Here is a 72,089-nt window from a genome sequence, read left to right on the forward strand (position 1 = left end):
GGTGAAGCAGGTCTGCAGGTGTCTACCTTTCTCTCCCCCCTCTGTTTTCCCCTCCTCTCTCCATTTCTCTCTGTCCTATCCAACAATGAAGACAACAAGAATAACTATAATAAAACAAGGGCAACAAAAGGGAATAAATAAACATTAAAAAGAAAGTCATCCTGAATCAGTGAAGCCCCAGTGATGACAAAAAAAGAAAAAGAAATTACTGGAAGAGATCTCACAGTAGCAAGTAGGCATTTCTATCCTTCTATCCAGACTCCTTTACTCCACAAGCTTTTTCTGTTGGGCAGTACACCAGCTCCCTCCTGCTTAACTCTGTGGTCTATTTACATAACCACTGTTACCTGAGAACCACCCTGCCTGCAGGGCACTAGTTTAATCCCCACTGGTTCCCTTGCTTTTTCCTTCTCCCCACCCCCTATCTATCCTACGTACATCCTCTTCTGACCTGATACTTCCACCTCAGGAGATATATAGGACAGGATTGTGATTAGAGATAGATAGCTTGCACTGCATTCCTCATCAATAAAGACTGAACTGCGTCCCACTCAGCCATGAGTCTCTGGTCGTCTCTCTCCCACCCGCAAAGCTAGCCAGCCCGGCATTTTTCTGCAGGCCTACTGTGTGCCACTCACTGTGTCATGTACTGGCTGAAGACTTCACCTCAGGGGGGTCACCTTGGGCAGAGACAGGCAAGACACATGACACAAGCTACAGTAGAGAAGCAGAAAGTACAGTACACTCCCTGGAGGAGGCACACCCAGGTCTGTCTACAGGGCTAAGTTTAAAGGAGCAGGATTGGGCTGAAGCCTTGAGCAATGGGTGGATTGGCCAGGCAGACAAAGTACTGGTTGAGCCAGGACCTGGGGGCAGAGGAGAACTTGAGAGGGCCCAGATCTGGAGAGATCTCTGCAGTGTGGGTGGGAATGGACTTTCCCCATGGCTCTCTTTCCCTTGTGCCTTCCCATGCTTAGAATCCCCCTGACAAAAAGTCTTAAGAGTTAACAAGCTCTAGTAACTGAGACATGCTGAAGATGGAGCACAGCCTATCCTGAAGACCAGTTCTACCAACTATGGAGCAAGGTCCAGAACTTCTCTAGAACTCAAGCTCCTCCTGAAAACTGGGGAGGAAAAACAGCCATTTCTTTCCACCTACTAGGGTTGCTCTGGGGGGGGGGTGTGTGCTCTGAGGGGTGTGTGTTGCCTCACACAAGGAGGGCCCATGCCACATGCTGCTGCCACTGAAGAGGTCAAGAGTGCTAGTCAGGTTGAGAAATAGTCCATCCAGTGGAGCACCTGCCTTGCCAAGCAGCAAGCCCCAACTTAGAGCCCTGACACCACGTAGCTCTATGCCACAGGGGGCGGAGGATGTCACAGACAGAGTAACAGTGCTGTGGTGTTTCTCCCTCTCTGCTTATCTCTCTAGCTTGCCAAAAAGTTGGCCCAAGAGCAATGGAATGGGCAAGATTCCAGTGCCACTAAAAGAAGAGTCCTAGGTGGGCAATAGGGTAGAGGCTTATGCTTTTTGTTTTGCATCCAGTCAATAGGTCTCCATACCGACAATACAAACCCACCACTTCGGGTGGTTCCCACCCCCTTCATTTGTTAGGACAGAAAGAAACTGAGAGGGGAGAGGGAGATAGAGAAGAAGACAGACAGACATCTGCAGACCTGCTCCACCGCTCATGAAGCGTTTCTGCTGCAGGTGGGGAGCAGGAGCTCGAATCCGGGTCCTTGTACTCCTTGCACAAAGCGCACTTAACTAGGTGTGCCACCACCTGGCCCTCCAGGTTTGTGCTCATTTCACAATGTCTGTCCTCGACCACAAGAGGCAGTAGGGCACACGCCACCCAGCAGAAGGTCTCTGGCCAACACTGAACCCCATCTGAGTGAGTCAGCCTCCCACCCTAGAAGCTTCTAAGCCCAGAAGTAGAAAAGGCATCCATATCTAGCAGAAGGCATGGTCCTCACATGCAAAGTACAGAAACCTCAGCCCACGGAAGGTGTTGGGCAAAGCTTTGCTCTGCTGCCAGGAGGCTCAGCCTCTCACCTGTACTTAAAGGTAGAGAAAGGACAACACTGGGGTCGGGTAGTGGTGCATCTGGCTGAACGCAATTGTTACAATGCACAAGGGCCCAGGTTTGAGTCCCCGGTCTCCACCTGCAGGGCAAGAACTTTGCATGCGGTGAAGCAGTGTTGCAGGTGTCTCTCTGTCTCTCTTCTTCTCTATCTTCCTCTTCTACTATGATTTCTATCTCTATCCAACAAATAAATGTGTCTCTCTGTCTCTCTTCTTCTCTATCTTCCTCTTCTACTATGATTTCTATCTCTATCCAACAAATAAATAAAGATAATAAAATTAAAAAAGAAAAAGGGCAGCATCTCAGTGAGTCATTCACTCCCTCCCTGAAACACTCGCCACACCCTTATGGCAAAAGATACAAAGCAATCCATTTCCAATTAGTTACCTGGAGCCAAAGAGTCTGGAAATGCAGAAACTAACCAAAAATAACAAAGCCTCATTCGGTTCTCCCCACTTTCCATGGAAATCTCAGTCAGTTTATCCAAACCATGCACTTCTCTTCTGTTCTTTTTCCCTCTACCCTCCCTTCTCTCCCTCTCCCCAGTGAACAGTAACAAAGACAAGGCCCCAGATGCCATGCTTTCCAGGACAAGTAGGATTAGTGGAGCGTAATTTGACAGTCTCAGGATTCAGAGAAGCCAGACAAGGGGCCAGTGATTCTCGACCCCAACTCTGTTCCAGGCTCTGTGCTAGTAGCTGTGACTCTGCTGATGATGAAAGTGACTTCATTAAGTCCTCTAGCCCACAAGGAACACTGAAGCTTAGAGAGGTGGAGAGACTTTCCCAAGGTCAGGAAGTGAGATGGGGAGAGAACCACACTGTGCTAGCGCTCACCAAAGCACACTGCTCCAAGATGTGGCCAAAAAGAAACTGAAAAGCAGCCAGGAGGATCCACAAGTGGTTGTCTCCTAAGGGACCTCAGAAGGGGTAATGGTTCCATCTAGAAGTTCCAGGGTCTGACACATAGCTCATACTTGATAGCACTGAATGAAGCATTGTTTTGTTGAAAGAAGATATCAGACCTGCCATTCATGCATGCATACATCCATGATGCATTTATCAGGTCCATTTATTGAGTACCCAATATATGTCAGGCCCCACACTGCTGCCCTTATAATACTTGCAATCTAGTAAAAGGAGGCTGAAAAGAGAGTGTAGCTAATTGCACACGTACATAAAATACATTCAAATAATAACACACATGAAGGTGGAAAGATAGTGACAAGGAGAGGAAAGGTTCCTTCAGCTATGGGGCTCAGAGAAGTCACCTTAGGGAGATAAAATGGGGAGACAAGACCTGACTGGGGAGAAGGAAACAGCTACCCAAAGGTTGAGGAAATGGCATTCCTGGAAGCCAGAACAGCAGCTAACAGTCCTGCAGTGCAAACAGCTGTCACATCAGAGAGCAGCACTGATTAGCCAGAGGGAGTGTATGAGGAGGAGGCTGGCAGGTGACAGTGGCAGGTGAGAAGCAGCGTGTCACTCTCAGGGAACTAAGTGCCGAGGAAACAAGCTAGCTCCAGCAAATGTGGCTGAGCGGTTAAAAAATAAAACTGTTGGGGGTCGCGCAGTAGTGCAGTGGGTTAAGCACACATGGCACAAAGCCCAAGGACTGGTGTCAGGATCCCAGTTTGAGCCCCCGGCTCCCCACCTGCAGGGGAGTCGCTTCACAGGCAGTGAAGCAGGTCTGCAGGTGTCTATCTTTCTCTCCCCCTCTCTGTCCTCCCCTCCTCTCTCTATTTTTCTCTGTCCTATCCAACAACACATGACATCAACAACAACAATAATAACCACAACAAGGCTACAAGGCTACAACAAGGGCAACAAAACGGGGGGGGGGGGGAATGGCCTCCAGGAGCAGTGGATTCATTGTGCAGGCACTGAGCCCCAGCAATAACCCTGGAGGCAAAAAGAAAAAAAAGAAAAAAGAAATTGTTGGTGTGAGTTGAGTCTGGGCACTGAAAGAACTTGGTTATGCAGTCAGAACACTTGGACTTTCACCTGAAGGTTAGACAAAATCATCAGAGGCCAGGGTGCAAGGGAGTAATGAGTCAGAAGGCTCACTCAGCAGTCAGGAAGATAACACTGTGGCTAAAGCACTGGACCCACAAGCAGGAAATCCTGAGTATGGTCCTCTGCATCAGGTGTGCCAGAGTGATGCTCTGGTTCTCTCTCACTCGTATATAAATTAAAAGAAAAGAAAGCTCACTCTGAGGGAGGAGGTGGGGTAGCAAGGGATGCCATTATGAGGCCATATCAATTGCCTCAGGAAAGAAGTGATGAAGGTTTGATTTAAATCAACAGTATATGTGGGATAGGAAAGGACAGTTTCTAGGGGGTATTAAAAAGGCAAAATAATAATGCCCCACCTTCCCAGATCCCTACCCCACTAGGGGTGAAAGAGAGAGACAGGCTGGGAGTATGGATCGGCCTGTCAATGCCCAGGTTCAGTGGGGAAGCAATTACAGAAGCCAGACCTTCCACCTTCTGCATCCTACAATGATCCTGGGTCCATACTCCCAGAGGGATAAAGAATAGGGAAGCTATCAAGAGAGAGAATGGGATATGGTGGCAATTGTGTGGAACTGTACCCCTCTTATCCTATGGCCTTGTCAATATTTCTATTTTATAAATAAAAAAATTTTAAGGCAAAATAGGGACTGGGGCATAGGTTAGCTCACTTGGTAGAGCATATGCCTTGTCCACTGAGTAAATTCAAACCTGGCACCACATGGGAGCACTAGGATACTAGGAGAAGCTCTCTATCACTTATCTACTCAAAATAAAATGGAAACAGTAAAAAAAGAAAAAAAGAAAAAAGGGAGGCAGGTGGTGGCACACCTGGTTAAGTGCACACACTTCAGTGAGCAAGGACCCGGGTTCAAGCCCCTGGTCCCCACCTGCAGGGGGAAAGATTCACGAGTGGTGAAGCAGGGCTGCAGGTGTCTCTCTGTCTCTCTCCATCTCTATCTTCCCTTCCCCTCACTTTCTCTCTCTCTACCCAATAATAAATAAAGTTTTTTTAAAAAGAATTAAAAAATATTTTTAAAAAGAAAAGAAAAGAAAAGAAGAGAAAAGAAAAGAAAAGAAAAGAAAGAAAGGAAAAGAAAAAGTCAGCCCTGGGGGCAGTTTGATCATGCACATACTGGATTCCAGTGCTACTGATGTGCTAGCAGGGAGACATCAGGACACAGCCTGTTTAATCCACCCAGTACCTCATCCAGGAACTAGGCTGTGGCCTGTAGCTCCTCTGGTTTCCACTCCCAGATGGGCCCATACTGCTTAACCTCATGTACAACTGAGACATCTCTGCCATCCCCCTACCTCCCAACACCATCTCCACGTGGTCCTGATCCACCACCCAGCCCAGGCCTTCGGAATACCTCAGCCAGGCCTGGTCCTGTTCAGCCCTACCTGGAGGGTCCCTGAAGCTATTGCACTGACCTAAAGCTTCCAAGTCTTTTTAACAACTCTTCTGGTGGGAGGCAGGAGGGAGGGGGAGGGGGAGTGCCAAGTGGTGGCTGACTCAGCACTCACGTGCACTCATGTTCAAAGATCTGGGTTCAAGCCCCCAGTCCCCACCTGCAGGGAGGAAGCACTGTAAGTGGTGAAGCAGTGTTGCAGGTATCTCTCTGTCTCTCTCCCCCACCCTTTCAATTTCACTCTGTCTCTATGAAATAATAAATAATTTTACTATTTTTTTAATTTGATTTATTTATTTATTTGATAGAGACAGAGAGAAATGGAGATGGGAGGGGGAGATAAAGAAGGAAAGATACAGAGAGATCCCTGTAGCCCTACTTCACCACTCATGAAGTTTTCCCCCTGCAGGTGGAGACCAAGGGCTTGAACCCAGGTCCTTGTGCACTGTAATGTGTGCACTTAACCAGATGTACCACCACCTGATCCCCAATAAATAATTTTTAAATGGTCATGGAGAATGGTGGAGTCATACAGGTCCTAAGGCCCAACAATAACACTGGTGGTGAGAAAAAAATTATATATATATTGGTTTCAGTAGCCTCACTCCATCTATTGCTGGCAAAATGGGACTCAGTGAGACAATCCAGTAGTGGAGCATCAACAGAAGTCTGAAGCTGAGGACAGAAATCATTCACAACAGTAACCCCGATGGGAGAGAAGACGTCAAGTGACAGGGAACAGCTACCCCTCAACAAAGCACAATATGGTACAAGGAGTCATTTTCTTGGAGCCTCTGTCCTCCCCATCTGTGGAACAGAAAGAAAAATGGTACCTCTGTCACTTTTACTGTTCTACAGTCTAAATTATATCATGTATGGCACATAGTAAGGACACAGTCTCTGCTTTAACATTAAAAAAGAAAATAGGGAGCCCCCACTAGAGAAAGATAGAAAAGTGCTAGGGGTATGAATTTACTTGTCAATATCCATGTATGGCAGAAAATTAATTACAGAAGCCAGAACTTCCATCTTCTGCTCCCCAAAAGGATCTCTGGTCCATACTCCTAGACGGATAATGAATACGGAAGTTTCCAATGGAGGGGATGGGACACAGAATTCTGGTGATGGAAACTGCATGGTAATGTACCCCTGTTATCTTACAATCTTTTTTAGTCATTAAATCACTAATAAAAATTTTAAATAAAACAGGGACAGCAAAATAGCTCACTTGGATAGTGTGCTTTGCCTTGTGTGCAGCTCAGATTTAAATCTGACCCCCACTGCACTGAAGTTGACTTCAATGTTGTAGTCTCTCTCTTTTTCTGTCTCTCTCTGTGTCTCTGTCTCTATAAAAAAGAGAGGGGGGAGTAGGGCGGTAGCGCAGCAGTTAAGCGCACGTTGCACAAAGAGCAAAGACCAGCATAAGATCCCAGTTTGAGCCCCCGGATCCCCACCTGCAGGGGAGTCCCTTCACAGGCGGTGAAGCAGGTCTGTAGGTGTCTGCCTTTCTCTCCCCCTCTCTGTCTTCCCCTTCTCTCTCCATTTCTTTCTGTCCTATCCAACAACGACAACATCAATAACAACAGCAACAATGAAAACAAGGGCAACAAAAGGGAAAATAAATAAATATAATAGAGAGAGAGAGAGAGAAAGTGGGCTGGGAAGATAGCTTAGTAAGTATGCAAAAAAAAAGTCATGCCTGAGGCACCAAAAGTTCCAGGTTCAATCACCAGCACCACCATAAGCTAGAGTTGAGTAGTGCTCTGGTAAAAAAAAAAAAAAAAAAAAAATCCATTAGTCATTAACTTCCCACAACCCACAACTCCGAGCAAGGACCTTCACCTCCCACCCACTTATACGAGCATCCCTCAGGTTTTGTCATCACCCTGACCAGATGCCAGAGCTCCAATGCAGAGTCAGCAGGACCAAAGGCCAGGTGGGACTCAGGCTGTGTGCTGACTTGGGTAAGGGATTGCAGATGGTGATCCTGAGATTCCACTTACTTCCTTCACCAGACAATCTAGCCCTAGGAACCAAAGATGCTGAGCTCTAGTTTAATGAGAGACATCTAAGCTCTCCTGAGCTTCATACATATGGATGACGGCAGAGAGCAGCCTGCACTGGCTACCAACCTCCTAGCAGTGGTTGTAGGCAGGACTCCCCCCACCCAGATGTACGGGCTGTCACTATCTCCTATCACTAGAGGGCACTTGAGAACAGGTTGAGAGCCACGCTGAAGTCCTGGTGGTTTTCTCCCATTACTCAACACCACCGCTAGGGGCAAGCATGTGTGTTCCCAGCCACCAGCTAGAGTGTGAAAGCTTGGGGACATGCACTGCTACTAGATCCACAGAAAAATGTGTCCCCAAAACCCCTGCCCAGACAAGCCAGAGGTTCACAGCACCAGACCCAGATCGAGTTGCCAAAAAACAAATGCAGGAAGTCTTACCCAGCTACACTGAAGTTTCAGGTGCAGAGCAACTCACTTTTTTTTTTTTTTTTTGCCTCCAAGGTTATCACTGGGGCTCGGTGCCAGCACTACGAATCCACTGCTCCTGAAAGCTATTTTTCCCATTTGTTGTCCTTGTTATCGCCCTTCTTATGGTTGTTATTGTTATCGTTGTTATAGCTGTTGTTGCTGTTGGATAGGACAGACAGAAATCGAGAGAGAAGGGGAAGACAGAGAAGAGGAGAGAAAGATAGACACCTGCAGACCTGCTTCATTGCCTGTGAAGAGACCCCCCTGCAGGTGGGGGCCTGGGGGCTCGAACTGAGATCCTTATGCCGGTCCTTGCGCTGGTCCTTGCACTTTGCTCCATGTGCACTTAGCCCACTGTGCTACCGCCCAGCCCCCATGCAACTCACTTTTTAAAAATACTTTTATTTGAATGTGAAAGATTCAGAAAGGAAGATACACACAGAAAGAGACTAGGGCACTGCTCAGCTCTGGCTTATGGTGATGCTGGGGACTGAACCCAGAACATCACAGCCTCAGGCAAGAAAGTCTTTTGCATAACCATTATGCTATCTCCGCAGTCCAGCAACTCAATGGTTAAAATCAGGGTATCCATACAGTACTTGAGGGCACAGTTATTACTCTGACACATGTGTTGGTGTATCCAAAAATTCAAATTTTGTTCGGTCATCTTAGTTTTGTTACTGTTTGCTTTTCTATATTTAACAAATCTAAATCCTAGTGAAAGGTCTTGGGAACACTGCCAGGAATGGGTAAGGGAGGTACTGATACCCCCTCCACTCCCATTGAGGCCCACAAGCACCCCGGAGAGGCTTTTTAGAGCCTACCTGGAGTTCAGTCCAGCTGAAGGCCTTTGAGGAAACACAATGACATCTGAGAGTTGCATTTATGTTAAATTAAACTTTATTATTCAGCTTATCTCCCCAAGCCTGTATGAAGAATCAAACCACATCTCCCAGCTTGCCATGCATGGCTGGTTCATCCAGAGTAGGTCCTAGATGTCACAGCCATCCACCCAGTCAGTGAGGTCCTTGCCCTGGCAGTGATGTCGCCAGGCCTCCCTGAGGACAGAGGGTGGGGAAAGGAGAGACTTCTCAGCTGCCTTCAGTTCTTGCTCAGAGAAGAATAGGAAGTAGGCAGGGCTACAACCAGATATGAGTGAGGAAAGAGGCTAGCAAAGAGAAGAGAAACAAGTACAGTGGGGTTAACTAGCAAAGATCTTCCAGGAGGAGGAGGAGGAAGAGAGGAGGAGGAGGAGAGGAGGAGGAGGAGAGGAGGAGGAGGAGGAGGAGGAGGAGGAGGAGAATGGTCCTTTCAAAGGCATTTATCTACCCAATAAAAACCCAGAGGTTAGTGGCAAGGGCCTGGAGTGCTAGAGCCCAGGGCTCTAATATATATGCTGACAATGAGGCTATCTTACATGTGCAATGGCGTTTTACCAATTACACAAGACAGTTACATTCATGGCCCATTTGTCCTATCATGTCAAGTGGGCAAATACCACATTCCCTACATTCCAGCTTAGAACAAACCCTGAGATGCAGCATCACTTTCCCAAGGTTCACAGTCAGTAAGTGGCAGAACTCAATTGTTGGTCCTTAACTACTCTTCTGAATGTCTTGCCTCTTGCTAACTACAGTTTATAGGTTCTTGCTGGACCACACTGTCTTATTTCAGTGTTACACTAACATCTTAAGGAAGACAAGTAAGGTCCCAATACTCAAAGGTCCTAGGTCCTGAGGGCCCCACCTTTGATAACTGGTGTTCTGTGTGATGTCAATGTCCAGAACCCCAGGATCAAGACTGTTCCTGATGGACCTCTATGATCTGTCACCCATGAGTGGACATTTGAGTTGTCTCTTCCACTGGACTGTGAGATTATTAAAGACAAAGACATTGATGCCATCTCTTTCCAAAGTCCAGTATCCACCTTGACTCAGAGCCAGGTATGGACAAGTATTTGATGCATGCAAGTACAAGGAATAAATAGCACCACTCCACCTTCTGGGGACACTTCCAAATATTACTCTCAGTCATCTCTTAGGGGTTATATGTGCCATGAATTTACTCCCATCACTCAAAAGAGCTGACCTTCATTTAGCCCAACAGGACCTGTCTCTTCTTTCCCAGGGTGATGCCCCCTAGGACTTGCGCCTAAACCTGCTCATACTTGTCCTGACTTTCTAGCTGTTGATTTAAATGAATAATTGTAGACAGGCATCTCAGCATAGCAAATCTTGGAAGAGGCAGGCTTAGCTCTATGATTTCTTTTTTTTTTTTTTAACTTTTTTTCATATTTATTTATTGCATTTGTTGCCCTTATTGTTTTATTGTTGTTGTTATTATTGTTGTAGTTGTTGTTGGATAAGACAGAGAGAAATGGAGAGAGGAGGGGAAGACAGAGAGGGGGAGAGAAAGACACCTGCAGACCTGCTTCACTCCCCTGAAGGTGGAGAGCCGGGGGCTCGAACCAGGGTCCTTATGCCAGTCCTTGCGCTTTGCACCACGTGCGCTTAACCCGCGGGGCTACTGCCCGACTCCCAGCTCTGTAATTTCTAATGAACAAGTCATCCTCCCTGGAACTCTGTGCGTTGTATGAAAACACTATTGTGGTAGCAACCCTGCCACCAAAAGTTGCTGTGCTGATTCAATTATGAAGTGGGAAAACAGTGCTTGGGACAAAGGAGGCACTCAGAAAATATTTACTCTCCACCAGCCTTTTCCACACCACTTAGGCTGCTGAATGGGTTCCAGCCCAGTTTACTTACCAAGTACCCAGACCCAGAGGCTCCTGAGCTATCTTCATGGCACAGATAACAGTATCTTTGAGGTTTGGATTCAGCAAGTCTGGGATAGCAGACAGAGAAACATAATGAGGTTATAGAGCCCATGGGTATGCGCATGCACACACACACACACACACACACACCATCTATCTCCTCCACTCTAAATTCAACCTCCTCTCATCGGAGTGTATGCGTTTTACTGGGGCCTTGCCAATTGCACTATATCACCACTCTAGGCCACTGTTTTCACTCAGAGAAAGACAGAGAGGGAGACACCACAGCACTGTTCCAGTGCTATAGCACCTCCCACGCGGTGCCAGGATTCTCATCTGGACACAGCAAGGCAGGTGTCCTATCTCTCGAGCTACCTCTCCAGCCATCTACCTTGCGTCTTGCTCACATTCAAAGCACAGGCATCATTTCATCACTATCCACCCCTACTAGAACCAACCCCTCCCCATCTCTCTGGCTCTCAGGACTTGGGGTCCCAAGTCAGATCCATGGAGAAGTCATCCTCTTCAGTTTCCCCCTATTCCACTGTCTTCAGTAGACCCAGAAGATGGGAAGGTAGTGGGGTGGGGGGCGGGGGACTCAAAGACTAAGGCAGGAGGAGAAGTGGCTGGTGCAGAAGCATGGACCCAGCCAGTCCCAGGCTCGGATGGCCTACCAGTGCAGTACATCTGGCACAAGTTGGGGGTCTGTGCATTGAGATTTTTGCACCACTTCCGGCTGTTGATCTGGAAGAGGCCATTGTTGGTGCTCCCATCAGCTTCATGATCCACAGCAGCTGTATTGAAGCCACTTGTATAGTAAGCAAGGCAAACCCCTGCATAGGTGGAGCTATAGGTCAGTCCAAAGTGCTCACAGCACAGTGGGCCCCATTAGCACCTCTACCTTCAACGCCTGCTTCTAGATGAGCAGGGCAGACACCTTCCCACTTACTTCACACATGAACCCAGGGAGGCTCAGAAAAACAGGCAAAGTGACTCACTCACAGTCATATACCAAGTAAGAGTCCAGGTTTTACTGGTTTGCTCCATTTGTTCTAAACATCAAGGGAATAGCTAATCTCCATGGTTGTGATTAAGATTAGAGAACTAGGAGCTGGATGTTGATGTACCTAGTTGAGTGCACACATTACCATACACCAGGACTGGGTTGAAGCTCTGGTCTGCACATGCAGGGGGAAGCTTCATGAGCAGTGAAACAGTACTGTGAGTCTGTCTCTCTCCCTTCCCCCTTCCCTCCCTCTTTATCTCCCTCTCCCCTCTCAATTTCTCCCTGTCTTATCAAATATAAGGAAAATAAAGTGGGGACTAGTGGTGGTGCACCTGGCTAAGGACACATATTTTTAAGCACAAGGACCTGGGTTTGAGCCCCAACTCCCCAACTGCAGGGGTTCCACTTCACAAGCAATGAAGCAGGTCTGCAGGTGTCTGTTTCCGCCCCCCCTCTCTCTACCCCCGTCCTCTCTCAATTTTTCTCTGTCCTATCTAATAAAAAAAAATAGGAAAAAAAAGCGCCAGGGGAATTAGATTCATAGTGCCAGCACTGAGCTCCAGCCTTAACCCTGGTGGCAGAAAAGGAAGGAAGGAAGGAAGGAAGGAAGGAAGGAAGGAAGGAAGGAAGGAAGGAAGGAAGGGAGGGAGGGAGGGAGGAGGGAGGAAGGGAGGAAGGGAGGAAGGGAGGAAAGAAAGGGAAAGTAAAATAAGAACTCATCTTAAAAAAATTATTAAGGGACAGGCAGCCAGGTAGTGGTGCACCGGGTTAAGCGCACATAGTAAAAAGCTCAAGGATCCTGGTTCGAGTCCCTGCTCCCCACCTATGGGGGGGGGGGATGCTTCACAAGTGGTGAATCAGGTCTGCAGGTTTCTAGCTTTCTCTCTCCCTCTCTATCTTCTCCCCCCCCCCCACTTCTCTCTCAATTTCTCTCAGTCCTATCCAATAAAGTGAAAAAAAAATGGCTGCCAGGAGCAGCAGATTCATAAGGCCGCCACTGAGGCTCAGTGGTAAACCTGGAAGCAGAAAAGAAAGAAAGAAAGAAAGAAAGAAAGAAAGAAAGAAAGAAAGAAAGAAAGAAAGAAAGGAAGGAAGGAAGAAAGAAAGAAAATGATTAAAGGACTAAACCACACTGTCCCTTCGGCTCCCAACTTTACTTCACAAGTGGTGGGAAGTGAAGGGGCATTGGTTCAGATCTGGCTGCCTGCTTCCAGCCTCCTGTGTGTTTCCCTCAGTGCTGGCACCTGCTTTCTCATCTTTGTTTTACAAATGGGAATGTTGGCACAGAAAGTCCTCAAGGCCACACCTTGAGTGAGGAGGAGGTAGGGGGAGGAGGGAGGGAGGAAATGGTGGTAGGAGAGAGCCTGTGGGGCCTCTCAGGGAGAGGGATTCTCACAATCGGCCAGGCTGTAGCCCCGGTAGCCCTCCAGGCCATAGTCCTGCAGCACAGAGGCCAACGCACAGCGACCAAAGACCTTGGCCTGGCAGGAGGTGAGCAGGCAGCTGAGCAAAGAGGTGAAGACCAGCAACACCAGCCCAGGCGGGCACGGCCATCTTCTTCGAACCCAGCTTCTGACATCCATGCAGGTGGCTGAGACAGAGCCCCTTCCACACTGGCTCAGAGTCGGATCTTGAAGAGACAGGCAGCTCAACAGCCCAGCCATCCACCCATGGAAAAAACACACCTTGGAAGAATAAGGGAAAAGGGGTTAGAGGATGGCCTGGGAAACCAGAGGAGGCTCCAAGTCCACAAACCAGAAACCTGGGAGCCCCAAGGCAACACCAGTCACACTCAGATGCCAAATCCTGCTTAAAATTTCATGGCCTGCAACCAAAAAAAAAAAAAAAAAAGGAAGGGGGAAGAAAATAATGTTTTGCACTGCCAGTCACGCATTATTATATCCTGAGGCCCAGGATTTCACAACTAGGAAGCAGCAAAACTTGAACCAAGACTAAAGTGTATGTGAATCCAAAGTCACACTGGGGTGTGACCTCAGCAGATGTTCCCAGAGGCCATGAGCCCAGCAGTGATCAGTGTCCATCAACCCCTATGCCCACCTGCCATGAATGCCCCCAGTACAGAGCCTCCCTCTCCTGGGTTATCTGGAACAAGATCTCCCACAGACCACTGCTACACTGAAATCTTCTCAATTGTTCACCCCCTCCAACCTCCCCTACCCTTCATAAGACCCTGAGGTAGTACTGCACCACCTTCACACCCCACCTCTTCCTTCCATCACTATGCAGAAGCCTCTCTTCCCTCCACACACAATTCAGCCTGTTTGATTTGTCTCTACACCTCCCATCACTGACTTTCTTGGTCAGTCCCAAACATGATGGTCATCTCCTTCACCCTCACTCTGACCCAGCCAGCCCCCAGGACCTTAGCATCCCTGCAATCCTTCTTTACCCCATATGTCCCGCCTTCTTCAATTCCCATCTCTGATACACCTTCCCACAGCTCTCAGGTGTCAAAACCCAAAGGGTGCACAAGTACACGCACGCTCGAGTGCTTGTCCCTATCAGATGTGACCTCCAACCTCACTGGTCCTTCAAGTCAGTGAGGGTAACAGGCAGATTGAGCAGATCTCTCATATTTCCTGAGCATCTTCACTCTCAGATGCCCTACTGTCACCACAACCTAAATAAAGTTATCTAGAACTTAACTGATGCTCCCACTCAGATGTGTCTTTCCATTGTCTTCCTTTCCCTGGCTTAAGACATAATTAGTTGTAAACACATAATGGTCTTTGGCTTGGACCTGTTTTGTCCCTTCTCCACTCCTTCTCTTCATCACTGTACCCACTGCCCAGCTCTAATCATCAATGCCAAAGGGATGTTGACTCTACCTTCCCTCCAAGAGCACCATCTTTTCTACTTCAGAGTGCCATTTCCACCTTTGCACTTAGTTCTGGTGATGCCCTATGATTCTGCTTCTGAAGTTCATGCTGTCTGTTACATTAACCCTTTACTTTCCTTTACCTAGTTAATTCTCACTCATACTTCTAGGTTCACAGGTGAGTTTCCTCATGAGATGCTGCTGGAAGACTACCACCCACCCCCAGTATTTCCCTTGCCCTCCCTCTGTTGCCCTAAATTATAATATTTGTCGGTCTTTCCCACCACAAGTTGAACATCCAAAGAGCAAGGTTGGTCTTACTCTTTGTGTCCTAAAAGTCAGGCAGGATTGTGGTTGAGAGTAGCTGCTCTTTGATGATTCTTAAACTGCAATGCTCTGAAAACATGACTGCATAGCATGAACCCATCCCTCAAAGGCAGAGTGAAAGCAGAAGGCCATGAACCCTGCCAAGTTCGTAAAATCTCACAGACACTTTAACAAGACTTCTTCTCTGGATGTTTTCTACCCTACCTAGTCCTTTTGATACTCTAAGGTAGGGGAGAATAAATATCTCCAGTTTATAGACAAGGAAATCAAGTTGGCTGCTATGTAGAGAATGATGTATTTTAGCTATAAAGTGACTTAAAAGTAATTGCACCCTGAGCATTTCACAGTGGGTCCAGAGGCATAAGGAATGAGATGTAGTGATTCAGAGACCACAGACCTGCCAGTATAGTTTTCTCTCTCACAACTCATCACTCTCCCAGATCAAAATGCCCTGCGTCCACCATTTCTGATCACCAATTGTCCCTGTCCATGTTCCTCTCTGGCCAGACGAGCCCAGGACCCTGGATAACAACTGCAAGGGGAAGAGAGGAAAGAAGGCTCACTTGTCAAGTGTCATCCACACCAGTGCTGGCACAGCTGTGACAGGTGTCAACAGAGGACCCAATCTCTACTCCAGCTCATGATGCTACCAGGAGCCCTGGCACCTTATTAAGAGAATGATAGGAGAAGGCAGGTTCCAGACTGACCTAGAACCTTCTGAAACTTCCTTGTTCTGTGAGCTCATCTTCTAGAACTGTCTTCACCCACTGAGCTTCTACTAGTCCACCTTAGCTCTTCAACTATAGGACTTGAGGACATGGTAGGATTATCTCAGCCTAACCACTTACCCATCAATGTATACATGCACCAGTGTGTATACACACACACACACACACACACACACACACACACACACACACACACACTTCTTCCAACAGATGCTTCAGTCAGTCATCGAGAGAGGTCTGCTTTCTCCCCTGGAATCCCAGCTCACCACTGAACACTACTGACTGCCAGAAAGTTTTCTTTCCTTAGTGTTGAGCCACAAACCGCCATCATCATCATCCTTCTCCATCTGGATGGTGACAGTTCAGTGTAGACAGAATGGACAAAAAGGTAACACCATAGACTCCAAACTGGAGGATCGGGTAAGTGAAATGGAAGGGCAGGTGACACCCAAATCTAGGTCCCACAGGGGCCAGACAGCTCAGCAGTGAGACCATGAATTTTGGAGTCTTATCTGAACTGGGTATGAACACAGGTGTTAGTTAATACCTGCCGGATGGCCCAGAAAAAATTACCTAAACTCACAGATTCCTCAATTCTCAAGTGGGAACAAATATGAGTACCTGAAATAGCTTTATAGGGGTTTAGTAGTTTGTACTAAGTATCATCATTAGTATTCAAGGTTTCGACACATATGAGCGATTATTCCTAAGGGATGAGTTCAGCCATAAGCAAATTAAGTGGTGCTGTCTTCATCCTGTCTGCCAGGCCCCCACCCCCAACCAGCCAAATTAGCATTGAAGGCTGGCCCATTATCACATCAGAATTTCCTTCTTTTTTCTTTTTCTGTTTTTTGGGGTTTTTTTTTTTGGTGGCATAAATTCTTAATATGAGATCTGCCCATCTGCCCACTTAATATTATTTCTAAGAGTGCAGCAAGTACCACTGACTGTGGACACAGTGTTCTACGGTGATCTTTAGAACTTTCCCATTGTGCTTAACTGAAACTTGCTGCTCACTGATTAGTAACACTCCTCTTACCCCCTCTCTAGACTCTGGCAGCCACAAGACCACTCTACTATGGATTTGACTATTCTGAATACTTCAGATAAGTGAAATCAAGAAATATTTACTTTTATTAATGTCCTCAAGGTTTTTCCTTGATGTCGTGAAAGGCAGAATTTCCTTTCTTTCACACCATTGTGTGTCTATACTATATCTTCTCTGTCTGTTCAGCCTCTAACAGACACTTAGGTTGTTCCCACTTATTAGTCATTGTGAACATGCTGCAATCAACATGAGAGTGTTAATATCTCAGAACTTGACTTTGGGAGTTGGGTGGTAGTAGAGCAGGTTAACTGCACATGGCGCCAAGCGCAAGGACTGGCTTAAGGATCCTGGTTCAAGCCCCCGGCTCCCCACCTGCAGGGGATTTGCTTCACAGGCGGTGAAGCAGGTCTGCAGGTGTCTATCTTTCTCTCACCCTCTCTGTCTTCCCCTCCTCTCTCCATTTCTCTCTGTCCTATCCAACAACGATAACATCAGTAACAACAACAATAATAACTACAATAAAAAATAAGGGCAACAGAAGGGAAAATATATATATATACATATTTATATATATGTATAACCTGACTTCCATTTTTTTCTTCTTATTTATTTATCTGTTTATTTATTTTTATATTACAGAATTACATGTCAACAGGGGTTTGACTCCACACCATTCCCTCCACCAGAGTTCTGAATCTTCAGTCTCCTCATTGCAATTCACCACAGTCCCCCTAAGGTTGTAGTCATGGGCCAACCATCATTTCTACAAATATCTGTCCACATTTATACATAGTTGCTCCCTTTTTTCTGATTTAATCCTCTCTCCCCCTCCAAGCCACTCATGACAGCATAACTATACCTATATGTTCTTTTCCTGCTCTCTCTCTGGATGCTGATGGAGTCCAGGTCCTCTTATCTTCATCCTATCAGGTTGTTTTAGGGGAGCAGAAAGTAAGAGTTCTGGCTTCTGTAATTGCTTCTCTGCTGAGCATGGGCATTGACAGGTCTATCCATACCCCCAGCCTGTTCCTATCTTTCCCTAGTGGACCAGTGCTCTGGAGACCTGAGGGTCCAGGACACATTAGTGAGGTTGTCTGCCCAGAGAAGTCAGGATGGATTCATGGTAGCATCTTTAACTTGGTGTCCAGAAGGTGGCATGACCTAAGTTAAGACAAAATGATTAAAGGACAGGAATCAAAAATTTGGATTGGAAAGGATGAGATTAGGGATTTTAGGGTAGAAGAAAGCTAGGAAATTCATTTTAGGCATGTTCCTGGGGGCACACAAATATGGTAGTTTTGCTTGAATTTGGTAGCTAGCCTGAAGTTGGATAAGAATATTGTCTGAGAGAATGATGTCAGAGTAGAGAAAAGGGCTAGAAAGTTGGATTAGGGCAGGGAGTAGCTCCTTTTCTTGAAAAACAAATTCTGTGGCTAAAATTAACTATTTACTTCCATCCACCTGCCCCGGGGCCCATATATTTATATTTGTATTTATATTAATATTACTATTTATATTTAGCACCAGAGCCTGTGTAATCTCTAAGTCCTTATTGGTCTGAGCTTATAACTCATGGTCACAACTGGGAACATTGTAGGCTGCACTTATTTCAAGACCAGTCTTTTTTTTTTAATATTTATTTATTTCCTTTTGTTGCTCTTGTTGCTTTTTTTATTGTTGTAGTTATTGTTATTGATGTCATTGTTGTTGGATAGGACAGACAGAAATGGAGAGAGGAGGGGAAGACAGGGGAGAGAAAGATAGATACCTGCAAACCTGCTTCATCACTTGTGAAGCGACTCCCCTGCAGGTGGGGAGCCGGGGGCTCGAACCGGGATCCTTATGCTGGTCCTTGTGCTTTGCGCCACCTGCACTTAACCCACTGCGCTACCACCCGACTCCCAGGACCAGTATTTTTTGAGTGGCAGGGCAGGATAACCCCAGCCTTCCTTTGGAGGCTGGGGCTATCCCTATCGTCATTGCTTTTATGGTGAGGACAAGGTCCTGGGAGGGCCCACAAGATGCCATTCCTTATGGAAGTGACCAGTGGTGGTGGAGAGAGGGATCCTCTAGAAGTCTAAGCCCATCATATGTGTATGGGAATCCGAGGATTCCCTAACTGGGGCCCCAGATGCTGAGGTCGTGTGATATTAACCAAACGGGCTATTAAGTGGGCCAGTCTCTTGCCCTTATCCAACTTTTGTAGCCTGACATCCATTCTTTTGAACTAATACCCTAAAGTGGTATTGATGGATCACAGGGTCACTCTATTTTTAATATTTTGAGGAAATCACTATTTTCCATAGAGGTTGCACTATTTCTCATCCTCTTTTTGATGTAACATCAAGGCTTCAGACATGTGCAATACCACCTCTCCAGGCTTATTCATTCTTTTTATTTTAGAGAATGAGGAAGGAGTAAGAGACAGAGAGGACCATCATCACTGCCTTGCTCCACCATCCACGGCATCTCCTCAGTGGTTGCAGTGCTCTCAAGTGGTGTTGAGCACTCAAACTGACACCCCCATGTGTGGTAAGGTTCACACTGTACAGAATAAACGATCTCCTGGCCCCATTTTACATTCTTACCAAAATGTACAAGTATTCCAATATATCTCTGCATCCCAGTACTTGTCTTTTTTTTTAAATAATAGACATTGCAATAGGCATAAGGTGGTAGCTGACTCCCAATTCCCTGATGATTAGTGGTGTCAAGCATTTTATATATATATTCTGGTCATTTCCATATTTTCTTTGGAGAATTGACTAGTTAGTTTTAACATCTTTTGTATTATCTTTATTGGATAGAGACAGCTAGAAATAGAGAGGAGAGGGTGAGATAGAGAAGGAAAGACAGAGACACCTGCAGACCTTCTTTACCACTTGCAAAGCTTCGGGCCTGCAGGTGGGGACTTGGGGCTCGAACCCAGATCCTTGCACATTATAGCATGTGCACTAACCAGGTGTGCCACCACCTGGCCCCAGTATTAATATTTTTAAAGTCCCCCAAATGGACTGGAAGATAACCCACCCAATAGAAAACATGCTTTCCCATAAGTAAGGACCCAGGCTTTACTCCCATTCACGATATGGAAGCATTATAAAAAGAGGAAGCTTCACAAACAGTAGAGACACAAAGCTCCAGCAAAAGTCCTAACAGAATAAAAAGTGTTCCCCAAATGACCCTTCTTCTTCTTCTAGCGTTTGCCCTTCTTCCGTAGCCAGACAACAGCGTCAGGTTGAGCCTGATGTAAAGTTTCGAGACCTCCTTTGAATCTGGAGAGGTGGCAGTCGTTGACTATGTGGGTCATAGTCTGTCTGTAGCTGCAGGGGCAGTTCGGGTCGTCTCTGGCTCCCCAGCGATGGAACATAGCGGCGCCTAAAATGTAGCCAGACTTGAGTCTTTTCAGGAGAAAGAGTTCTGGATATGACTTTAAAAACCTGAGTTCCATGTCTTGTTCTGTTCCTGAGTGGCTATTAAGTTTTTTGTTTACTTTTTTTTTGCCTCCAGGGTTATTGCTGGGTCTCTGTGCCTGCACTACGAATCCACTGCTCCTGGAGGCTATTTTTTCCCTTGTTATCTATCGTTGTTGTTACTATTATTGTTGTTATTGCTGTCATTGTTGTTGGATAGGACAGAGAGAAATTGAGAGAGGAAGGGAAGACAGTAAGGGGGAAAGAAAGATAAGACACCTGCAGACCTGCTTCACCACTTGTGAAGCAAGCCCCCTGCAGGTGGGGAGCCAGGGACTCGAATCAGGATACTCACACTTGTCCTTGTACTTTGCGCCATGTACACTTAAGACGCTGTGCTAGCACCGGACCCCCTACTTGTTTTTTGTTGTTGTTGTTGTTGTTGTTGTTGTTTTTAACCAGAGCACTGCTCAGCTCTGGTTTATGGTGGTGTGGGGGATTGAACCTGGGGCTTTGGAGCCACAAGCATGAGAGTTTCTGTGCATAACCAGTAAGCTATCTCCCCAACCCTGGCTATTAAATTTTGATGAGTTAATGTCTATTTCTTCATCTAAAATGGACCACTACCCTGAAACCACAGTAGTACTTTATCTCCCCATGCCTCATTTTGCTTCTCTATAAAATGGAATCATCCTCCCTCTCTAGCTTCATGCATGAAGATGCTTAGCACTTTAGTCAGTACATTTTAGCTACTGTGTTATATTGGCTGACCCTTGATGGTGATCCTAGCTGGTTGAGTTTGGGAAATTTTAGTGCACTGGCCTGATTTTACTATTTTATTGTATCTTTTTATTGAGTGATCTCTTAGCTTATTCTTTTTTATTGTATGTGTTTTGTTATTTTCTGCTTGACTTTCAGTTTTAAATGGAGTACAAGAAACAGCTACTCAAAAAAGAATGGTTCCGAGGGCAGACAGGGTCCCAGTTGGGAGTCAACAGACCTTTGCTGATATGCTGAGCTTTGTGAATGTCTTTGCCTCAAAGCCAGCTCAGATTCTTGACCATATCCTAGCAGGAGCCCTGCACCACCAGCTCCTTTCAACTTTAAATTCTCCAGTAGCAAGCCTCTCTCATATCCCTGGCTCTCAACAGTGACAGCTTTTTAGTAAAAATGCCTAAAGTCCATCCCAGATTAATTAACTGCACCAAACTATCTGCAGGTGTTGCTGACATTGTCAGTAATTTTCTAGTGTTTTCAGGTGGTTCCAAAGTACTTCCAGAGCTGAGAAGCACTGTCCTATCCTAACAATTGCAACTTCCCTGTGGGATGATGTTTGCATCTATGTTTTGTCTACTGCAATATATACTATTTGCCATGAAAAACATATCCTTTCTGCTCTAAGTCGCTGGCTAACTTCTGGTCTTCCTGAAAGCATTGATGGAGTTTGAATTCTTCCCCCTGGACAATTTTTTTTTGCTATTGTTTATTTGTTTTACCAGAGCACTGCTCAGGTCTGGCTTGTGGTGGTGCGGGGGATTGAACCTGGGACATCAGAGCCTCGGGCATGAGAGTCTCTTATGCTATCTACCCCCTATTTCTTTCTTTCTTTCTTTCTTTCTTTCTTTCTTTCTTTCTTTCTTTCTTTCTTTCTTTCTTTCTTTCTTTCTTTCTTTCTTTTGTAACCATAGCATTACTCAGGCTTATGGTAGTGCAAGGGATTGAACCTTGGGCTTTTGGAGCCTCAGGCATGATAGTCTCTGCATAACCATTATACTATCTACCTCCACACCCCCATCCCCAACAATGTAAGCTGAGATAGGAGTCCCAGTAGTCTTACCTGGTACCTAATACTAATTTGTGATCATAGTATCTATCACTCTATATCAGTATCTTTCTTCTCCATCATTCCTACTATCTAGGAGACATCTGCATGTCTTAAGAGACTTTATAGTACTTAAAAAAAAACTGAGTGAAGAAATGAAGAAATAGATTGGTTGACAATTCTACCACCCCCACCCAAACAGAAAGAAAGAAAGAGAGAAGTAGATTGGTTGATTCAGAAGAACCTTAGCCCAGAGAACTCTATCAGATAACCATTAGCATTGGTCCCTAAGACAGTGCCAGGGTCACTAGACAAGGAGAGAATCAGACCTTCTCTAGCTAAAAGTAGGAAAAACCTAAAGATCTTACAGAAATATCTGTTCACCAGACCCACCCAAGCTTAGGACATTAAAAAGAGAAGTAACTTCTTGTCAGTGAAACTGTCCCTGTTATTTTCATCACTGATCACAATAAATGGCTATAATTACAAGACATTGTTATCAGGTGGACTGAGGGATTTGCTCACTCCCCAACTCAATGGTCTCACACCAGCCTATGCTTTCAGCTTTGTGTCTCTTATCATTCTTCTTCCTTATGATGCGTAATTCTATGTGTCAACTGAACTGGGCCATAGGGCACCAAGGTATTTGTTCAAACATTACTCAGGGTATTTCTGTGTGCTGATAACATTTAAATCAAGAGGTTGAATAAAACAAACTGCCCTCCTTCATGCTGATGCACTTTATCCAATCAGCTAAGGACCTGGATAAAACAGAAGGGCAGATCCTTCCTGCATATGTTCAAACCTCAACCTTTTTCCTGCCTTAGGGCTTCAACTAACTGAAACATCACCTCTTCTTGGATCTCAAATAGGCCAGCTAGACATGCCATTAGCTCTCCTGGTTCTCAACTTGCAAAGCCCCCTGAAGATGTCAGGAATTCTCTGCTTCCGTAACTACATGAACCAATTCTCTGTCATAAATTTCTTTTTTGCTGTTTGTTTGTTTGTTTGTTTTTGTTTTGTTTGTTTTGCCTCCAGTTTCACTTGGGCTCTATGCCAGCACTACAAAGCCAGCATTTCTGGCAGTCATTTTTTTCCTTTTTTTTTTTTATTAAACAGGACAGAGATAAATTGAGAGAGGATGGGGAGACAGAGGGAGAGATAGACATCTGGAGACCCTCTTCACCACTCATGAAGCTTTCCTCCTACAAGTGAGGAGCAGGGGCTCAAACCCGGGTCCATGTGCTTATTCTTTCAAGTAGTGCTATGTGTGCTTAACCGGGTGCACCACTGCCTGCCCCCATGAATCTCTTTATATATTATACAAACATTTATAAAGTTCTCAACCTCATCAATAAATTCTTGGAAAGTGTTGGTATGCTTCTAAATTCTGATTATAAGACCTTCTGTTTGATCATCACTTTAGGTTCCCTTGTATTGCTTAACGCTGTGGTCTATTTACATAATCATTGTTTTCACTGGTTTAATCCCCACTGGTTCCAGCGCTTTTTCCTTCTCCCCACCCCCTATCCTACATACTTCCTCTTCTTGACACTTCTGCCTCAGGAGATATAAAGGACAGTATTTTCTAATGAATAGAGATTAGATAGTTGAACTGCATCCCCGTTCATCAATAAAGATTGAACTACGTTCCCAGCTCAGCCATGAGTCAGTCCCTGGTCGTCTCTCTCCCACCCGTGAAGCTAGCCCAGCATCTGGCACTCGAACAGGGACCTGCAGGAAAGTACAACCTTAGGCTAAATAATGTACAAAAGAATCAATTTTACCAAAAGCTAATTGAGATGAACAAGAGTTAAGCACCTATGATACATGATTAGTCTCCTAAATAAAGGAAGGCCCAAGACATTTCTATTATTAAACAATAATTTGGGGGCTGGGTGGTGGCACAGCAGGTTAAGCGTTCATGGCGTGAAGCACAAGGACCAGTGTAAAGATCCTGGTTCCAGGCCCCGGCTCCCCACCTGCAGGAGGTTAGCTTCACAGGTGGTGATGCAGGTCTGCAGGTGTCTTTCTCTCCCCTCTCTGTCTTCCACTCCTCTCTCCATTTCTCTCTGTCCTTAAAAAAAAACCAATAATTTATAGAGGTGGGTAGTAGTGCACTGGGTAGAGTACATATGTTACTATGCATAAGGAACTGGGTTCAATCCCCCATTCCCACTTACTGGGGACTTTTAACAAGCAGTGAAACAGTGCTGCTAATGTCTCTTTCATTTCCTCTTTATCTCCCCTTCTCTCTCAATTTCTCTCTGTCTCAATTGAAAAAATAAGGGAGAAAATGGTCACTGGAAGCTATGGATTTATCATGCTGGCACTCAGCACAGTGATAACCCTGGTATCAAACAAAACTCTAATTTATAGTCATTCATTTACCCACTTTCCAGGCCATTTATTCCAGTTTAGAGTCACAGGTAGTGGGAGATTATCCAAGCAACTCAGGGCACAAGGTGGATGGTATTTACACACACACACACACACACACTACACATACACTCACACACACTACACACACACTCACACACACAAACATACAGACACACTCCTTTCTTTCCTGTCTCTCTCTCCTCTCTCTCTCTCTCCTCCCTCTCTCTCTTTCTTTCTCTCACACATATACAGACTCATTCACTGATTCTAACCGGAAAAATGAAGAACCCAACATTCACACCTTTGGGATGTGAGAGGAAGTAGGGATACACAGAGGAAACACAGAGGCATGGGAAGAAAGTAAAGATTCCACACAGACAATGGCCTGAGTTGGCATCAATTTTTAGAAACATTGTAACGAAATGATGTTGAAAGAAACAATGTCATTCATGGGCCAGCTCTATATGACATATAAGATTACACATGTATGATAGTATAGATTATAGATGACTATGTATACATATATATGCATATATACATATGTATATATATGTATACACTTGTGAGGGTGTACCACACACTGGCCTCCTAAAATCTGTAGATTCTAAACAAACAACTCTGTTGACTGACAGCAGCCAGATTGAAGCTGAAGTCCTAGTGTCATAAAACTATCTCTATGGTCTTTGCAAGTTATTTAATGAGCCTCAATACCCTCACCTGGAAAATTAAAAGAAATGCCAACAAGGGGGTTGGTAGGAGAGTGAGTGAGCAAATGTGCATACCTTACACAGAACCTGGCACCAAACGGACACTCGATGAATTAACTGTTATTTACTAGGAGAAGCCAAATAGCCATGCTATTAAAAACGACACTTAAATTAAAAAACAAAAAGGAGGGGCATCTCTGAATAAAAAGGCCACAGGGCATTGCAAAGTAAGAGCATGGGCTTCTTCTAGCTGATCAGAGGTCTTTTTCTCACCCAAGTTTGTGCTGTACTGCCTCTCATTAAAGTCACAAGATCTCTGGAGAAGCAGAAAGCTACTCTATTAACATTCATCGCCTTGGATTGATATCCTGGAGATATGTTCACAGGAAACTGATAGGAAAAAAAAAAAGAAAAAAAAAAACCTCAACCTCAGAAAAAGCTGGTTAGTCTCTGTAACACTCTTCCCTTGACATCCATCCCAAGGTCCTTCAGAGGTTAAAACGAGTTTCTTCCTCTGCCTCTACCACTCTAGTTGGAGCTCCCAGATTATCTTACCAGGGATCTCGATCATTTCCTAAGGGACACTTCTATATCCTAATAATAGAGTTGAATGTACTGTTTTCATTTTTTTTTTTCCAGCCTTTCACTGAATCCCTATCATTTGTAGAACACTGCTGACTTCAGCTCACCAGCCAAGGGGGCCCTCTGCCCCAGCTTCTTCTCTCTCCTCCTAACACTTTCCCCCTGCACACCACCTCTGCATTCTTACAGTTCTGAACTACCCCATCTTGTATGCCACACAAATCTCTCCTGACTGGGCCGCTAACTCCAGTTCATCCTTCAAAATCAGCCCTGCATTACAATTTTTGCAGATAGAATCCAATACACTTCAGCCTCCTGAACCTTCGTCTATTTTCTTGCCCCCAGCACCTTGAGTTTGTCCCTGTCATAGATTTACCACTTTACACTGTAATTTATAGTGCTTGCAATTATAACCCTGTCTAGTAGTTCTTCAGAGCAAAGAATATGTTCTGTTTATCTCACTTTCCTTGACCTACTGATAAGTGAGACACACAAAGCCACTGAATAAAGCTTAGGCAAACACATTTAACATATATATATATGTTATATATATATATATATTTAACATATATATATATATGTTAAATATATATATATATGATAGAAAGCCAGGCAATCGAAAGGGTGCAATACTGCTTCACCACTCACAAACCTTTCCCCCTGAAGGTGGGGGACCTTGCTCAATGTAACATGTATGCTCAACCAGGTACACCATCACCTGGCCCCTGAGCAAATACATTTTAAAGCACACTGGCTGGGAAGGAGGGAGATGGGTGTGACTATAAATGGATAGTGCATGGAGATTTTGTGGTGCTGTCAATGTGCTGTATCTTGATTGAGACGCACAGCCAGCACATTATAAAATGACTGGACACACACATCATAGCAATGCCAGTGTTTGTGGCTACTGTTACATAGGATGTAACCATTGGAGGAAACTGGAGAAAGGGAATATAGAATCTCTATACCATTTTTGCAACTTTGACTGAGTCTATGACTCCTTGAAAAGAAGGAGGAGGAGGAGGAGGAGCAGGAGGGGAAGGGGAAGGAAAAGGGGAAAAGGAAGAAGGAGGAGGAGGAGGAGGAAGAGGAGGAGGAGGAGGAGGAAGAGGAGGAGGAGGAGGAGGACACAGACAGGCTTTACTGTGATGACTAGCCGAACAAAATAGTTGGAAATGAGGGGTAATCAACTCAAGACCAGGTCCAATTTAAGATTATTTAAAACCAGCTAGCTAGAGAAAAAAAAATGATTAGAATAAAATATAGAATTGCTATGTTTCTGCTGTCAGAGCTTTCAAATGAGTATTGAAGTGGTTCGTACCCTGAATAGAATAAATCAGGTCAGCGCACCTGTGGGAGCTGGCTGAGCAAGGCCACCTATAATGCAACACCTAAGAGAAAGCTTCAGTTATACCTTCTGAGTGGTAGGAAAGAAGCTGCATGTCTGACCCATGATTTGAGAAAGTCATGAGCCAAGATGTCTAAACCCACTCTGATTACAACTTGGGACCCTTCATAAGCCAGAGGTGCTAAAAATGGAAGCAGCCAGTAAACTGACATCCAAAAGCTAATGGTCTGGCAATTTACAGAGGCAATGAAATCCCTGTCAAAAGCTCTAGGTCTTCTTCAAGGAGATAAAACAATTGTGAAATGTTATGAAACCACAAAAGACCATTGGCTAGCCAAAGCATTTGTGAAAAAATAGAAATGGAGGCTTTGGGAGTCGGGCGGTAGCATAGCAGGTTAAGCGTACATGGCGCAAAGCACAAAGACTGGCATAAGGATCCCGGTTCTAGCCCCCAGCTCCCCACTACAGGGGAGTCGCTTCACAGATGGTGAAGCAGGTCTGTGGTGTCTATCTTTCTTTCCCCCCTCTTTCTTCCCTTCCTCTCTCCATTTCTCTCTGTCCTATCCAACAACACGACAGCAATAACAACTACAACAATAAAACAAGGGCAACAAAAAGGGAAAATAATTAATTTTAAAAAATTTAAATTAAAAAAAAGAAATGGCGGCTTCACATTCCCTTACTTCAAACTGTTACAGAGCGAGAATTAACCACCATCCACTGCAAGGAAGCAAGGATGTTTATTCACGAATTCGAATCTGGGCAGAGATGGTGACCGGCAGCAGTCCACCAAGCTCGACCCCGAACAGGGCTCAAACCATACAATTTATAGGATTTCTGAATACATTCAGGGAGGGGGAACACATCACCTTATCAACCTACATCCAATTACAGGCTATAGAGAACACAAAATCCAATCATTTCAAACTTAGCAAAAGTATGATCCACTCAAAGCAAAGCGCGGGCTAGTTTCAAACATTGCACACAACCAATAGAATCTGGCCGGGTAGGGTCACCACATCCCCATCAGCTGCCCCTTCCTAGAAAATAATTTCCTAGTGCAAAGGCCCTGATAAGCTTTGCCTGTTTACAGGGTCTCAGTAAACAACCGGTGGCTTACTGATTAAGTCCTGTTCTTCAAAGGGGAAAGGGCAAGGAATTTTCCATCTCATACCACAAACAACTTATACTAAAAGCACTTAACAAATAACTGCATGACAGAGAATTTTTAAAACTACTTCTAACATTCCTTAAAACTACTGCTTCTAACACAAACTATACTGCAAGGCAACAGCAATTATTAAAGCATGGCATTGGGGCAAAAATGGGCACACAGAGCACTGACACAGAATAGTGGGTGCAGAAATAAGTGCATACATATATGGACATCTAATACATGACAAAGTAGTCAAAACCATACAAGGGAAAAATCCTTGTCAATAAATGGTTCTGGAAAAACTGGACAACCATATTAGGAAAATAAAAATAAGGGGTGTGTGGGTGGTGGTACACTGGGTTAAGCACACATAGTACAAGGTGCAAAGATACCACTTGGAGCCCCCGGCTCCTGACCTATAGGAAGGGAAGATTCACAAGCAGGTCTGCAGGTGTTTTTTTTCTCTCTCTCCCCCCTTCTCTATCTTTCCCTCCTCTCTCAATTTCTCTCTATCCTATCCAACAAAAAAAATGGGAAAAATGGCCACCAGGAACACTGAATTGGTAGTGCAGGCACTGAACCCCAGAGATAACCCTGGAGGCAAAAAAAAAAAAAAAAAGGAAAATAAAAATAAGACCATCATTTAACACTACACACAAAAATTAATTCAAAATGGATTACAGACGAGGATATTAGACACAAAACCATAAAGCATACAGAAGAAAACATAGGCGACATACTCCAGAATCTTATCATATATTTGGAGATTCAACCCCAAGAGACAAGGTAAACTAAAACAAGAAAGAACAAATAGGACTGCATTAAATTTAGGATATTTTACACATCAAAAGAAACCATTAAACTGGGGAGGCAGCTTAATGGTTATGCAAAAGACTTTCATGCCTGAGGCACCAAAGTCTGTTAAGATTCAATCCCCAGCACCAACATAAGCCAGAGCTAAACCATACTCGTCTCTCTCTGTATCTCTCTCATTAAAATAAAATTAAAAATGAATATTAAAAGAAGAAATTGGCAGTAGTGCAGCGGGTTAAGCGCAGGTGGCACAAAGCGCAAGAACTGGCATAAGGATCCTGGTTCAAGACCCCGGCTCCCCACCTGCAGGGGAGTCGTTTCAGGTGTCTATCTTTCTCTCCCCCTCCTCTCTCCATTTCTCTCTGTCCTATCCAGCAACAATAACTACAACAATAAAAAAGGGCAATAAAAGGGAGTAAATAATTTTTTTGGAAAAAAGAAAAAATTATCACAAAGGTAAAAAAGACACCAGCAACTGGGAAAAGATAGTTTCACATCATATGTCTGACAAGGAGTTGATATCCAAAATGCAGTGACACAATTCAATAGTAGAAAGCCAAGCAACAATTTAAAAAGTGGCCAAGGGGACTGGGGAGATAGCTTAATAGTTATGCAAAAATATTTTCATGTCTGTGGCTCTAAGGTCCCAGGTTCAGTCTCCAGCACCAACATAAGCCAGGGCTGAGCACTGCTCTGGTAAATAATAAATTATAAATTAAATAAAGTGGCCAGTGTTCTCTAGGAAATGGTGCAGTGACTGGAGCTTTGTGTGTAAAAGCATGAGCCTTTTAGTTCAACCCCTGGCATCATGGTTTTTTTTTCTTTCTCTTCCTCCCCCCTTCTTCTCCTCCTCTCTACTTTCTCATGTCAACATAAATAAAATCTTTTTAAAGTAGGCAAAAAAAAAAAAAACCTAACTAGGCACTTCTTCAAAGAAGGTACACATATGATAAACAGGTGAGAGAAAAACTGAGCATCGCTGGTTAGGGAAGTGAAAATGAAAATCACAGTACGAAGGACCTACATTTTAAAAAATGGAAATAGCAAGTGAGGATGTGAAAAAAAAAAAAGGAACTCTAATACACTGTTGGTGGGAATGTAAATTGGTGCAGTCCTTATGGGCAACAATATAGAAAATTCTTTAGAAAATGAAATTTGTAGTACTTTATGACCCTTCAAAACCAAGCTGCACTATTCACAATAGTGAAAATATGGAGTCATATTAAATTCCCATTGTCAGATGACTGAAAATGTCAGGTAAAGAAACAATGGTATCTATACTTTTGGAATACTACTCAGCCAGCAAAAAGTTGGAATTGTGGTTTGGAGACTAAGTGAAAAGAACCAAGGTCATTGGATGTGAGGCCTATCTAGCTGCGACATCTGTCACTCCATTGATCCTCAGGGTTGATTCAGCTGATCTGGCTGGTTAGGCGGGTGTCCCCTTCCTCCCTCATCGCTCCATGTGCGTCCGTCCCAAAGCTGCTTGCTCGGTCAAAGAGGACGACCTTCTCCGAATAGAGACAGACCAGTGGTCTTCGGTCGAGGGTATAGGAGTAGCTGTGCTCCCCTGCTAGAACCTCCAGACAAGCTCTCGAGAACCAAGGTCATTATGCTCAGTGAAATAAACAAAGAAGTGAAATATAACTAACTATCAAATAATTTCACTCATTTCTGGAATCTAAATCACTAAAAATAGCAGCCCGGGATATGGCTCCAATAGATGAACAGCTAGACTTTCAAACGTGAGGTCCTGGGTTCAATCCCCAGTATTGTATGTGGCAGAGAGGTATACTGGTTTCTCTCACCTCACCTCCCTTTGATAGATAATGTTTTTAAATATTTTATTTTGGTAGAGACAGAGAAATTGAAAGGGAAGGGGAGAGAGAGAGACAGAGAGAGAGAGAGAGAGAGAGAGAGAGAGAGAGATGGACCTGCAACACTGCTTCACTACTTGCAAAGCTTTCCTTCAGCAGGTGGTGGCTGGGGAGTTTGAACCCAGGTCCTTGGGCATTGTAACATATGTGTTCAACCGGGTGCACCACTGCCCAGTCCTAATAAAAATCTTTTTTTAATAGCTAAAGCAAACTTGAAAAATAATAATAATGACCAAAAGTCACTTACATGAAAACTAATATGGCTATTGGTGGGAGAAGAAGTGGGGACAGGTAGAGGGGTGTCTTTGATATAACAGCACTGGTGGTGGTGGTGGTGGTGGTAATGGTGGTGACTCGTATGTGTAGGTATAAAAATATCCTCCTAAAATTTTGTAATATTGTCAACTAACAATATTAAATTTTTTTAAGTTCTCCATAAGTCCTCTAAAAACCTAAGCTTCCTAGCAACCAGGATGGTAAACAACCTGATGACTTCAAGAGCTCAGAGCCCTAGAAGCCTGGGACCCCTGATAACTAATGTCTCTAATAACTTGGGGTCTTGGAGAGCCATGAAGTCTTCTATAAATTGAAAAATTGAATAACCGGGGGCTCCTAACAACACAATACCTATAATAAACTGAAACTCTTAGCAACCCAGGTCGCCTAGCAACCTGGGGATTCTAATTATCAGTGACTCCTAGCAACCAGAGAACATACAACCTGGGGGCCCAGTACACAACCCAGCCCTGGACAGAGATTGCTTCTCATTCTGCAGTGACTTTACATTGACTCTTGAGAGACAATGTGATATAAGCCATAGGACAGTATCTGGAACCACAGACTTGAGTGATCTGACTGTGCATCTCATCAACTATATGTCCTTTAGCTTAACCTCCCTATCAGCTTCCTTAGATATAAAATGAGAGTGAGAATGGTAATACCTGCAGGGCTCATAAAGTTATTATAACCATCACATAAGAGGGCATGGTTCTAGAAAAACAGTTTAGTAGCTCATACAGGGATTTCCTTTTTTTTTTTTTCTCCAGGGCTATTGCTGGGACTCAGTGACTGCACTATGAATCCACTGCTCCTGGAGGCTATTTTTTTTTCCTTTTGTTGCCCTTGTTTATCATTGTTGTTGTTGCTGTCATTGTTGTTTGACAAGACACAGAGAAATGAAGAGAGGAGAGGAAGACAGAGAGGGGGAGAGAAAGATACCTGTAGATCTGCTCCACCCCTGCAGGTGGGGTTCCGGGGCTTGAACTGGGATCCTTATGTGGGTCCTTGCACTTTGAGCCACCTGTGCTTAACCAACTGCGCTACCGCCCAGCTGCCAGGGATTTCCTATTTCTGACTTCACCCTGTCTCCCTCCATCTCAATACCCTTATACTTCACCAGTTGGAAGTCAGTTCTATTTCCAAAACATTCAGACACCATCAACACCACCAAAACCTTGGCCCCTCCACTTCATGGTACATATTGTCACCAGTTATCTTTCCAGCACAAGTCTTACTAAAACTTAAAGACTTCTACTGACTCCCACTACTCTTAAAGTTCAGACTCTAACATGGTACATAAAGTCTTCTTATCTCTCCCAACTTCTTCATTTACATCTAAAACAAACACAGGGGGGCGGGTGCTACGTAGCACACATGGCACAAAGCATAAGTACAGGGATAAGAATACCGGTTCGAGTCCCGGCTCCCCAGATGGTGAAGCCGGTCTGCAGGTGTCTATCTTTCTCTTCCCCTCTGTCTTCCCCTCCTCTCTCAATTTCTCTCTGTCCTATCCAACAACAGCAATGGCAACAGTAACAACAACAACAAGGGCAGCAAAATGGGAAAAATAGCCTCTAGGAGCAGTGGATTCATGGTGCAGGCACCCAGCCCCAACAATGACCCTGGAGGCTTAATTAATTAATTAATTAATTAAAGACACAAAATGTGTGGTTTTATCATATTGGATTCACAGATGAAGTGGAGATTAAAGATTAATTTAACCCAAACACATACAGTCTTGAAGCAAAGATTTGAGACAGAATCCAACTACAAAATTCCTCCGACTGCCAGGTCCAAGATTCATTGCTGCCTTTTGGAAGGCTTCAAAAATGTGCTTTTCTGGTTGTCCTTTTAAAAAAAGAAGGAAAAAAAATGCATTGAGCAGGGGATAGAGAGCATAATGGTTATGCAAAGAGGCTCTCATGCCTGAGGCTCTGATGTCTCAGGTTTGGTCCCCTACCTCACCCTAAAACAGGGATGAACAATGTTTTGATTAAGAAAAAATAAATAAAATTAAATGTATCAGTGACTTAATAGTAGTTTGTAAGAATACAAGATTACCTGGATATAGTTCCACACCACAACATCCATCACCAAAGTTATGTGTCCTTGCCTCCCCCCAACGGCCACCACAGTTCTCACAGTCTTAGAAACATGTCAGCTACTTTAGCTTACTTATTTGTTTATCTATTTGGGTTTTTTTTAATGTGTGTTTTTGTTTTGTTGGTTTCTTTTTCTTTAGCAAATTCATGTGTTTCAATTCTCTGTCCCACAGATAAGAGAAAGCAACAGTTGTCTTTCACCTCCTTACTTAGGAAATGGAAAAATAGATGAACATGGAGTGCACACTCTCCTGATTCAGCCTCTGTGGGTATTTGAATCTCTGTGCCTCATAGAGATTTGTATTTCCTCTGTGACAGAGGGACATATAGCCTAAGTCTGTATTTCCTCTGTGCCTGATGGGCCTCACAGCAATCAGTGACTGCAACTCCCATACCTCCTCCCTCCACATTCCCAAGCAGGACAGGTAGGGAGGAATCCAGCCTAGCTGGAAGAGATAAGACCCCCGTATCCAACTAGCACCAGGGCCCAAGATCGTACGCCTGCAGTGTGCCAATGTCTGCCATTCCCTTTATAACCAAGATGTAAAACTATATAAACAGTGTTGTTCCTTTGTGTGGTGCAGAGAACTTCCTGGAGAGATCCAGATCTCTGGCCCACTGGTGTATTAAACTCCTCTCTCTATTCACAACACCCAGTTCTGGTCTCGAGTTTGGGAATAATTTATGCATCACTTACTTCATCTCCAGTTTCATTAATTTTGTCCCAGAGGACACTATTGTCTTTTTTTTAATAGTATACTAGTATTCTATTGATTATATATCCCATAACTACTTTATTTGATCATCCATTGATGGACATTTAGAGTTTACATCCACTCCTTGGCTATTGGTGTTGAAAAAGCATTTGATAAGATCTAACACCTATTTATGATAAAGACCCTTATGAAGGGCTAGGAAGTGGCATACCCAGTTAAGCGCACGTTGTTCTAAGCACAAGGACCTGCACAAGGATCTGGGTTCGAGCCCCTGGGTCCCCCACCTGCAGGGAGGAAACTTCACAACCAATGAAACAGGTTCTCAGGTATGTTTCTGTCTCTCTACCTCTCTATCTCCCCCTCCCCAGTCAATTTCTCTCTATTCATCCAATTAAAAAAATGGCCACTAAGGATTCACCTTGGATGAAAACAAAACAAAGAAACAAACAAACAAAAGTATCTTTATGAAATTGGGAAATAGAAGGAAAATTCCTCAACATAACAAAAGCATGGTTACTTTTTTGATAAACTGGCTTCAGTCCTGCCCCAAAGTCCTTTTCACTGCAGCCAAAGAACACATGTCAGGTCTGATGAACTTGAAGAGTTACCACCATGGGTGCTTACCCTGCACACACACAAAATATACACATTAGAAAGAAGAGGTTAGGGGGTCAGGTGGTAGCACAGCGGGTTAAGTGCATATGGTAGGAAGAACAAGGACCAGAGTAAGGATCCCGGCTCCAGCCCCCGGCTCCCCACCTGCAAGGGGGGGGGGGTCACTTCACAAGTGGTGAAGCAGGTCTGCAGGTGTCTCTCTCTCTTCCCCTCCTCTCTCAATTTCTCTCTGTACTATCCAACAACAACAATAATAACCACAGCAATGATAAAACAACAAGGGCAACGAAAGGGGGAAAAATGGCCTCCAGGAGCAGTGGATTCATGGTACAGGCACTAAGCCCCAGCAATAACCCTGGAGGCAAAAAAGAAAGAAAGTTTGCTGAAGCCAAGCCCAGAGAAGCTTAACCTAAGGTTCACAGTGTAATTTTAGGACAAATGGTCAGGTACTTTCCTCCATGTTGCTTCTCCTCAAAAAGGCCCAGATACTAATATTTTAGTACCTAACCATTTCTATTAACATCTATTCTGTCAAAAAGGTTATCCTGAGTTTGTAAAATATGTTATTTCTCCATAACTACCTCATTTTTGATCAAATAGCAACTATAAGCACTTTGATTTTCCCCATTGAACTCTCAAGGTTTTGGGGTGTGGGGAGACTGATAGGCACAGCAGGAAGGCTGCCCATCATTATTTAATGTCTTTGCAGTATGAATGTGAGGACAAAGATCCCCCAAGAGGAGAAAAGGTCACTCCAGAGGTACAGCAACTAAGAGTCAGGACAAGGACCAGCTCTCACTTTCCAAAAGGTCACTTCACAGTAAGGTACTCATCTCTGTAATTAAGAGAGTACATAAGAGGACCCCCTCTGACATTATTGCTCATGAACCCAAGGGGCAAATTAAGGAGCACTTACTTACAACCACTTGACTGTGGTTGGGGTCCCTCAGTGCACATGAAAGAGAAATTACACTTAATTCCCATGAATGTGTTTAATCTTTCAATTATTCAAACTCTTCATCCGTAAAACATCTTCATCCGTAAAATGGAGACAAGACAATGTCACCTCAAGGTCAGGCTGAGTCTTCATGCTGAGTTCCCTCTGACTCCTCTCTAAGAACTGTTCTCTCAAGGCTGAGATTAGGAACTCAAGTGAGTTTTTTTCAAGGTTCTGAGGAATTTTTCTCTCTCTCTCTTTTTTTTTTTCCCAGAGCTAATGCTAGGGTTCGGTGCCAGTACTAGGAATACACTGCTCCTGGTGGCCATTTTTTTCCACAGGACTGAGAGAAATTGAGAGAAAAGGAGGAGGATAGAGAGGGAGAGAGAAAATATGATACCTAGGGAGTCGGTTGGTAGTACAGCGAGTTAAGTGCAGGCCAGCGCAAGTTCGAGCCCCCGGTGGCTCCCCAGCTGCAGGGGAGTCACTTCACAAGCAGAAAAGCAGGTCTGCAGATGTCTATCTTTCTCTCCCCCTCTGTCTTCCCCTCCTCTCTCCATTTCTCTCTGTTTTATCCAACAACAATGACATCAATAACAACAATAATAACTACAACAATAAAACAAGGGCAACAAAAGGAAATAAGTAAATAAATAAATACTTTTTAAAAACCTTTAAAAAAAAAAAGAAAGAAAGAAATATATAACACCTGCAGACCTGCTTCACTTGTGAAGCATCTCTCCTGCAGGTGGGCAACCCAGGGGCTCAAACCTAGATCCTTGCACTTAGTACTGTGTGCGTTTAACTGAGCACACCACCATCCGCCTCCCCCCACCCCCCCGGAATTTTCTGTTTTGAGGAAAGACTCTCCCTTTAGCACCCAAAACAAGTTCCTTCCCAAATTTCAAGAGAACTGCTGAGTTCAGGTTCATCATGTTCAATGGACCTGAAATGGTTCTCAGTGGGGATAATCCTCCAGGGAAGACTTAGCAATGTCTGAAGACATTTTTGGCTGCCACAACTGGGGAGAAAGATGCTGTTGTCAATTCACAGTAGAAGTCAGAAGTGTTACTAACCATCCTACAATGCACAAGACAGTCTCCTAAACACTGTTATTCAGTCCCAGTGTCAATGGCATGAGCATGAAATGCTCTGATACACAGCATGGAGCAGTCTCAGTCTTCATCCTCCTCCTCCTCCTACACATCCTACCTTCTATGTGATGTTGGACAGGTCATCGCATCTCTACGCTGCGTCCTGCTTCCTGACCTGTAAAATAAGACATCTTGATTTGGTTTCATGATCTATATGCCCATCACTCCCAACACTATCAATTTCTAGCTGTGCTTTCTGGACAAAAAGGAAAAAGTGACCTCTCTCTCTTTCTCTCTCTCTCTCTCCCCCTCTCCCCCTCTCCCTCCCTCCCTCTCTGCCACCAGGGTTTTGCTGGGACTTGGTGCCAACACTATGAATCCACCACTTCTTCCCCCCTACTTTTTTAAATTACTTCGAACAGACAAATTGAGAGAGGAGGGAGGAAATAGAGAGAGAGAAAAAGAGAAACACTTCCAGGCTTACTTGAAGCATCCCCTTGCAGGTAGGGGTCAAGGGCTTGAACTCTGGTCTTTACACATGGTAATGTGTGTGTTTAACAAGGTCTGCTACCACCCACCCCTCTGTGGTTTTTCTTTATGGTGTTTGAGTGATCAAAAGAAAAAAAAAATGAGAATACTGAATGTCCTCACTTTCATTTCTTCAACTATAGTAAGAGAATAATTATTCTAATTTTAGCATACATGCATTAATGTGAGAAGAAAAGGAATAACTTTAAATATAGTTGGTGCTTCATTTACATTTGTCATTTTTTAATCCTAATAGATCAATCGTGGGACACGTGAGAAACTGTGATTTACTAAAATGTTCCCTCAAGAGAGGTAGGAGATAGATGACCAGCACAAAGATCTGAATCTGAGCCCTCAGCCACCACATAGGAGCACCACGAGAGGGGAAACTTTGCAAATGATGAAACAGTACTGTAATATCTTTTTCTCTCCCTCTCTACCTCTTGCCTTCTATGAGGATTTTAAGATACCATCTAACTCAGCAATTCCTCTCCTAAGCATCTACCCAAAGAACACAAAAACACCTATCTAAAAAGGTGTATGCACACCTCTATGTATGGCAGTGCTGTGTGTAGTTGCCAGCATTTGGAGACAAACCAAGTATCCAACAAGAGATGAATGGTTAAAGAAGTCATGGCAAGGGAGTCAGGCAGTAGCACAGCGGGTTAAGCGCAGATGGCACAAAGCACAAGGACCAGCGTAAGGATCCCGGTTCAAGCCCCTGTCTCCCCACCTGTAGGGGAGTCGCTTCACAAGCAGTGAAGCAGGTCTGCAGGTGTCTATCTTTCTCTCCCTCTCTCTGTCTTCACCTCCTCTCTCCATTTCTCTCTGTCCTATCCAACAATGACGACATCAATAATAACTACAACAATAAAACAGTAAGGGCAACAAAAGGGAATAAATAAATAAATATTTTTTTTAAAAAAAGAAGAAGTTGTGGCATAACCAAGTTCCAGGTGCTACTATGATCCCACCTGACCTCCCTGGGCAGATGACCTCACCAACATGCCCAAGAACCTCACACTCTAGAGTCTTTCCCTACTGGAAAAAGAGATAAACTGGGAGTATAGGTCAACCAGCCAGTGTCCATGTCCAGCAGAGAAGCAATTATAGAATCCAGAACTCCTTCCTTCCATACACTCAGAAAGAATTTGGTCCATATTCCCAGAAGGGGAAACATTAGGGGAAGATGACTAGAGGGCTCTGAGCCACAGTTCCATGAGGACCTGGATTTTATAACAAGGATACTTTATTTCTGCACCATCGCTGAGAAAGAAGAGAATCCAAAGGACACCTAAAGGGGAAGGGCATTCGGTGGTGCACCGGGTTAAGTGCAGATAGTACCAAGCACAAGGACCCGCACAAGACCCCAGTTTGAGTCCCCAGTCCCCTACCTGCAGAGGGGGTCACTTCACAAGCAGTGAAGCAGGTCTACAGGTGTCTATCTTTCTCTTTCCCTCTTTATCTTCTCCTCCCCTCTCAATTTCTCTCTATCCTATCCAAAAACTCGAAAATTTGGCCACAAGAGTAGTGGATTCGTACTGCAGGAACCGAGCCCCAGCAATAACCCTGGAGGCAAAAAAAAAAAAAAAAAAGACACCTAAGGAAGTCACACACTGTTTCACTTATCTGAGAGGAAAGAAGGAAAATGAAGGATAATTATGGGCTGATTTCATTCATAAGTGAAATATAGAGAATTAAAACATATGAACTTGAAAGAAGAAAAAATATACATATATAGTTAACCCATAACTATGATCTCAGGAATAACTATAGTGGTTACTATAGGGGAGTGGGGTTTTGGGGAAATAGAATTTTGGTGGTGGGAACTGTGTGGAATTATACCCTTATTATCTTATAATTTTGTAAATAAGTATCAAATCACTAATTAAAATGTTTTTTAAAATAAATTGTGGTACATACGCACAATGGAACACTACACAGTTGTAAGAAGTGAAACATATTCTTTGCTACAACATGGATGGAAGTAGAGGACATCATGTTGAGCAACAGTCCGAATATTGTACCAAAGTAAAAGACTCTGGGGAGCAGGGGGGACTTTCAGGTCCTGGGGCACGATGATAAAGGAGGACTTAGGCTGGGGATGAAAGTGTTTTGCAGAAAACTGAGAGATTTTACACATGCACTAACAACTGTGTATACTTTAAATCATTAATCTCCCAATTAAAAAAAAAGGATGTCAGAAGAAGAAGAATGAAGATCATATGATCTCACTCACAGATGGGCTCTAAGAAGCACAGCAGAAGACAATTACAGAAGCCAGACCTCCCACCTTCTGCATCCCACAATGACCTTGGGTCCATAATCCCAGAGGGTTAAAGAATAGGAAAGCTATCAGGGGAGGGGATGGGATAGAGTACTGGTGGTGGGAATCATAAATACAAATATAGTTGAGCTTTGGCAGGCAATGCATTGACTAGAACCCATCTATGGCTCTCAGTACATAATAACCCAGAGAACAGTTATTAAAGACATACTGGATGCTTTCTCTCATTTGAAATTCACCTGTCTCCTAATCAATTTGCTTTGCCAACATCCCCACTGACAGTGGGGTCACTGGGCAGAGAATGTCTGAGGAGAAGAAGGGGAGGTGATAGGTTTGAGGTTAGGTCAACAGTGGCATCAGAGGTCTGTACTCTCAGACTGCACTGTCTGTGATGTTGAAATGTTCCAGGGCAACTTTTTCCTTCTTTCTAATAGAAATGCATCTTGTTAAAACGGGTGAGAAGCCAAAATATAAACCCATGTATCTCCAAAATCCAAGTCCTTTTTATCTTTCTAGGCTGTCTGCAAAGATCCATAAGTGACTGTTGGCAAATTAAAAAAAAAAAAAAAAGGCATAGCGCAGCGGGTTAAGCCCATGTGGCGCAAAGCACAAGGACCAGCTTAAGGATCCCAGTTCGAGACCCAGGATCCCCACCTGCAGGAGAGCCACTTCATAGGCGGTGAAGCAGGTCTGCAGGTGTCTCTCTTTCTCTCCCCCTCTCTGTCTTCCCCTCCTCTCTCCATTTCTCTCTGTACCATCCAACAACTATGACAGCAATAACAACAACAACGATAAACAACAAGGGCAGCAAAAGGGAAAATAAATAAATATTAAAAAAAAAATTTGTGATCCTCTTAAATCAACCCCCATCCCTACCCCATTGTTGAATGAGGATATTTTTCTTTTCTTTGATTTTCATTTTTTTCTCCTAAACTTTCACTGGGACTCCAAGTCTATGTGATTCCACTGTTTCTGGCATATATTTATTTATTTGAGTCAGAAAGAGAGAGAGAGAGAAAGAGACACCTGCAGCACTACTTCACTGCTAGTAAAGATTTCCCTCCCTGCAGGTGGAGACCAGGAACTTGGGTTTTTTGTTCGTTTATTTGTTTTGCCTGGGCTTGAAATCTGATATGCAGGTGGATCCTAATTATTGTCTGGGGAGGTGGTGTCATGGCTGGCAGAAGAACCAGAAAGCTGAATCACGGAGAGAGTAGCTCCCAAATATGATAAAGGTGTATAGATATTGTTGACTGTAAACCCTATGTATTTGATGTGATCTGGGGCCTATATTCAGCTCAGGAACCTATGTGATCTCTGCATCCTTGTAGATTTGAGCTCACATTCTGTGGTCATGAGTAGGAACATTCCAAGCTGCCCCAATATCAGGACCCATCTTCCTCAGGTGTAGCATAGAGTATGTTGTCCAGCCTCCCTTCAGAGGATAGAACATTCTCTACTGTTGTTGATCCAAGTTGAGGGCAAGGTCCTATGGGGGCCCACACAGGGATCTATTGTGTTGTTCCTGCTAGGAATGACCGGTAACAATGGAACAATGGAGAGAGGGATTTATTTGAGGTCTAGGCCCATCATGTCTGTTTGGGAATCTCAGGACTCCCTGAATAGGGTCCCAGCTGGTGGGGTGGCCTGATAGTGACTAAAGAGTCATCATTAAAGTATGCCAGTCTCTCACCCTTATTCAGCTTTTGCAGTCCTTTCTTTGATAAGGATATCTTGGGAGTGAGTGAGGGAAGTATAATAGGAAGCAGATGAGGAGGGTATCTAAGTCTAAGTAGACACTATTTCATTATGAACTTTATATTGACTCACTACAAACTACTGTGTATTTTTGCTTTCAGGTATATATTTTGCCCTAATTTATGGGTATATGTGAACATATGCTCTATATTATGGGACCTGGTCTATCTCTAGGTTTTGAGATTTTTGTTAGGAACTGAACCTCCTATGAAAGGAAAGGTCTCACCCGAGTAGTAAGGGTGAAGGGTTGACATTCCACGCCTGACATCTCTGGACACAGTTTGAAGTGAAGCATGCTGAGGTGGTACTCCTTGCAATGATAAGGTTGGGACTGGCGGATGCAGTATCATTTGGTATGATTTGAGAGAAGCACGAAGGAAAGTGAGCCCCACCCTAGAGGTTCCAAGACTGGGGGAAATCTAGGCTCTAAAGAGGAGGCAGGAGGTTCCTGCTGTCTTAGGGTTTAAGAAGGCAATAGATAGCTATTGCTATAATCACATTATTTGGTAATTAGGTTAACTTTGAAAAATCCCTTTGTTAGGATTTGCTGTACCATACATAACGTCACCATAATTTATGTCCTTTGACATTATTTGTATATAGCTGTGCCACCAGTTGCTTCTGTTCTCCCTGGTCTAAGCTTTTAAGAGAGTCAACATATCAAAGACTCAGCCTATGTATTAAAAAGACTCAGTCTGTGATACAAAAGGTTTGAGACATTCAATCAATTTTCCTCCTCATATTAATTATATAGTGATTTATATGACTACAAATTGGTAGCCGTGTACATAAAAGCTTTTTTTTTTTTTTTTGGCCTCCAGGGTTATTGCTGGGGCTCAGTGCCTACACCATGAATCCACTGCTCCTGGAGGTCATTTTTCCCCCTTTTGTTGCCCTTGCTGTTGTAGCCTTGTTGCAGTTATTGTTGTTGATGTCCTTAGTTGTTGGATAGGACAGAGAGAGAAATGGAGAGAGGAGGGGAAGACAGAGAGGGGGAGAGAAAAATAAACACCTTCAGACCTGCTTCACTGTGTGTGAAGCAATTCCCCTGCAGGTAGGGAGCCAGGGGCTCGAACAGGGATCCTTACACTGGTCCTTGTGCTTTGTGCCACCTGCACTTAACCTGCTGCGCGCTACTGCCCAACCCCCGCATTTTTTTTTTAACCAGAGCATGCTCAGCTCTGGCTTATGGTGTGAGGGGATTGAATCTGGGACTTTGGAGCTTCAGGTATGAGTCTTTTTGCATAACCATTATGCTATCTACCCCTCTAGCAATTATTATTTTAATGTGGCCCTCTCCATTATTGATTCTCCACCAGGGTCCTGGCAGCACCTTTGGGGGCAGGCAGCTTGGTTCCAGAACTGAGTCTGAGCTCTCCTGTTGGCTCCAGGAGACCCCTGTACAGGCAAGTTAAAATGTGTAGTGAGAGACCAGACCAGACCCCACTGTGGGCTTGCAGGGTTGTTCCCTTTGGGAATGAAGAAAGACTGTCACTGATTTCTTTTTTAAATTTTTGCCACCACCATTATCATTGGGTCTTGGTATTTGCAGGGTTCCACCATACTTGGCAACTATTTTTTTTCCTTTCTTTTTTTTAAACTTTTTTATTTTAAATTTATTCATTTATTCCCTTTTGTTGCCCTTGTTGTTTTATTGTTGTGGTTATTATTGTTGTTGGATAGGACAGAGAGAAATGGAGAGAGGAAGGGAAGACAGAGAGTGGGAGAGAAAGATAGACACCTGCAGACCTGCTTTACCACCTGTGAAGGGATGCCCCTGCAGGTGGGGAGCCAGGGTCTCGAACCAGGATCCTTATGCTGGTCCTTGCACTTTGCACCACATGCGCTTAACCTACTGCACTACCACCCAACTCCCTCCTTCCTTTTTTTTTTTTTTTATAGAGGGACAAAGTGAGAGAAAGGAGAGACACCTGCATCATTGCTCTACTGCTCATGAGGCTTCCCCCCTGCAGTGGGGATCAGGGGTTTGAACCTGGGTCTTTGCACATAGTATATATATGCTCAAACAGGTGTGCCACCACTGGGCTCCTCCCTTTTGTTCATTAGTTTCTTTTCTATTCTTGGGTAATCGTTGAAATATTTCATGATGAAAACTGAGAGGGAGATAGGAAAAGCAAAGAGCTGGCAGATTTTTGTATTATTATTATTGATTTAATAATGATCAACAAGACCATAGGGTAAGAGGGGTATAATTCCCACCACCAGAATTCTGCATCCTATCCCCTCTATTGAAAGATATTCTTTCTTATTCTTTATCCCTCTGGAAGCATGGACCCAGGGTCATTATGGGGTGCAGAAGATGGAAAGTCTGGCTTCTGTAATTGCTTCTCCACTGGACATGGGCGTTGTCAAATCGATTCATACTCCCAGCCTCAGAGCAGAATTTTTAAGAAAACAAAAACAACAATTTCAAACATGCCATAGCACCAATATGGGTAACAGAAGAAGCAGTTAGCCTTCCTCACTGATCCTTATGGGCTTTCTCTGGCTCCTCAGCTTGGCATTCCAGGGGCCAACTCAACACAGAGACACACATTCAAAACAAAGGATAGTGCTGCCCATATATGCATCCTCCAATGACTGAAGACCACACACACGCTAGAAGCATGCTCCAGTCACACTCCACTTTACAAAGCCAAGCCTGCCCAAGCCCACAAAGCACAAAAATTCACTTCAGGTTTTAAGGCACCATATGATGAGAACTTCAGATTCTCTCGGTAACACCTGCAGAGATGGATAAAGACAGGCCAGGCTTCTCTTGGGAACCTACTGTTAATTCAACAAAAATTTATTGACTTTAGTTCGAGTCCATATTTAATGCTGTCAATTAGGATTAGGTTCTACCAAAAACAACTAGAAATCCAAATAGCAGTGGCTTAAACAAGATGAGAGTTTATTTCTATCTCAGCTAAAATAAATTCAGAGGTAGATAAATCAAAAATGAGTGAAGGCTCAGTCATTCTTTGGGTGGGTGTGGTTTTTCCTGCTGTTGGAAATAACAGGTAGAACTCTGGGTATCACATCTACCTTCCAGCCAGCAAAATGCAAGAAAGGGAGGAGGAGAAAGACCTACATTGTCTCTTGTTTTGTTTTATTATGGTGGTGCTAGAAATCTAACCCAGGATCTCAACATATACACTGTGTTATTGAATCACCACCCCCTCAGTCCATTTTTTTATTTTTCATGTGTATATGAGAGAGATAAGTACTGTTATGCCATCCATGGCATTCTCTTTGTTGTTATGATATGGTGCCAGGGAATCTAACCCAGGGTCTCTCTAATAAAAAGTATATGCTTTGCAGGGGGTTGATAGCATACTGATTATGCAAAGAGACTCTCAAGGGGCCTGGGTAGTAGCTCAATCTGGTTTGAGAGCACATCTTATAAAGCTCAAGGACCAGGGTTTGAGCCCTAGTCCCCAACCGCAGGGGGAAAGCTTTGTGAGTGGTAAAGCCTTGCTCCTGCAGCAAGAGAGACACCTGCGTCTCTCTCCCACCCTATTTCCCCCTTCTCTCTCTATTTCTGGCTGTCTCTATCCAATAAATAAATAAAGATAATACCAAAAAAGAAAAAAAATATATTCTCATGTCTGAGACTCAAAAGTCCCAGGTTCTATCCCCTGCACCACCATAAATCAGAGCTAAGCAGTGCTTGGTAAAACAAACAAACAGCAAAAGACAGTTCTGCAAAGCATAGGCTATGCTGCTGAGCCAGGAGTCTTCCAGTAAACATCCCATGGTTTTTCCACTAGCATCTCATTGACCACAAGAGATTCAAATGACCACACTACATGGACAGCTAGGAATCTAATCATTGTCTGTGAAACCATGAACTCAGCTAGAAACCAGAGCTTCTGTCACTAAAGAAAGAGAGACCAGAGATCAAAGAAGATAACTTGCAATCTCTGTCCAGGTCACCAATTTACTGTTATCTTAACTAGGTGCTGTCACTTTTTTTTTTTAATTATCTTTATTTACTTATTGGATGGAGACAGCCAGAAATCGAGAAGGAAGGGGGAGATAGAGAGGGAGAGAGACAGAGAGACACCTGCAGCCCTGCTTCACCACTCGTGAAGCTCTCCCCCTGCAGGTGGGGACTGGGGGGCTCAAACCCAGTTCCTTCAGCACTGTAACATGTGCGTTCAATCATGTGTGCCACTGCCCAGCCCTGGTGCTGTCACTTCTTTGTCTTTCAGTTAATGCATTGAGCCATCACTACAAGATCCTTTGCAAATGTGAAATTTTGTTCTATGTCAAAGTTTTATATTTATATAGTTCACTGATTCCTAAGATGGAAAAAGCAAAGTAAAGGGAACTAGCATTTATTACTTATTTTTGAATGATCAACACTTTCGCCACCTATCTCTTTTAAATCTCATATCAACTATAAGACATAGTATGTACAACTTCTTTTTACTGGTGGAAAAATCAAAGTTCAAATAGGCTAAGCCACTCTCAAGCTCACACAACTTTAAGCGATATTACTAGGATTTGAGCCTGGCCCATGTTCCTGTATTATACCATGCTGCCAATGACTGCATCTGGAAATAGGCAAATAGAATCTCCTATCATAGCACTGGGCAGATTAATCTCTTTGTGACACGGTTTCTTTCATCTGTGAAATCAGACTAACAATGACACTATGCTAGGGGGGTTATTCATTTATTTAATCTACCTCTCTATAACCAGCTTGCCAAATCAAATGCAACTCCTGTGGCTGGGGAGGTGGTTCAGGGCTTCTATGTGTGAGGCCCTGGGTTTGATCCACAGAACTTTTTTTTGCCTCTAGGGTTATTGCTGGGCTCAGTGGTGGCACTTCAAATCCACTGCTCCTGGTGGACATTTTTTTCCATTTTATTGGATAGGACAGGGAGAAATAGAGAGGGCAGGAGATAGAGAAGGGGAGAGAAAGACAGACACCTACAGATCTGTTTCACCACTTGTGAAGTGAACCCCTGTAGGTCAGGAACAGGTGGTTCTTGTGCTTTGTACATGTGTGTTTAATCCGTGTGCCACCATCCAGCCCCCACAGAACTTCATCTCCAAAGTTATGCTCTGGCACTTTTTTATTAGAGCAAATGAGTATTTGTAAAGCATTTCCTTAGTTTGTAGAAAATTAAATGAGCAAACACAAAGTACTTAAACAGCGCCTAACATGTAGTATTGTATAAGTGCTAGCTATTGTGTTTGTGATTGAGAGGTAGCGGGAGGAAGAATGAGAAACAATCATTCCTCAATAATCCTTGATGTTCCTGAGGATGTTCCAGGAAAGAACAGTCCAAATAATTGCTGGAGGAGAAAGTAATGGCTGAGTCAAGTCTTAAGAGAGGATTGCAAGTCGAGTCTCTCTCCAACAACACCACTACATATTCAAGTAGCATCTCAGTGTGGGGGAGGTCCTCGCTGGGCACATACTTAATGTGAATATGTTTCAGGAAAGACATAGGAATGAACAACTATGAGAATGAATTTTGCTGTTAACTGGAAGGAAGAGGACAGTATCTCTGTGTCAGCTGCAAGCTTCTCATGGCACTAGAAGCTTTAAAAGAAGGCCTCCTAACATACAAAATAACAAAAACTGGGCTAGTTGGTGGTGCACATGATAGAGAGCACACATTACCATGTGCAAGGACCCAGATTCAAGCTCCTGGTCCCCACCTGCAGGGGAGAAACTATGAGTGGTACAAGTGTCTCTCTCACTGTCTTTTGCTTCCCCTCTCAATTTATCTCTGTGGTCGCACACCTGTATGAGTGCATATGTTACAGTGCACAAGGACTCAAACCTCTGATCCCCACCTGCAGGGGCAAAGCTTCATGAGTGGTGAAACAGGGCTGCTGTCTCCCTGCCTCTCTATCTAGCTCCCCTTTGCTCTCAATTTCTCTGTCTCTATCTAAAAATAAAGTATTTATCAAAATAAAGAGAAAATTTTTTTTTAAAGCACAGGAACTCGGGCCCTTGGCCTGTCATGGAGCTTATCAAGCCACATTCCAGAGATTCTGGTTTAGTATTCACAGCTGGCAACCAACCAGCACCCAGTCCCACCTTCTGAACATTGTCCTCAAGCAGGGTTCTTTCCTTGTGTATTTAAGAAAGGGACAGCTGCACAGGGTCACATTCACAGGTCTATCTTGCCAGGGTGCCACAGACAAATGGAGGTCAGAGGAGCAGGGTCATCCTCCTCAATGCCAGCCACTCCTGGGGAGGTGTACCTCATACTCTAAGGTACCATGAGCAGGTCCAACCTGTACAACCATGGGTAAACCATGGTATGGAGGCAAACAACTAAAACTGAGACTGGAGAGTCTTGGATTCTCCTTCCAAATGTGTACTAAGCCATTGTGAGCATCAGGTTAATGGTAGTGGTCAAAGTCATCTTGTGAGCTCATTCAGTAGTTGTGGAGCCAATTAAAAAATGGCTATAATGCAACCCAGGAGGTAGTGCAGTGACTATAGCAATAGTGACTACAGCATGAGGTCCCAAATTTTATACTGGCATTGTATATTTCATAGTAATGCTCTTTGGTTCTCTCTCCCTCCCTCCTTCTGTGTGTGTGTGTGTGTGTGTATGTGTGTGTGTGTGTGTGTGTGTGTGTGACTGCGCACACACACACAAGAGCAGTAGAACTCTCCTAAACTGTGAGGATGCATTCCCTAAGAAGCCAGATGACATATTTTTCTGTACTAAGACTGTTATGTGCTTCTGAACCTAATGAGTTTACCTCTGAGTTTTGTTTCACACTAATTATGTTTTTGTGGCTTTTGGTTATACCTTTCACTTGATGACAGATATTAGTATCATGCTCCAAGCTCCAGTGAGATCAAATCAGTGGTACAGACACACTTAGGTCCTAAGCTAAATGTAAAACAAATAACACGGCAGGGGTAGACAGCATAATGGTTATATAAAGAGACCCTCATGCCAGAGGCTCCAAAGTCCCAGGTTCAATCCCCCTCACCACCAAAAGCCAGAGCTGATCAGTGCTCTGATAAAAATAAAATAAAATAACATGTTTATTCATCTACTCTGGTACATTTCAGCTTTTAAACTACAATCATTCCTGTGATGTGCACAGCAGGGTTCAGCTCAGTTGAGAGGATTAGCGGGAGTTCCTAACACCCAAATCTAGATCTTGGAGCACATCTGTCTACCACACTCCAAAGCTCACCTGCAGAGATGTGACCAGGCATACAGAGCAAATAGGCACACAGGGGAAGGATGCAGACCTCTAGAAGGCAGTGCTATCCTGGACCAATTCTGCTCCACCATGGATGGGTGGCAAGGGAGGAGGAAAGAAGTCACTGATTTGATTGCTGCTAGGAGTCACAGTGGTCTTGTCCATCAGTAAGGATGAGTCAATGGTATCAGCCTCTATCCAGCCAGTTGAGACACTCATCTTCCTGGGCAGAGTAAAGAATGGCATGGAGAGAGATACTACACATACTCTCACAGACCTTGATCATGGGAAGAATATGTTTGATGGAAATTTCTAGAGAAACATGAGAAGAGGAAACAGTATTCCCTCTTGCCCAACAATATAGGTCTCTCCTTATGAGACTTAAGCAACAGCAACCCCCTGCCCTTGAACATGTGTTAATTTGCATGTGTGCACACACCCACTGTTACCACCACCACAACCCGACCCCAACCATGCAGGAACACAAGATTGAGATTGAGTGTCATGGCAGAGTTTGGCCTCAAAGCTGAACTTCTCCAAATAGAACACAGACGTTTGACAAAAGTCATGAACAAGCCAGAAAACTATTGGAAAGAGAGAGGATACATTGTCCTCAGTGCACAAGGAAAGATACTGCTGGGTCGTATTCCCAGAGTCCTTGTGGCTGACACCCTAAAAATAAATAGAAGCATGGTGATTCATTCACATCCTGAAACATTAACCGCACAGACCAGTAAGCCAGAATTCTAACTTCACATCAGTAAGGGTTTTATGATAACTTCCTGAAAGCAGGTCCAAAACACACCCTTGGAATGACTGACTGAGTGATTTTCACTCCTGGTGTGCAACACAGGGCAAGCCAGGAGCCAAGACTTCCTTGGCTTGATTTTTCCTCCTAGTTCTTCCCCCCGCCCCACCCTTGCTAGCAGCAGGAGCTTAGAGACCTAGGTTTGTGTCCTTCTTAGGCCTCATTTTTCCCCTTGCTAAGACTTGTTCTCCTCATTTTGGAACAAGAATAATAACCTCTATGAGCTTCCAGGTTTGCTGTAAGGAATCCATGGACATGAATATGGCATATGTTCTTCCAGGGGTAAGGAGAGGGCATAGAGGAGGCCCAAAGTTCCATGAGGCTGAGGGGAAATTTCCAGGCTAGCAACAGCAGTGATCAAGGGACGGGAACCTTCTTCATCTTTCAGTATCCAAACAGGGTTAAAACACTAAGAAATTCAATATACAAGGCCTCTCACAGGAAAGAACAAAGCTATAAGGAGAAAAACAGATAACCCCACTCATGGAAGGAGATAATGAAGAGCAGAGAGAGCCATGGCAGAGGTGATGGATTAAAACATAAATTACTCAAAGAAAAGGTCAAAGGACCAACATGAGTCGTCCGTAAACAGAGTCTTGGCCATCAGGCAACAGCACAAGTGCAGCAGGCCAAAGTATGAGCCATGCACAGCTGGGCATAGCTGGGAAGCAGGAGGACATCAGAAGGCCACTGTGGAGCTAAAAGAGAAAAAACATCAAGGTGGAGCCCACTGAGAAAGTATGGCTAACAGAGTCATATTTATAGTTCGTTTCAGGAGCAAGGAAAGGCTCAGGAATAGGGGGATGAGGCAGACTGGGGGTAGGGGGGGATGTAGTTACCCAAATAACATCATAAATCCAGAGCTGACCAAGCTATAAAACCAAGACAGGCCAGTTTCCCTAAACTGCCTCAATGCCAAGCAAACCTTAGACTACAGAAGGATTCAGAGAGGATTAGCTGGGAAACCAGTAACACATTTAGAAAGGACAGTGGGTGGGTGTGGTCCGGGAGGTGGCGCAGTGATAAAGCTTTGGACTCTCAAGCATGAGGTCCTGAGTTTGATCCCCGGCAGCACATGTGCCAGTGATGTCTGGTTCTTTCTCTCTCCTCCTATCTTTCTCATAAATAAAATATTTATTTAAAAAAAGTATTTAAAAAGAAAAAAAAAAAGGACAGTGGGTGCCTCTGTCAACCCAGAACCCACTGCTCAAACTAAATTCCACCAAATAGGAGCAAGTATTCTGTGCCAAGACTGGAGAGATAACATAATGATTATGTCAGAAAGAAAAAAGGGAGGAAGGAAGGAAGGAAGGAAGGAAGGAAGGAAGGAAGGAAGGAACCTAGCACCATCACAAGTCAGAACTGAGCAGTGCTCTGGTTAATTAATTAATCAATTAGTTGATTAATTAAATTAATTAATTCTGTGCCAATGCTTAGTTCAAGAGCACACCAGCAGATGAGGCTGGAAGTACTAGGCCAAAGATAGTGAAACAAATGAGAAATCACTTCTCAATATTAGTATCTGGAGCTGCCTGATGGTGACCTAAATGAAGTGTGATACCTGGAGCGGGGATGGGTAAGTAAGGCAAATACAAAAAGTCATATGCTTACTGATGGAAGAAGTACTGAGCATCATCGGCATGTGAAGGGTGCTTCAAAGTGCACACAACTACACTTGTTGTGTACCGCCTATGTAACAGGAGGCAAAGTCCATCTAGTGTCTTTGATTCAATGTACACACATCTACATACACACACACAGACACACACACACGCACCATTCACAGGGAAACTGAGACTTAAGAATGGTTCGGTGATTTGCCTAAGTATGTGACGGCATTGAGACTTGGATCCAATTTAACTTACTCTCAAACCCATACTCATAATTGTTCTTGTGTTTCTTAAGAAGACAGAAGATAGGGGCTGGTGAAATAGCTCACTTTGATAGTGCACTGCTTTGTCATGTGCACAACCCAGGTTGGAGCCTGGCCCCCACCACTTAGGAGAAAATGTTAGTGTTAGAGTGTCTTTTACTTTCTCTCTCAGACTCTTTGTTTCTGATTCTATCAAAAAAAGAAAAGAGAGGGAGGGAGGGAGGGAGGGAGGGAGGAAGGAAGGAAGGAAGGAAGGAAGGAAGGAAGGAAGGAAGAAAGGAAGGAAAGAAGAAAGGAAGGAAAGGAGGGAGGGAGGAAGGGAAGGAGGAAAGAAAAGGGAAAAAGAGAAAAAAAGAAAGACAAGATAATGCAACTTGAAGAGAGGGACTGGTTTCTCCTATCCTCTTGACAAGTGTGAGGGTAGTCAGGGAAATAACTCAGTCAGTTAGTTATAGAACTATTCATATGCCTGGGACCCTACAAGTCTCAGGTTCAATTCCTGGCACCACCTTAAACCATGAACAATGCTCTGGTCCCCCTTTCCCTTACATTCTGTCTCTTTCATAATAAGTAAATCGATAAAGAAAGACAGGAAGGAAGAAAACTGAAAGAGGAGGAAGACTGTAAAAATCCATCTAGAAAGGATCAAAGTCCTGTGATATCTTCTCTGCCCCTGATTTATCGCTCCCCAGACTGAATTAAGGGGCTTCTACTGAATTCTTCTCCACTCTGTTGCTCTGTCTGCCTTCGCATTGTATTAACATCATTTGTTTACACATCTGTCTCATCCATTAGACCACTGAGTGGTTTTTCATCCCCAAATACACATTTGAATCTCTTTTAAAGAGAATAATTCCTGGGTCCCACTCAAGATCAATTAAATAAAAATCTCTAGGTCTAGGACTATGGCATTCATTTGTTTTTAATTCCTCAGATGATGACTCAAACATGTTATTGGGTATGCAATGCATTGTTGCAGACCATGGGCACTTCAAGGTCAAGGAATAATAGGTCATGGGTCTTTAAATCCCAAGAACCAAGAAGAGTCTGGTTCATAGTAGTTGCTCCACATTCTTAATGAGAGGAGTAATACAGATAACAGGAAATGAATGTCAAGAATGCAGAAAGGGAGGGAGTCAGGCAGTAGCACAGCGGGTTAAGCACACGTGGTGCAAAGCACAAGGACCGGAATAAGGATCCCAGTCTGATAAGGATGACAGAGGACCTAGTGGGGGTTGTATAATTATATGGAAAACTGAGAAATGTTATGCATGTACAGACTATTGTATTTACTGTCAGATGTAAAACATTAATTCTCCAATAAAGAAATTAAGAAAAAAGGATCCCAGTCTGAGCCCTCGACTCCCCACCTGCAGGGGTGTCGCTTCACAAGCAGTAAACCAGTTCTGCAGGTGTCTATCTTTCACTCCCTCTCTCTGTCTTCCCCTTCTCTCCCCATTTCTCTCTGTCCTATCCAACAATGATGACAACAATAATAACTACAACAATAAAACAAGGGCAACAAAAGGGAATGAATAAATAAACATTAAAATTTTTTTTAAAGAATGTAGGAAGGAAAACTGGGAGTTTTATGCACAAGAGTGGGGGGAGTGATCTGAGACTGAGAAGCAGAAGAGAATCTTTTAAGTTGCAAGGGGAAAAGGAAGGACTTGAATAAGGCTGCATGGTTGTGAAGTTGTCTTGCATAACAAATCTCTGTTTAAATATAATATGAAGCTTCAGTGCAGAGTAAACAGCACCTACCTCTGAGATAAATGAGGTGAAAGAAGACAAAATGTGAGTTTCTGAATGTGACAGAAAAATAAGCCAAAACCCCCAGCACTGATGAGAGGAGATGGAGAGGTTAAGTGGCAAGAGAGAGAGAAAAAAACAGAATCGTGGATTTAGAATCACTAAACATGTGACAGGAATATGATCAGGAAAATAAAATTCATGATTTTAAAATAAAATGGGAAAGCAAGAGAAAGCAATCTTGAGAATCAGAATAAAGTGAATTAATTCATAAGGCACTCACATGTGTTTTTGCTCAAAATTCTACAGTTTCAGCAGTGGGAAAGGATTACAGGTAAATTTAAAAAATGCATTTCAGGGGGCCAGGTGGTGGTGCACCCGATTAAGCACACATATCACCATGTGCAAGGACCTGAGTTTGAATCCCCATTCCCCTCCTGCAGGAAGTCCACTGCATGAGTGGTGAAGCAGGCCTGCAAGTGTCTGTCTTTCTCTCTCCCTCTCTGTCTCCCCTCTCCTCTCAATTTCTCTCTGTCCTATCAAAAAAGAAAGAAAAGAAAGGAAAAAAAAGAGAGGGAGAAAGAAAGAGAAAATGGACACCAGGAGTGGTGGATTTGTAGTGCTAGCACCAAACCCCAGTGATAACCTTGAAGGCAAAAAAAAAAAGAAAGAAAGAAAGAAAGAAAGAAAGAAAAAAAACATTTTATAATGAGCACTCCTGCACTCCTATAATGAACAACAGGCATAATCATAGAGAAAATTCTCTGAATATAAAACGTTCTAAAAATGTGAGGTGGCATGATTATCATTATAAAGTAAATGTTGCTATGTATGCCATGAAAATTGGCTCTCCAAGTGTTGGTCAATTACATAAAGGTCCAAAGCACCCTTAGTTCTGTTTTAGAGAGGTCCCAAGAGAACTTGGAACTTGATGGAGAGAAGTATGTACACCAGGTACCTTGGGATCAAGTTGGGAGAAATAGGTGCAAGCATATGGCTATAATACACAGAGCCAGAAAACAGAGAAGAAAAAATGAATAAAGGATGCAGAGTAATTAAAAGGAGAAAAGGGAGATGTAGTTGACATTTACCAAGTACCTACTGTGTACTGGGTATATGACATTTTTATGTAAATATTTTAATGGTTTCTATTATCTTTATTTATTTATTGGATAGATACAGCCAGAAATTGAGAGGGTAGGGGGAGATAAAGAGGGAGAGAAACAGAGAGACACCTGCAGCCCTGCTTCATCACTCACAAAGCTTTCCCTCTGCAGGTGAGGACCAGGAACTCAAACCCAGGTCCTTGAGCATTTTATCATGGGCACTCAAGCAGTTACATCACCACCTGCCCCCATGATATCCCATTTAACCTTCGAAATTACTCTGCAAGAGCTTTAGACTGGTCCAAGATCATATTACAGTACTTGCAATACTTTATTTTATTTTTTTATTTTACCAGAGCACTGCTCAGCTGTGGCTAATGGCAGTGCAGGGGATTGAACCTGGGACCTCAGAGCCTCAGACATGAGAGTCTGTTTGCATAACCATTATACTATCTACCCCTGCCCTACTTGCAGTATTTTTTAAATTTTTCACTACACTCTTTTTCTCTGCATTTCATTCATGACCATAGCTTTAATAATAAAAATCTCCAGTGTAATTTTCGACTTTCAGTCATTACATTTATCTCACCTGTGATCCCTATGCCCAGACTGTCATCCCCTTGTAAGTGGATAAGTCTAGAATTATGGGATTTTCTTGATTACTATCTACCCCAAGAGCTATTTATTTTACTAAGGATCGACTACACGTATTCACTTGCTCAACTCTTTCCATCTCCCTCACCCTGCCTTGTCCAAGTTGCCATCATTTGTTGCCATACTGACACAATAACACTGGTTCTCCACAACCTAGTCTAATTCTGTTTGCTTCCTTTTCCACATAGTAATCAAAGGTGTCTTTTCAAAACACAAATCTGTGTTTTTACATCCAGCCCACTCCAACACCACCAGTTCCAGATAAACCATGTGAGTTTATTCACATTGCTTCCCAGATAGTAAACAAATTCTTTCACCCTGTCCTAACAGGTCTGCTGGTGTTGTCAGCTGTGTTTTCCTGTCTATCTACTCTCCAGTAACAAATGGCATTGTCTCAGATCTTATTCTGCCACAGAACCTTTGAATGCACTGTCACTAGTGTTCCCACTACTTCAGCTTTGAGATCCTACCTATCCTCAAGAGAGTAAACCTTTTCTAATGGGTTCTATGTCATATTGATAGAAAGATTTCACTAATAATTTTTCATAATGTTTTCTTCTTAAAATACCTTAAAGGGGGGGGTCAGATGGTAGCACAGTGGGTTAAGCACACGTGGCACAAAGCGTAAGGACTGGCAAAAGGATCCCGGTTCAAGCCCCCAGCTCCCCTCCTGCAGGGGAGTCGCTTCACAGGCGGTGAAGCAGGTCTGCAGGTGTCTATATTTCTCTCCCCCTAGCTCTGTCTTCCTCTTCTCTCTCCATTTCTCTTTGTCCTATCCAACAACGATGACATCAATAAAAACAACAATAATAACTACAAGGGCAACAATAAAGGGAAAATAAATTAATTAAATTAAAAAATACCTTAAAAATTTAAATTTTGTAGGAGTAAGGCACCAAAGTAAAAACTCTGGGTTGAGGTTGAGGGTGGATGTTCAGCTTCACGGGGCAGGGGGGAGGGAGGAAGATGAGATGGTACACAGTCTTTTGGTGGTGGGAAGTGTGTTTATGTACACCCCTATTAATTTGCAGTCATATAAATCACTACTTAATTAATATGAGAGGCAAAAAATTGATTGAATGTCTCAAACTTTTTAATACACAGACTGTCTTTTCAATGCATAAGCTGAGTCTTTGATATGTTGACTCTCTTAAAAGCTTAGATCAGGGAGAACAGAAGCAACCAGCGGCACAGCTATATATAAATAATGTCAAAGGACATAAATGATAGTGATGTTGTGTATGATACAGGAAATTCTAACAAAGGGATATCTCAAAGTTAACCCAGTTGCCAAATAATGTGATTATAGCAATAGTTATATAGCAGTTAACTATCTATTGCCTTCTTAAACCCTAAGACAGCAGGAACCTCCTGCCTCCTCTTTAGAGCCTAGATTTCCCCCAGTCCTGGAACCTCTAGGGTGGGGCTCACTTTCCTGCATGCTTCTCTCAAATCATACCAAATGATATTGCATCCGCTGATCCCAACCTAATCAACACAATGAGTATCACCTCAGCATGCTTCACTTCAGACCGTGTCCAGAGACGTCAGGTGTGGAATGTCAACCCTTCACCCTTACTACTCGAGTGAGACCTTTCCTTTCATAGTATTCTCTAATTCCATTCCAGGAGGTTCACTTCCTAAAAAAATCCCAAGACCTAGAGATAGACCAGGACCCGTAAGATAGAGCATATGTTCACATGTATCCATAAATTAGGGCAAAAGTACACAATAGTCTATAGTGAGTCAGTATAAAGTTCATAATGAAATAGCGTCTACTTAAACTTAGATATGCCCCTCACCTACTTCCTATTACACTTCCTTGATTCACTCCAAAGCTAACCTTATCACAGCAAGGACTGCAAAAGTTGAATAAGGGCAAGAGGCTGGCATACTGTAATGATGACTCTTTAGTCACTATCAGGCCCTATTCAGGGAGTCCATTGTTCCATTGTTACCGGTCATTTCTATCAGGAACAACAAAATAAACCCTTTTGTGGGTCCCCCATAGGACCTTGCCCTCAACTTGGATCAACAATGGTAGAGAATGTTCCATCCTCTGAAGGGAGGCTGGACAACATACTCTACGCTACACCTGAGGAAGATGGGTCCTGATATTGGGGCAGCTTGGAATGTTCCTACTCATGACCATAGAATGTGAGCTCAAATCTACAAGGATTCAGAGGTCACATAGGCTCCTAAGCTGAATATGAGCCCCAGATCACATCAAATTGATGGGGTATACAGTCAACAATATCTATAAACCTTTCCCATATTTGGGAGTTACTCTCTTCCCTGATCCAGCTTTCTGGTTCTTCATACATCACCTGCATTTCAAATTTCAGGCTCAGGAGAGAAAAAAAAACTGGTATAGCCACAGGCCCTTTGGAATATAGCTAAAATATGCCTACTAGCTATCTACAAAATGGAGACCCCCCCCCAACTCTTCATCTGCACTATTCCAGCCTTTAGGTTCATGATTAGTCAACAATTTGTTTGGCTTTATATGTTAACTCTCTTTTCAGCCACCAGGTTCCAGATGCTACCATGATGCCAACCAGACTTCCCTGGACAGACAATCCCACCAATGTGTCCTGGAGCTTCGCTTCCCTAGAGCCCCACCCCACTAGGGAAAGAGAGGCAGGCTGGGAGTATGGATCAACCTGTCAATGCCCATGTTCAGCAGGGAAGCAGTTACAGAAGCCAGACCTTCCACCTTCTGCATCCCACAATGACCTTGAGTCCATACTCCCAGAGGGTTAAAGAATAGGAAAGCTATCAGGGGAGGGGATGGGATGGGATATGGAGTACTGGTGGTGGGAATTGTGTGGAATTATACCCCTCTTATCCTATGGTTTTGTCAATGTTTCCTTTTTATAAATAAATTTAAAAAAAAAAGAAATCCTAAAAGAAAGGAAAAAAAAAGGTTAAATTTTGTATTGAAGGTATCATTTAATTAATATGTCTTCTTTTGATAGTCTGTAATCCTAAAAACACAAAGGTGTTCATTGCAATTTGTAGAAACAAGGGAAGCCAGCAGATTGGACATAGAGAGGTTTAGAGAAGGGCAGTGTCAGACTCTAAACATAGATCTGTATCCTTTCTAAATCCAAACTCTTCCTCAGCACCGTGGGGCAGAGGGAAAGGGGAGGATGAGAGAGGACCCTACCACGTGGTCCAGAAGTACAAAAGCTCCAAGTAGAAAAAGGAACTTTGTCAGTGGAGTTCCTTTATTTATTACTTTTGACTACCAGCATGAACCTTCTCAAAGGAAATTCTATGAAGAGATTTGCTTCATAAGGCACTAAGAATTATCTAGGTTCTATCTGTAATGGCTCACCATTGTTTTCAGAATAAAGTTCTAATCTCTCGGATCCAGGTGCCAGCTCAGTCTGCTAGTGCACCAACTTGCATGCCAAAGAGGTCCCAGAGGACAAAAGTTCAATCCTCAGCACCACCTATGCCAGATTTTAGCAGTGCTCTGGTCTTCTCTCCTTCTCCCTCCTCTCCCATTCTTCCTTCCATAATAAACAAATCTTAAAAAAAAAAATAATAATGTTATCTTCCAACCTAAAAAATAATAAAATTTAAAATAAAGTCTTAAAATCTTGACATAATTTATGGACCCTTCTTGTCATTCCTGGTTTTTGTTTGTTTTTGGACTTTTTTGCCTCCAGGGTTATCGCTGGGGCTCCAAATCCACTGCTCCTGATGGCCATCTTTTTTACATTGTTGTTGTTGTTTCTGTTATATTTGTTGTTGCTGCTGTTGCTGCTGCTGTTATTGTTGAATAGGACAAAGAGAAGTTGAGAAAGGAGGGGAAGTTAGAGAGGGGGAGAGAAAGATACCTGCCGACCTGCTTCACCACGTGTGAAGCAACAGCCCTCCAGGTGGGGAGCCAGGGCTTGAACCGGGATTCTTGTGCTTTGCACTATGTATAATTAACCTGGTGCAAAAGCCTGGCTGGCCCCTGGCCCCCTGGTTCTTCTTCTAACCCCACCCCTCCTTCCATCACTGCTTCTTCTCATCTAAGAGTATAAGCAAACATGCTATTTCTTTCACATCTTCCTTGGGGTATATGGCTTCCTCCCCATTCTATCCCACCCATTCTGACTTCCGACCACCTCCTACTGGTCTTCAAGACTGCCCACCTCTCCTCATCTCCTTCATCCATTTATTTGATGCCTGTTCTCAACTTAACCTTGGACTGGGCTGGGGTGGATAAAGGGAGGTTTGATTTCTTCTACCCTGTTTTTTATTCCACCAATACATCAAACCTGTGAATTTTATTATTAATCATCTGCCCTTGGCACTCAGCTGCTTCAGTCATTTCAATGATATTTATTTGCTCTCTGGATAAGGAAGGATTTTTATAAGCATAAAAGCCATGGAAGAAATCACTGAGGGAATGAAAATCAATACATTTGACTACACCAAATTTAAAATTTCTGGATGTCAGAAGCCATTCTAAACAAAACTAAAAGGCAAGTGACAAGGTTAAGAGAAATATATGCACTAAATATGACAGAAAGTTGTTATCCTCAATATGTATAAAGAGCTCATATGAATCGATTAGAAAAATATTAAAATCCAGGGGCCAAGCAGTGGCACAGTGGGTTAAGCACACATAGTATGAAACACAAGGGTCCTAGTTGGAGCCTCTGGTGCCCCACCTGTGTGTGTTGTATGGGGTCACTTCACAAGTGGTGAAGCAAGTCTGCAGGCGTCTCTCTTTCTCTATCCCTTTCTATCTCCCCCACCCCTCTCAATTTCTCTCTGTCCTAAATAAAAATAAATGGCCACCAGGTACAGTGGATTCGCAGTGCTGGCAGTAAGCCCGAGCGATAACCCTGGAGGCAACAACAAAATTTTATATATATATATATATATATATAAAAATTCCAGTGAGGGAAAAAGGCAAAGGACATGAATAAGGACAAATAGCTAACCAGCTGCACCAATATTTGGGGAAACACAAAATTACACAATGCTAAACCATTGTTCACCTATCACATGAGGAGAACATTAAAAGACAGTAAGGTTCTGCACCCCATAATGACCCTAGGTCCATACTCCCAGAGGGATAAAGAATAGGAAAGCTATCAGAGGGGATGAGATACAAAGTTCTGATGGTGGGAATTGTGTAGAGTTGTACCCCTCTTATCCTGTGGTTTTTTTCAGTGTTTCCTTTTTATAAATAAAAATAAATTTTAAGGGAGTCGGGCTGTAGCGCAGCAGGTTAAGCGCAGGTGGCGCAAAGCACAAGGACTGGCATAAGGATCCCGGTTCGAACCCCGGCTCCCCACCTGCAGGGGAGTCGCTTCACAGGCGGTGAAGCAGGTCTGCAGGTGTCTATTTTTCTCTCCCCCTCTCTGTCTTCTCCTCCTCTCTCCATTTCTCTCTGTCCTATCCAACAACAACAACAACAATAATAATAACTACAACAATAAAACAACAAAGACAACAAAAGGGAATGAATAAATAAATAAAATAAATATTTAAAAAAAATTTTTTAGAAGCCAGTAAGGGTAATCATGTGAACAGTTTAAACAAACAAGAGCCTGAATCTACTGTCTTCCTCTACCTCTGCCTTCTTCTACCTGACCCAGTCCTCTTCTCTCAGCTAACATTTACTCCTTAATAACTACTGAGACACCATCTTTGAGAAGTTCTCATAAGTTGGGTTTGGTGCCCCTGCTCTGTGCTCACACTGCGCGCGCGCGCGCGCATACGCACACGCGCGCGCACACACACACACACACACACACACACTTAGTAATTAAGCATTATATTGAAAATGACTTTTTACTGGATCTTTTCCTCTTTATATTATATGTGCCTCAAGTGGGACATTATATTTTTATTCATTCTTATAACCTAGAACTTAATCTGTCCAGCAGATGACTCTTGAACTTATCAATCATGTAAAAATTAATTATCCTATTTCACACCATAAATTTCTGTCCCTATTCTGGTAAATTCAGGTTTTACTTAAAACCAATAAAAATTAAAGCCACCTGGATGAAGAAAAAAGACCTCCTCCATGCCCCATAGTGCCCATAGTCTATCATCTTGTGGGTTGTAACCAATTAGTGGGCTATGGAGTTAATGTGTGGGTCACAACTACCATTTTCTTCAAGTGAAAAAGTCTAGCACAAGAAGAGAATGGAATGTCTCCTGTATCTAGCATTTCCTTTTGTGAATTTCTCCCCCTTAGATCCCAAGCTGGCAGGTGTGGTTGAGAACAGGAATAGAACACGGGGAGCTGAACTTCTTGCTCTGATTCTAGTTAATTCCAGAAATGGAAAGTGAATGGTCTCTCTAGGTTTTGATTTTCTTGCCTGTAAAATGGGGATGATAAAGACAGTCAGGCAGTCACCCCATAAAGAATTTTGGTCCATACTCCCAGAGGGGTAACTGTTAGGGGAAGATGACCAGAGCTCTAAAACCCAATTCCATCAGGACCCGGAGAGAGGAGGGAAAAAAGGTAGGATGTGACTCAGAAAGGAAGAAAAGGCAGGACCATAGAAAAAATGGGCAAATATATGTAAACACAGATAGATAATTGTAGAAATAATAGTCAACCCATATCTGTGATCTTGGGAGAACTAATGCAGTTTCCAATGGAGAGAATGGGGACACAGAACTCTGGTGGTGGGAAAGGTGTATAATTATACCCCATTATCTTATAATTTTATAAATCAATATCAAATCACAAATAAACTTTATAAATAAGTGAATAAATAAATAAATAAATAAATAAATAAATAAATAAATAAGACAGAATAGTACTCAGTGGTGGTGCAACCAGTAAAGAGCACGGTTATCATACTCAAGAAACCACGTTCAAGCCCCCCAGTCCCCATCTGCAATGAGGAAGCTTCATGAGCAGTGGAGCAGGCTGCAGGTGTCCCTCTTTCTCCCTCTCTCACCCTATTTCTCCATCTCTATCATAATAGGAAAAACAAATAGAAAAGTAAGTAACAGGGAACCAGGCAGTGGCACACCTGGTTAAGTACAATTAGGACTGTGTGCAAGGACTCACACAATGACCCCAGATCAAGTCCCTGCTCCCCACCTGTGGATGGGGCAGCACTTCACAAGTGGTGAAGCAGGTCTGCAGGTGTCTGACTTTCACCCTCCTCTATCTCCCTCTCCCCTCTCAGTTTCTCTCTGTCCTGTCAAATAAAATAGAAAGGGCAGGGGGGAAGGGGAAAAAATGGCTGCTGGGAGCTGTGAATTTGTTCCTGTCATTGAGCCACAGCAATAACCCTGGTGGCAATAAGAAAGAAAGGAAGGAAGGAAAGAAAGAAGGAAGGAAGGAAGGAAGGAAGGAAGGAAGGAAGGGAGGGAGGGAGGGAGGAAGGAAGGAAGGAAAGAAAGAAGGGAGGGAGGGAATAATCGCCATCAGGAGCAGTGGATTTGTTGTGTAGACACTGGGTCCCAGTGATAAACCTGGAGACAAAAAAAAATTAAATTAAAAAATGTCAGGATAAAGCAGAGAGGTCTCAGTTATGCTTCAGATTCTCAAAATTCTGTTCATTAGCTTTTCAAGTAACAACACCAGAAGTGCCTACTTGAATCAGACCCAAAACATCCCCCATCTCCAACCTCTGGCATTTTATAGTTGCTATCCTTATACTTAGCCCCTCTCTTCCTGATCAGTTGTCCTCCACGCTTTTAGACAGAATGAGTAGTGAGCCTCTCAGACTTGGCTTCAGGTCATGGTGTATGTCCTTGAGCCTTATTGTCACATGATATGAAATAAACTCTTCCTAAACAATAACAACTCTGACCAAGTTATTCCCCCTGCTTAAAGCTTTCTAAGATCCCCTTTATGTCCAAGATCAAGCTTCAGATCCCTAATATTACCTACTAGATCCTTCATGGTCTGACACCTTGCCAACCTGCTCATCTCCCTATTCCCACACTCCAGTGCCTCCCAATCACCCCTTCTTTTTTTTAATTCCCTTTTGTTGCCCTTGTTGTTTTATTGTTGTTGTTATTGATGTCGTCATTGTTGGATAGGACAGAGAAATGGAGAAAGGAAGGGAGGCAGAGAGGGGGAGAGAAAGATAGACACACCTGCAGACCTGCTTCACTGCTTGTGAAGTGACTCCCCTGCAGTTGGGGAGATAGAGGCTCGAACTGGGATCCTTACTCCGGTCCTTCCACTTTGTGCCATCTGCGTTTAACCCGCTGCACTACTGCCCGACTCCCCCAATCACCTCATTCTTAATGAGCTGTGCTCTCCTGACCTTTCTCAGGTTAGCCACTCTTTAACCCACTTTATGGAGCCTCAGACATCTGTTCACTCTCTTCCAAGGCTACCTTCACCCCACCCTGTTTCTGTGCCCTCAGAATCCCTCTTGGACCTCCATCACTGTAAATGGCCATGGCTTTGGTGGTTCAATCAGCTTTTCTCTTGTTTAAGCACAGGCTTTGTGCCTCCTGTTTCCTATCTCCAGCAAGTCCTCCCTCCCCCACTCCAGAGTAAGCATGTTTGCGGAAAGGAGAGATGGCTGGAGGAAGGATGAGAGGAGTGGAGAAGGGAGAGTAGGATGAGAGAAGGAAACAGATGAGAATTAATCTGACACCTTTCCAAAATGGCGGTGGTGGGAGGTACCTAACACAACTCAGCGGTTTTGAATTGTGATTTTTTCAAGTTCAGGCTCCTGTGGGCACCGAGAGTCTCTAGGGAGCGGAAACTCCTAGAATGAGGCAGGGTTAGCACCAATGTATGCAGGATGTCAGGACCATGTGTTCAATCTGGGAAATTTCACAACCTGGAGGAGGCTCCCTAGGTCATGCTCTGCAGGAATGTGAGTGTGAATAATCAGTCCTGGAAGCAGATAAGTCCAAGAGCTTTGGTATCTTCACATGATGCACATACTTGGAGTGAGGAAAGGACAAGCTTGGGTCACTCTCCCTATATCACTGAGTCCAAATGTTTGGTTACTTGGTTTCATAACTCATGAACAGAAGCCCCTTCTTTAGACAGAGCCATGGTAACTGAAGTGTTGCCATCTTGGTCAGCTGCCTCAGGGCAGGGGACCTATGCAGGTTAATGTTAGCTAACGGGCATCTCATATGCCACATTTCATATGCCACACTTTGGTTGATACATTAACCCAGTGAGACAGTAGTCTTGATCTTACAGTTGAAAAAACCAGAAACCAGAGAGGTTAAGCAACTTGTCTAAGTTCACACAGTAAACAACGGAACCAAAATCTGAACTTAACTTTGTATGACATCTTATTTATTTTATTTTGGAGACAGAGTGAAATTGAGAAGGAAGGGAGGAGATAGAGTCACACATACACACACACACACACCTGCAACACTGTTTCACTGCTTATGAGACGGTTCCCCCCACAGGTGGGGGCTTGAACATGGATCCTTGCACACTGTAATGTGTGCACTCAACCAGGTGTGCCATCTTAGCTTGTTTGAATTTAAGATGTTTCTTTTCAGGAATAATACTGTATGAGACCTCATGGAATGTGTCCTTTCCCAGAAGATACAGGCTTAGAGATAAGACCAGGATGGAAAAAAGAGGAGTTGGGGGGTAGGGAGTGGCAGTGTCCTGTGGTGGAGGAAGACAGTTGGGTGGAGTGAGATGTATGGACACCCTTCTAGGGGAGATGTGGTAGTCTACCTTTGTGATAACCACATATGTAAATCAGCATTTTTTTTTTTTAACTTTCAGGGTTATCAATGGCACTACAAATCCACTGCTGCTGGTGGCCATTTTTTCCATTTTATTGCATAGGACAGAGAGAAACTGAGAGAAAGGGGAGAAGGAGAAAGATAAGATACCTGCAAACCTGCTTCACCACTCATGAAATGTGCCCCTTGCAGGTGGGGAGCAGGTGCTTGAACCCGGATCCTTATGCTGGTCCTTGAGCTTCATACCATGTGTGCTTAACTGGGTGCAGCATTTCTTCCCAACCCTCAGCATTTCTTCAATAAATTGTTTCCAGAAAGATCACAGGGCTGGCAAAATAACTCACCTAGATAGTGCACCTGCTTTGCCAAGGGCATAACCCAGGTTTGAACCCAGCCCCCACTATACTGACAGAAGCTTTGATGTGGTGCCTCCCCTCCACTACCCACCAACCCCCATAGCTTTACTTTTCATCAGCCAAAAGTGATGAATCCCCAGCAGTGACAATAAAAATAAAATCTCTTGCTTTTTTTCCACATTCACTGCCTATCCCTGAATAGTTCCTTCTCCATTCACAATTTGAGTCTGATGTGCCTACTCTAGGGTGGAAGGGAGTCAAAAGAAAAAGCTTACTACTAACATGGAATCTAGTGAACTAGGAACTTGGAACATGTGTATCCTCCAGGAAACCACACTGGTCTGAATCCCCTAAACTCGCCAACCAGATCCTCTGGAGGTGAGACAACTTCAGCTAATTCCTAAAGGACCTTGAGAAGTAGGATTACTTCCTACTTCAAAGACAGTATTTCCACTTCAACTATCATTCAGTAACACCAACATTCTCCAGACTCATCCATTTGCCCTGTGCATGCTGGAAGAATCTGAGATCCTGTAGTCTAGCAGATACTTCTCAGGTCTTTGGAAACTGCTCCCACAAACTGAAAGGGTAGCATTTCAGGGCTTCCAAAAACCATTGTGCTGGGATTCACCAGGGCCACAGAAGACAGGTATCTGTGGGCATCCCTTTAGGAGTACTGGGAAACTTCTCCACAGCCCCAGAACCATGACTGATGAATAGGGTTTGAGAGACCACTTCAGAGCTGTATCTCTTTGGTTTGGATCTCTAGTCCAGGTTAAAATGTCAGGGACATGGACAACTGGGGCAGCCACTACAATAATATCATCAAGTGTTTCCTAGTCTGTTTATGAAAGCATATTTTTAAAGGGGAGGGGAAAGGCCAAAATAGCACGGGGGATGTCTGTCTGTAGAGGCTACAAATACAAAAGTCAAAGTGGCTCTGTAGACATTGCCTGTCATAGTTTACCACTAGGACAGAAAAGTTACCTGGCGTATTCAAGATTGATGGGTATAGACAAGCCAGTAAGATGGTCTTCTGGCTACAATAGCCAGGAAACCACCCCTCACTCCACGTGAGCTCAGCTTCAACCTCCGTCTCCAGTCTCAATCTCCCCAGGTAGGATGAAGTTAAGAACATCCTGTTTTCCAGGAGAGAATGAAATGTGCCCAGTGACACATTTCAGCAACAATCAGTGCCCCACAATCTGGGACCTGGGACCTGGTTCTGTAGAATCAGTTAGAGGAATTTGCTGACTTAAGAAAAAGAAGAAAAAAAAATAGGAACAGATATGCAAGGCGCTAACATGATTAACAGTACAGGGTATAAGCCAAAGCAGACCCCTTTCCCAAGAGTGAGGTTGGCTCTGAGGAACCTGGAAAGAAACAAAACACTTCAGACATTTCAGTATGTTTCTGGTGCAATTTGGATGTGTCTGGATTATGTTATCATGATTCTGGGTCTCACAAAGGTCTCAAGTCAGAAAAATGTCCTCATGTTTCAGTATTTGCAAAACAAACAGGTATCAAAAGAGAAGAAAACTCATTACTCATGGATGCCTTTGCTAATGTGGAAACCACATAGTGCATTTTTTTTTCCTTTCCACTTTTGCCTGAACTATGAGGGGTCTTTAGAAATCTCTTTTTGAGTCACACCCTTCGGCTTCCTCAGGATCCTTAGGCTGTCTTCTTCCACCCTCAGTTCTCAGGCAATGTTACACCACACATCTGAATTTGACTCAATAAACTACACAGTTGTAGGAAAACTAGTAATGATTTACTATCCTCCTAGTGGTTGCTAGGTAGAATTGCAGGCATAATGAAAGAAAACAAAACAAATAACAACCAAAAAAAGGCATAATCAATTGTAGTGTCCACCTTTAAAACTAAACCTTGAAGGGGAAGTGAAACTCAAGATGCCACAGGGACTAGGTGACTAGCACAAATAAACAGAACAAGCCAGGTAAGATAATACAGGTCTTATCAAAAGAGGCAACTCTTACTTAGTCTCAATTGATTGTCCTCTTTTGAAAATGCATGTCAGAGTTGCCTCATCTTCTGATTGTGCAAGAGAAGTCAGAAAATCTGATTTCAAACTGAAAGCTGCTTCCTAGATGGTGGCTTAATTTTCTTGAAAACCCCAGGTGAGCTAAATAATGTTTACAGACCAGGAATTTTCAAAGCACTTTACACAGATGGTGAATACCATCTCCCTAACTGTGGTAATAGACTGCCACTTACCAGCCACCATTTGCAACTGCAATAGGGGCATCCACCACCGGAGCGCCCCTGCTTTACAATGCACGCAGCTGGAATCCTGAGTCATGGAGAACAGCTAAGTCTACAGATAAAAGCAGAAGGCACCTATGCCACCCAGGGATGACAGCAGGATGTCACTTGTGGTCAACTGCTGGCCAGCAGGCACTAGATGGCTGATTGCTCCTGCAGGAAGCCTTCAGGCCCTGAAAGGCCTTTATCTGGCTCAGATGCCAGAGCTGCTTCTCGAAGAACTTCCAAGTGCTCCTCGGCGGCTGACAGTGACTGGTCAATCCAATCTAGGCCCCCAGTCAGATGGCAGGCATTCCTGGTCACCAGCACCAGATGACTGACAGACAGAAGCAGGGCAGTGGTCCTAGGAGAAACAACAGGATCAAGTTCCCTAGAAAATGAGTAACTGTGCATCAAAATGTAAATGGATATATTTGCTCTGGGCAAGTGTTTTCCAAACTGGAGTCTTTTCCCCTAGGAGATCAGTGAAAATATTATTTAAAGATAGAAGATAGTTCCATGCTGTGATCTGGGAGATGGCACAGTGGATAAAGCGTTGGACTCTCAAGCACAAGGTCCTGAGTTCAATCGCCAGCAGCACATGTACCAGAGTGATGTCTGGTTCTCTCTCTCTCTCCTTCTCTCCTCCTATCTTTCTCATAAATAAATAAAATCTTAGTAAAAACTTTTTTAAAAAGTCCCATGCTCAAAAAAAATAAATGTTATGTCTAAGTTAAACAAGGTTAATTGTAGCCTTTCTCAAAGCTTTGATGTGTGATCAAGCTCTAAGGAAAGAATACAGTGTGTGGTATCTTGTGAACTTATTTAAGATAGTGAAGCCCATTTTCAGAAGCAAATCTATTAACATCTTCCAGAAGAGTGCCGGGAGTGTGTGTGTGTGTGTGTGTGTGTGTATGAATTCAGCCAAAAGGATGTGAACATCCCCAGCTGCTGCCCATTAAAGACAGAATATTATATAGAGAGCTATATCCTGGACATCCCTTGTTGATCCCAAGTCAATGCAACTGAGAGATGGTCCACCCTATTCTCTCTCTCTCTTTTTATTTTTAATAACAGTTCAATAATGATTAATAAGATTGCAAGGTAAGAGGGTTACAATTCCACACAGTTCCTACCACCAGAGTTCCGTGTCCCATCTCCTCCATTGGAAACTTCCCTATTTTTTTTTAATCCCTCTGGGAGTATGGACCAAAGTTCTTTTTGGGGTGTTGAAGGTGGAAGATGTGGCTTCTGTAATTATTTCTCCACTGGACCTGGACATTGGCAGATCAACACACATCCCCAGTCTGTTCCTATTTTTCCCTAGTGAGATCCGCCTCAACTTTTAAAAGAAAGAGAGAAAATGAAATAGAAAAGTAGTTATGTTTGTTGTCAGTGTCAAAGAAGTCACTGTTGAATATTTTTACATTAGTGAACCTGTGTGAAGCATTTGGGAATTCATTACAAATGATTAGACCATGGACATAGCTGGGCAGCGAGTGAAGTGGATTAGAAAAGTCAGCAGCAATAGTTACATGATCCATGGCCTGTCTGGCAATAGTCACACAATGCATCTAAAATAAAGCAACACAGTTCCAAAAGGCTAAGCAATGTTCAGAGGATCAGGTGAGGAGCATTAAGAGTGGGGTTCCTAGGCACATTGTATGAAAGGTTAGCAACATTTTGGTTGACTTTTCACTTCCATTCTTATCACCCTTCTGACTGCCCTCTTCCCCCCCCCCCGCCCTGCTCCCCTCCCCTTCCCTCCCCCCCCCCCCAGCAGCATTCACAGGTAAGGTGTGTCTGCTTCTCAGGTCCAAAGATCAGAGACAGAAAGCAACAGGAAGGTAAGGAAGGAAAGCACAGCTAGGACTCAGCATAGCCAGACACTTAATACAAATCAAAGCCTGGTTCTTCCTTCTGTTTTCAGAAAGAAAACGGTTCTCGATCACCCAGCCAGGCATTGCTCACCAACTGGCTAGCCATTCACACTGCAGTGAGTGGTATACAGAGCATGCAGGGGAGGAACCCAGCAAAACAACCCTCTCCTCCACAACCCACACAGCTGCCCTCACAGAGCTGACAGAGCATGTCTCCACCATGAAAAAACAAGCAACCCCTCCCTTCAGCTCCCCTCACTCCCTCTCACCGCGCATCTAGGAGTTTGGGGTCCAGCGGAGGGTACATTGATTTCACAACATCATCCACTCTGAGGGGAGGCAAAAGGTTTCATTATAGAGCTTTTCTAATTTCCTTTTTTCCTCCCTTCCTATCATTGCATATACCAAAATTTTTTTTTCTCTTTTGATATTTATGAGTGCTGTCTTGAGTGATTCTCTGTTTCTGTACTCTAGGACAACCACTTAAACAGAAAGACTTCAGGTTTAGCGTAGAAAATGTCTTGTTTTCAGGGGCTGGGTAGTGGCGTACCTGGCTAAGCACACACAGTACTAACTAAGCACAACTAAGCACAAGGACCCACGTACTGATCTGTGCAGGGGCACACTTCACAAGCTACAAAGCAGGTATGTCTACCTTTCTCTCTCCCACTCTATCTCCCCCTCCTCTCTCAATTTCTCTCTGTCCTATCCAATAATATGGAAAAAAGAAAAATGGCTGCCAGGAGCAGTGGATTTATAGTGCCAGCACTGAACCCCAGTGATAACCCTGGAAGAAAAAAAAAGGCAAGAAAATACTTTGTTTTCTAGTTTTATTTTAGTGCAAATATTAAAAAGGAAAATTCATCCATTTGGACCGATGTCCAAGATATACTATTAAGTTAAAAAGACTAATTGCCCAATGATATTTAAGAGTTGCTTGATACTACTCTGTATGAACATAAAAGCTATGAGATCCAGAGAAGAAAGTATAGGGGAAAACTCACTATTGAACCAATAGTAGTTACTTCCAGTAAGTGGAATGGGGTAGAATTAGGAGATACTTCACTTTCTAGATAAGTTATCTCTGCAGTACTTTACCTTTAATGGGTGCTTATTATTTTTGTGTTCTGCATACACACAATAAAGGAACTGTGGTTAAAGTTATATAGAACACAAAGGGGGAAAACCTGTAAGTTTAATTTCGGTTCAAATTAACCCACTGGATTTCTTTGAATATGTAATACAGTTTAAAGTTATTTTTAAATCAAATTCAGAATTGGCGTATTGCACCAAAGTAAAAGACTCTGGGGTGGGTAGGTGGGGGAGAATACTGGTCCAACAAGGATGACAGAGGACCTACTGGGGGTTGTATTGTTATATGGAAAACTGAGAAATGTTATGCATGTACAAACTATTGTATTTGCTGTTGAATGTAAAACATTAATTCCCCAATAAAGAAATTTAAAATAAAATAAAATAAATCAAATTCAGAAAGACTGCTATTCATTCTGATTTACATGGTACAAAATCTTCAAATTCTTGCTCCCAGAGCACTCAATAGTTGGGAAGACAAAAGAAAAATGTTTTATTATCTTTCTAAAACCACATGAAAACATGTCCTTAAATGTTCTGATCTGGGGGCTAACAGGCCAAGGAGAAAATACAGAGGCTTGTCACCCTCAGTATCTGTCTTAGCCACCACCCCCTTTCTCTGTTGTGCCCTAAAGCTAAAGCTACTCTCCTTGAAACTAATATGCTATTAACATACAGTGTGAAATAAATGAAGCAAGAAAAACAATGGGGGCAAAATTAAAAACAAACAAAAAACCTCCAGGTCAGAAGGAAAATGAAGTGTAAATACAAAAAAGACAAGGGGTGAGGGGCAGATTGAATTCAGACAGGATACATTTGAGGCACTCATGAGATCAGTGAGGACCAGCTCAAATGCCACTCTAGCACAGCAACAATTCAGATCACCCAGGACTTACTGTATTCTCAGAAAGCTCAGTCTCCTTCCTCTCCTTGACCCCTCCTGCAAAGTTGTACTATAACCTAGGATCACTCTTAATAGAGATAGGAAGCCTGAGGAAGGGGGCTGCAGATTGAGTCATGTGGTCTTTACAAACAATAGGTGACCAGTAGGACTGTCTAGAGTCACCTAGGGCCCCACCAAAGCTGATGCAAGTCATGGAACTGTATCCACCCACAGACAGCTCCAGGCAAAGCCAAGGACTGTTCGGGGCTTGAGTGTCTCCCCTACATAGCTCCCTCCCACTTTATAAACTCACTGAATTCCCTGGAGAGTTCAAGTGTACCAACTTTTCATATTCCCTTAAAGGCCTGGTTCCTTGTGATTTGCCCAAGGCCCCTGCATTAGGGAAGTCAAGGGCTCCTGGAACTCACAAGGTGTCACTATTCCCGCAAGGAATACAGAGGCACCCGCATGGCAGTGAGGTTCTGTGGCTAATTTAAGAAAACATCCTAGTCTGAAATGCGGGTTCAGGCACTTGCACCCACTAAGCACCAGATGGCAGCACAATTTAGCACAGCCCCCTTAAAAAAAAGACTTTTTCTTGACAACATTGAGCCCATGTGAGGGGGTGCAGCTGTTGACTGCAATCCTGCTGGTTACCTCCCACATGGGATTATGCAGACAGCCTGGAATTTGGGAGATCTGAATGATGTATGGTTTAACCACCCACCCAGACTGGGAGACTGTTCCCTGAGCTATGGATGGGAGAGTGGGTGACAACAGTACAGTGCCAAGGAAGGGATCCCCAAACCAAATTCCAAAAAAGAGATGGGCCAGGGACAGGGTAAGGGTGGGAGGTCATTGCAGTTAAGAATGTGGGCAGCAGTGGGAAATGTGCTTACTGGTCCAGATGCTGGGAGGAAGAAAGGCTGGTAAGAAACAAAAGAGGAATTTCACAGTTGGAATTAAAAAAATAAATAAATAGGCCTGCTGAAGGTGGGGATGCTGGGGGTGAGTGGGACTGTATGAGTCCACCTCATTTGATTCTGGGATTTGTTTGGGTTCTTTGTTTTTGTTTGTTTGTTTGTTTTCTTGGTTTGTCTGTTATTTGGGGGGTTAATAGTTTACAGACAACAGTAAAATACAATAGTTTGTACATGTGTAACACTTCTCAGTTTTCCACATAACAATTCAACCCCCCCTAGGTCCTCCTCTGCCATCGTGTTGCAAGACCTGAACACCCCCCACCCCCAGTCTTTGACTTTGGCGCAATACACTAACTGCAGTCCAAGTTCTTCCTTCGGATCTTATTTCTCAACTTCTGTCTATGAGTGAGATCACCCCATATTCATCTTTCTGTTTCTGACTTATCTCATTTAACATACTCTTTTTTTTTGGTGTTTTATTTGTTTGTTTGTTTGTTAGAAACA

The 72,089-nt window shown here is 43.5% G+C and overlaps 2 protein-coding genes and 1 long non-coding RNA gene across 4 annotated transcripts in view; 1 reads left to right on the top strand and 2 right to left on the bottom strand.

Annotated features, from left to right (window-relative positions):
- Window positions 1-8,869: 8,869 nt before the first annotated feature.
- Window positions 8,870-15,587, bottom strand: SPACA3 (sperm acrosome associated 3). 2 transcript variants are annotated; one of them, XM_060202444.1, is made up of 5 exons: window positions 15,499-15,587; window positions 13,166-13,454; window positions 11,438-11,557; window positions 10,753-10,831; window positions 8,870-9,045 (listed from the first exon to the last, which is right to left on the bottom strand). In XM_060202444.1, exons 2-5 carry the CDS (start codon window positions 13,431-13,433, stop codon window positions 8,979-8,981), a joined length of 534 nt encoding a protein of 177 aa, XP_060058427.1. In that variant the 5' UTR covers window positions 13,434-13,454; window positions 15,499-15,587; the 3' UTR covers window positions 8,870-8,978. The 2 variants fall into 2 exon arrangements, with proteins under 2 accessions (XP_060058427.1, XP_060058426.1); XM_060202443.1 differs by having other exon boundaries at window positions 11,438-11,596.
- A 2,013-nt stretch (window positions 15,588-17,600) lies between these two features.
- LOC132541739 (uncharacterized) lies at window positions 17,601-37,514 on the top strand. Its single transcript, XR_009552837.1, has 3 exons — window positions 17,601-19,243; window positions 35,233-35,348; window positions 37,339-37,514. It is a non-coding gene; the product is annotated as an uncharacterized LOC132541739 (long non-coding RNA).
- A 28,780-nt stretch (window positions 37,515-66,294) lies between these two features.
- The window catches only part of TMEM98 (transmembrane protein 98), a 16,531-nt gene continuing 10,736 nt past the window's right edge, over window positions 66,295-72,089 (bottom strand). Inside the window, exons 6-7 of the mRNA XM_007516923.3 lie at window positions 68,957-69,016; window positions 66,295-67,171 (exon numbers count right to left, since the gene is read on the bottom strand). Of these exons, the coding sequence (XP_007516985.1) occupies window positions 66,964-67,171; window positions 68,957-69,016 (268 nt within the window). The 3' untranslated portion in view covers window positions 66,295-66,963. The remainder of the gene's footprint in view (window positions 67,172-68,956; window positions 69,017-72,089) is intronic.

This window comes from Erinaceus europaeus, chromosome 12, assembly GCF_950295315.1.
Source record: "Erinaceus europaeus chromosome 12, mEriEur2.1, whole genome shotgun sequence".
NCBI classification, from domain to species: domain Eukaryota; kingdom Metazoa; phylum Chordata; class Mammalia; order Eulipotyphla; family Erinaceidae; genus Erinaceus; species Erinaceus europaeus.

Excerpts from the sequence above, each read along its gene's own strand:
- SPACA3 (XM_060202443.1), bottom strand. The coding sequence starts at position 13,433 with ATGGCTGGGCTGTTGAGCTGCCTGTCTCTTCAAGATCCGACTCTGAGC. Across the intron at positions 11,597-13,165 it reads GGGCTACAGCCTGGCCGATT|GGGTTTGCCTTGCTTACTAT; the intron begins GTGAGAATCCCT and ends CCACCTATGCAG. Across the intron at positions 10,832-11,437 it reads GTGCCAGATGTACTGCACTG|ACTTGCTGAATCCAAACCTC; the intron begins GTAGGCCATCCG and ends CTGCTATCCCAG.